The 51,660-nt window shown below is 37.0% G+C and overlaps 2 protein-coding genes and 1 pseudogene across 2 annotated transcripts; all 3 read right to left on the bottom strand.

The window, feature by feature from the left end:
• Positions 1–32,328: 32,328 nt before the first annotated feature.
• On the bottom strand, positions 32,329–36,051 carry LOC140862839 (heat shock cognate 70 kDa protein-like; annotated as a pseudogene).
• Positions 36,052–39,303: 3,252 nt separating this feature from the next.
• On the bottom strand, positions 39,304–40,482 carry LOC140862838 (uncharacterized). The gene has a single exon (XM_073265879.1). It carries the CDS (start codon positions 40,480–40,482, stop codon positions 39,304–39,306), a length of 1,179 nt encoding a protein of 392 aa, XP_073121980.1.
• An 8,120-nt stretch (positions 40,483–48,602) lies between these two features.
• Positions 48,603–49,973, bottom strand: LOC140862837 (heat shock 70 kDa protein 4-like). Its single transcript, XM_073265878.1, has one exon. It carries the CDS (start codon positions 49,395–49,397, stop codon positions 48,603–48,605), a length of 795 nt encoding a protein of 264 aa, XP_073121979.1. The 5' UTR covers positions 49,398–49,973.
• Positions 49,974–51,660: the final 1,687 nt, after the last annotated feature.

Genomic DNA, 51,660 nt, shown 5'->3' with positions numbered 1-51,660 from the left:
GTTATCAACACGAATGTTTTATATTTTTAAGTTGGTCTCCTAAAGGGCACAACATATTTTTAAAAATATAATATTTTTTTATATAGACATTGATCCTCCAGAAGTAGCACAATTTATAATTTTGTATTGATGTTCTTGAAGCAACACAACTTTTTATTTATGTTATTTCTCTTGAAATTGCACAAATTTTTAGTTTCATGTTGATGCTTGTAGCATACCATAATTTTGTATTAATTATCTAAGTCAGACTATGATTTAAGATCTGAAATCTATGAATCCTTAATTTTCTTGAAGAATATTGATCTAGGATGATAAATTTTCCTCAAGAATATAATATCAAATATGATATATATATATATATATAATTTATATTTGAAAATATAAGATTATATTTTCAATATTCCTGAAGAACATTCAGATAATCAAATATCTTTCAAAAACATTCAGATAAGATATAAGATTATAAATATTTTTGAAATATTGATATTAGATCTAATATCTGAAAATATTCTAGATAATATTCATTTGATTGTAGATATATACATTTATTGATTATTGCTCTCGAAGAAGTATTATATATTATATACCGATATTTATGAAAAATATTGCTCTTAACATGTACATAAAATCTGTCAATATCCAGAATATTATTGATATGTGATCTATAGTGTTAATGTAAACCACCGATTTCCAAACTCCTTGATCCACAGAAACACACGCATAAGAGCTCACACTAATACACAGAAATAAGAACAAATCAAGAACACTCAAGCAATTACGTGGTTTGACTCTTTTGTTGAGTCTACATCCACGGGAGGAATCATAACCACTTTATTGATCAAGATAAGTGTTTAATTACAAAGCTTTGATCCAAGATCAATCACATAAAGAACACTAAGAACAACTCTTAGCCAACTATGACTATTACTCTTGAATCGCCTTTGGAATTGAACTTCTGAATGCTTTCTACTGCCCCTCGTTGAATCCCTTTAGAGTATATATATTGGTCTTTTCCCAGTTAACACTCCAAGTTTCCAGTCATGCAAATCAATATCAGAATAACCAACTTAACTGTCCATAACTTCCAGTAGCAACCAATTATATTTACTTTGACTGCTTTCAGCTGAGACTTCTTGATTCATGCTTATCCAACTTTGAGAGACACATCTAACAATTCTCCACCTTGTCTTCAAAGGTTGGTTACCTTCCTCCACTTAGAGAACTAGGTTATCTTACCTATGCTAACCAAGTCTTGGTAGTGCCTAAACTTGGTTTGTAGCAATGACTTGGTTAGCATATCAGTCGGGTTCTCACTTGTAGGTATATTTTCTACAATAATCTGTCTCTTATTCAGAACATCTCTCACGAAGTGTAGCTTGATGTCAATGTGCTTACTCCTCTCATGATAAGCTTGATGTTTGATGAGATGAATTGCACTTTGATTGTAACAGTGTATCTTTAGTTGTTTCTGATCAATCCCAAGCTCTGCCATAATTCCCTTAAGCCAGGCAGCCTCCTTTATGGATTTTGTTAAGGCAATATACTCAGCTTTGGTAGTGGATAAAGCTACAACCTATTGAAGTGTTGTCTTCCAGCTAATTGCTGAGCCAAATAGAGTAAAGATATACCCTATGAGGGATTTTCTTGTGTCTAAGTTCCCTTGCGAAATCAAAGTCCACATAACCTTCCAATGGCTGCTCCAAGTTGTCTTGTCTTCTGAATATCATCCAGTATCATCTGTTCCTTTTAAATACCTCAAAGTTCATTTTAATGCAACCCAATGCATTCTTCCACGATTTGCCACAAATCTCGATATGACACTTATGGAACATGCTAAGTCCGGCCGGCTACACATCATTCATACATAATGCTTCCAACAACATTTGCATAAGGAACACCTTTCATGTCTAGTATCTATGTCTCATCTTTTGGTGACTTTTTTCTGCAGACAATCTAAAATGTTGTCCTAATGGTGTACCCATTGTTTTGGACTCATGCATTCGGAATTTGATCGACACCTTTCTGAAATAGGAAGTTTGGTTCAAGAATAGCAGCTTCCTGTTTTTACTTCTCTGGATGTCCATCCCTACTATTATCTTTGCTTTACCCACCTCTTTCATTTCGAACTCAGAGTTCAGTTTTCTTTTTAACCCTTCAAGTTCTTGCTTATCTGAGTTAGCAATGAGCATATCGTCTACATACAATAGAAGAATAGTTTTAATCTGATCTCTAACTCTTTTCACATACACACAACTGTCAAAGCTACTCCTTTCAAACTGAATAATCGTTATGAATTCATCAAACCTTCGATACCATTGCATTGGAATTTGTTTAAGGCCATAAAGTGACTTCTTCAAAAAGCATACTTTATTTTTATTTGCTGAGATTTGATATATGATGTCTTAACATCTAGTTGTTCCACTTCCAGATTCAATTGTGTGTCTAGGGCTAATACATTCCTAATTGATCAGTGCTTCACAACTGGTGAATATATTTCATGAAAGTCTATTCCTTCTACTTGAGTGAACCCCTTTGCAACTAGTCTTGCTTTGTATTTTACCTTAGTATCTGCACAATTAATATCCTTTAACTTGAACACCCATTTGCATCCTATTACCTTTTGATCCGTTGGTTTAGGTACCAATACCCATGTCTTGTTCTTGACGAGTGAGTCATATTCTTCTTTCATGTATCTAATCCAATTTTCCTTCTATTTAATGGAAATGGATTATTGGTAAGAAATATGTTCTGTTCTGTCCACACCAGTAGATACATTGAGAGCAAAAAAGACTAAATCATCTTGTATGTAACGTTTAGGAATTCTGATTTCCCTCCTTTGTCTATCTCTTGCTAGCATATATGATCTTGTATAATCAACATGCTCTTCTTGCTCTGAATTTGACCCTTCTGTCTCTTGATCACCTTTTCTGTCACCTTTCCTGTCTTCAGTATCCTGCTCCATCTCAACTTGTAATTTGCTGCTTATTTCTTCATTTGATACAATATGGTTTTCCTTTAATTTGTAACCCATCTTGTTTTCATCAAATGTTATGTCTCTTGTCACAAAAAATCTTGGTCCTGAGGTTTCTAAGTTTCAAACTTTATAGCCATTTTTTCCATCAGGGTAGCCTATAAAAATACACCTTAATGCCCTTGGATCCAGTTTTCCTTGTTTGACATGAGCATAAGTCAAGCAACCAAATACTTTTAGTTGTTTGTAATCTGCAGGAGTTCCTCTCCACTATTCTCTGGGAGTTTTAAAATTCAAAGCACTTGAAGGGCAGTGATTAATCAGATAACAAGCACTAGAGAGTTCTTCATCCCAAAAAGACTTAGTGAAAGAGTGGGTGCCCGGATAGCCAACTTGTGGCTAAGGGCTTTTATAACTCTTTGTGTAAACAATCTTTGTTTAATATAATTTACATTTTATTAATGGCAATGACTTTATCTTTCTTCATATTTTTATATTGTGATATACTATTGTTGTTTTGATAAAGACCTTGAATATACTATAGTGTATGTAAGATGTGGTAGTACATGGGGATGACTATCATGAAACACATCTTATAGTCACTGTATATTCTAAACAGTTTCTAGTCGATTGAGCCGTCCGAAAATAAGGATAAGGATCGCTCGAGTTTGAGACTAGCATTTGCGATGCAGAGTACCATGTTTCATTGGTAGGGAACATAGAGATGTTCGAAGCATGCAAATGGATATTCATATGATGAATGATCGAACTACCCTATTCGGACTTTCCAAGTGGTTATCACTTATCGAGTGGATAAAGTCCGCGTTTTTGGTTGAACACCATTAGTCCTTATTACTTGAAACATCATTGAGACTCTATATGCCAGTACTGTGCTTTGACTCGTTTACCGACTCTATGGGGGTCATCAGGTGTCGGGATTGGGTACAGTTACGACGCATATAGGAGTCGATGCTTTGTTGTCAAGGATTCACCACATACTTGCGAGTATGGATATCCTATGCGATCTGAGGAGATATTAGTGTGACGAATCTCTGGCCAGAGTACATGATGTGTTTTAGGTTAATGGTTATCCTAGTAACACATGCGATGTCACTAATAGATCTCCAAGATGTTGTGCATAGTTATCGAATCTCGAACGACTCTCGATGCACCAATGGTTGTTGATTCGATCGGGATATTTGATTGAAGGGACCGTACTGTATGCTAACCAAAATCTACTAGTTCTTGCAGGCACTATCAGTAATAACTAGGGAATCATGGGGCGATGTTGCTAGACGCTCTTACCATGATTCGTTGGGTAAGTCGAAAATTGTTGTTCCGAGTCACAAGGAGTTGTGAGCCCACGGCTAGCTGTATTCCTGAACCATTGAGGGTTACACAAGTAATGGATTACTAAAACCCCGTAGAGATAGTTAAATTTAAAGAGTTAAATTTAATGAAAGAGAAATTGGATTTCTCAACTAAAGGGAGTGGAATTTCCTAAAATGACATAGCGATGGGCATTTTTGGAAATCACTGAATTCGGATTCAGAAAAATTAGCTTGACTCTAAAAGATGCAGAAATGGTTTCTGTGCACATTGGTGAAATCAGTTTATCAATCGGAGTCACGATGAATTTTATATTAATTTCTATAACAACGGGCTTGGCTTGTTGGGCTTAAGTTATGGATTGTGGGCTTTAAGGAGTTAGAGTCCTGATACAATTATAACTAGAAATTATCTATAAATAGAGGTGTTGGGTTCGAAAATCAAACACTTTGTGTCTTATAATTTTCGAAATTACACTCTAAATATTCTAAGGGTTTTTCGAAATCCTTGTCCCTCCCGGAGAAAATTCAGACTTGTGATTTTTGTGAAAAATTACAATTCTGAATTAACAGATCATATCTGTTTATTCTCTACGCAAAACTTCTGATTGATTTCTAGTGCAGTCAATCAGAGGGTTTCTGTTTTCTGTTCGTGGACCTTATTCCGGTGATTGATCGTGACGCCATCGGTTTCCGGGATATACAAGAAGAGCAGATTAAATTCTGTTGGTGTCCATAATCTCGCTTCGAGATTGGAGGTAAAATATTTAATTAATTATTATTTATTTTACTTGTGTGATTTAATCATTAAACGTTTTGATACCCATGATATGAAATTGTTTCATATCAAAGAAAAATAAATTTTTTAAACTTCCGCTGCACCGGGTATCGATTCAATTGATCTGAACACGGTTTTCCAACAGTGGTATCAGAGCCAGGTTGCTCAGATCAAACGATTAAATTAATCGATTGTACAAAATTTTTTGGCCTCGGGTTTTTTGAATCAAAACATATTTTTAAAAAAATCAAAAATTTTATTTTTCTGACGGGCAAGAAAAAAGGGCAGCGATCGTCGCTGCCCAGCGCAGCGCACAGTGCTGCCCAGGGCAGCGCACGGCGCTGCCCAATGGGCAGCGGCGGGCTGCCCAGCCCGCGCCCGGTCAGGGCACGGGCTGCCCGGGACAGGAAAAATTAAAAATTGATTTTTGAAAATTTTGAATTTTTGAAATTCTAGTGTTTGATCCGATCGAAAAATGTTTTTGATAAGATCACGAGGCATCGGATCGAATTGTTCGAGTCCGAAATTTTTAAAATTGATTTTTGGATAAATTTGAATTTTTGGAAAATTTAAATATTTTATCCGTTAAATTGAATTTTGAAAATTGATTATTTTGGTACAATTGATGATAAGATGTGATCTTATGGATGGATAAGATAAAATATGATTTTATCTTTTAAATTATGATGTCACAGCATGTTTATCCAATTATTTAAATTTATAATTTAAAATTGGATAATGGGAGGATCAATTGCCATAACCAATTTTGTAGGTGTATGTTAGGAATTTACATTTGTCTTATTGTTGTTGGTGTTTATTAATGGGCTTGGTTTATAGCCCAATATGATTGTCATATGTAATAAAAGTGGGCCTGGTTTATGGCCCGTTCCCACCCCTACAAATGTATCCCATATTTGTCATCGAAATTTATTGTAAATTTATTAGACTTAGTGGGAGAAAAAGATTTGAAAAAATGGTGGGCCCAGCAGACAATGAAGACTGAAGAAATGTAAATTGGAAGTTCAATGTAATAGGATTGCATTGCATACCTGCATATTACCTAGGATTGAACTTAGACTCGTGATTGGAAACCACGGGTCGAATAGATAATGGGATCGATCATCCTTAAATAATATATGATATTATTGATTTATGCATGTTTAGAACAAATTGTATGAATCCCGCAAGCATACATATATTTGCATGATGAGACAAATTTTCAAAAATAAAATCCCTCATTTTAAATATGATTTAAAATTGATATCAAGATAAACAAAAGGGAATTTTAAATATTGTTTAAATATTCCTACCTTCCATCAACGATCAATGTATGTGATGCTACCCGCGGATACGGTCCGGCTCATATTATTGGGGGGCCCGTTCGTCGGAAAGCTGTACATTGGATCGACACATGTTGTAAGTTGGGTGGAACTCCCATGGGATTGGCTCATATTATTGGGGATCCACATGGCGACCGTCCATCACAACTTAATATTGATGGGTCATCTTGACATGTCACAATAAACGGCGTCATATTATTGGGCCCTTATTGGACATGAGGTAAAAACATGGAGGTTGCTTTGGAAGCAATTGGGCTCTACCTTTTGAAAATTATAGTTGGCTGATATTATTCGGGACTATAGTTTGTCAATTGGACTCCATGTTCCCACTAAAGAAAATGTTTCTCGTTTTCACTAGAGGGTAGTGAAATCGTCAAAATAATGGGAGTGTAATTCATAAAATGAAATCTCGCCATACTTTATGTCTTAGTAAATTAAATAAACAATCATCGATAATTGTCTGTTTCATCTCAGTATATCATTATGATGAATCTTCGTAATCCACATGTTTCAATTCTCGAACAAAACAACTGGCGCAAACAATACGGAATGATTCCATAAGTTAAGATTGTCCTAAGTTCGGAAAAGATTTTCTAAGTGTTAGAAAAGGCTTCTCCGAAAACAGCCCCAGCTGATGTAACTGCCGAAAGGTTGGCCGAACTAGAGAAATGGTTGGACCATGATCTCAAGGCCAAATGTTACATGCAAAATTGGACAAGTCTAAACAAGTTTGCCATCACTGCAAGAAACCCGGTCATTGGAAACGTAACTGCAAGGAATACCTCGAGCAGTTGCGAACTGCAAAGGGTATGTTTTACATTGAAATAAATGTTTTTCTTAATACTACTTCTTGGATATTGGATACCAGATGTAGATCTCACATTTGCAATGAGTTGCAAATGATGACAAAAAGTAATAGGCTAAGGATGGGTGAGACCCAGTCAAGGCTCGGGAATGGTTCCAGAGTTAAATCCATAGCTATGGGAAATATTTGTTTAATTTTGCAAACCAATTTTAAGTTGTATTATGAGAAAGATATTTTTATTTGTGCCAAAGATTTCATTAAAATATTATTTCTATTTCTATGCTTGATAGAGATGGGTTTTCTTGTAATTTTGTGAATGGGATTTGCAATATTTACAAGAATGAATGTTTGATTTGAAGTGGACAATTTAAAAACGATCTATATAACTTAAAATTAAAAGACGTTCCAATTAATTATGTTGATAAACCGGTAACAACAAATAAAAGGAAAAAACGATAGTCAAAACCCGGCAAACCTTTGGCATGCTAGGTTAGGTCATATTTCCTCAAGGAGGATGAACAAGCTAGTGGGAGAGGGCATGTTTGATATGTCTGAAATTAACTCTCTACCTACTTGTGAGTCCTGCCTAAAGGGAAAAATGACTAAATCTCCTTTCAAAGGGAAACCTGAGCGAAGTCAAAATCTGTTGGATTTGATCCATACAAATGTTTGCGGTCCATTTAGGATTGGTACTAAATGTGGCAACACCTACTTCATTACCTTTACTGATGATATTCAAGGTATGAGTATTTATATTTAATGAAATATAAGTCTGAAGCATTTGAAAGGTTCAAAGAATTCAAGGCTGAAGTAGAAAACATGCAAGGGAAAAGTATTAAAGCACTTCGATCGGATCGAGGTGGAGAATACTTAAGTACCGAGGTTTTGGACTATCTAAAAGAGAATGTGATTCTCTCTCAGTGGACTCCTCCTATGACACCTCAGTTGAATGGTGTTTCGGAGCGTCGCAATCGAACTTTGTTGTACATGGTTAGATCCATGATGAGCTTCACTGAGCTTCCACCTTCGTTTTGGGGCTACGCGCTTGAAACGGCGGTATTGTTGTTAAACAACGTCCACACTAAAGAAGTAGATAAAACACCATACGAGTTATGGAATGGCAAAGCTCCTAAGTATTTGTAATTGAGGATTTGGGGATGTCCTGCTTACGTGAAGCAGACAGTGGGAGATAAGTTGGATAGTCGATCCTCCTTATGTTATTTTGTGGGGTATCCGAAGAATTCAATCGGATATTATTTCTATCATCCTAATGAAACAAAAATGTTTGTTTCAAGGAATGCCACCTTCTTGGAGAAGGAGTTCTTATTGGATAAGAAAGGCAAGATGATGGAACTCGAAGAAATTCGAGAAGAACCCGAGATACAAAATAACGATCCTACATCTCAAGAATCATCACAACACACGCCTATTGCTAGAAGATCCGAAAGGACTTCTAGACCTCATATTAGATATGGTCTTCTTCTTGAAGGGGATCAAAGTGAACCCGATATTGGATGTGATCCAAGAAACTTCAAGGAAGCAATTTCTGATGCGGATTCAAATTTATGGCTTGAAGCAATGCAGTCGGAAATAGACTCGATGCATTCAAACCAAGTTTGGTCTTTAGTAGATTCTCCTGATGGAATTGTTCCAATAGGATGTAAATGGATTTACAAAAGAAAACTTGGGCCTGATGGCAAGGTGTTGACCTATAAGGCACGATTGGTTGCAAAAGGTTATACTCAAAGACAAGGAGTTGACTATGATGAAACCTTTTCACCAGTCGCAATGTTCAAGTCCATAAGAATCCTAATTGCCATAGCAGCATGGTATGACTATGAGATATGGCAAATGGATGTGAAGACTACATTTCTTAATGGAAGCATTAAGGAAGAAATCTATATGATGCAGCCTGAAGGATTCACCTCCATGGGAAGCGAGCATAAGGTATGCAAGCTTCAGAGATCAATTTATGGTCTAAAACAAGCATCAAGAAGTTGGAACCAGAAATTTGATGAAACAATAAAGGATTTTGGTTTCATCAAGAACCCGGAGGAACCATGCGTGTACAAGAAAGTAGTTAAGGATGCGGTAACATTCTTAGTACTTTATGTTGATGAAATCCTACTCATTGGGAATGACGTAGGGATGTTGCAGTCAACAAAGATATGGTTATCAGGTAGATTCTCGATGAAGGATTTGGGTGAGGCATCCTATATTCTAGGGATACAAATCTATAGAGATAGATCTAAGAGAATGATAGGACTCACTCAAGCAACCTACATCGACACTATATTGAAAAGGTTTTCAATGGATGAGTCCAAGAGAGGACATCTACCTATGTGTCATGGAGTTTCTCTATCCAAGTCTATGTGTCCCAAGACTGACGAAGAGATAGAGAAAATGACACATATACCATATGCGTCAGCCATAGGTAGTATCATGTATGGGATGATTTCTACTAGACCAGATGTGGCCTATGCTCTGAGCGTCACGAGCAGATATCAAGCCAATCCAGGTCAAATTCATTGGAAATCCGTGAAGGATATTCTTAAGTACTTGAGAAGAACTAAGAATATATTCATTGTTTATGGTGGAAGAGAATTGAAGTTGGAAGGCTACACCGACTCTAGCTTCCAAAGTGACGTCGATGACTCGAAATCAACCTCTGGATTTGTATTCGTGCTCAATGGTGGTGCTGTCTCTTGGAAGAGTTCCAAGAAAGACACCACAGCGGATTCCACCACTGAGGCAGAATACATTGCAGCATCAGCTGCTGCTAAAGAGGCGGTTTGGATGAGGAAATTCATCCAAGAGTTGGGTGTGATTCCAGAATCTGTTGGTCCAGTCCCGGTGTACTGCGACAACACTGGTGCCGTTGCTCAGGCAAAGAAACCAAGGTCTCATCAAAGATCCAAACACATACTGAGGAAATACCACATCATCCGGGAGATCGTGGAAAGAGGAGACATTACAGTCGAGAGAGTGGCCTCTGCAGACAATATCGCTGATCCGCTTACGAAGCCCTTGCCAGGACCATTGTTTGACAAACATCGCGAAGCAATGAGATTACGTAATATGACTAGTTGGCTTTAGGGCATGTGGGAGATTGAAAGAGTGGGTGCCCGGATAGCCAACTTATGGCTAAGGGCTTTTATGACTCTTTGTGTAAACAATCTTTGTTTAATATAATTTACATTTTATTAATGGCAATGACTTTATCTTTCTTCATATTGTTATATTATGATATACTATTGTTGTTTTGATAAAGACCTTGAATATACTATAGTGTATGTAAGATGTGGTAGTACATGGGGATGACTATCATGAAACACATCTTATAGTCACTGTATATTCTAAACAGTTCCTAGTCGATTGAGCCGTCCGAAAATAAGGATAAGGATCGCTCGAGTTTGAGACTAGCATTTGCGATGCAGAGTACCACGTTTCATTGGTAGGGAACATAGAGATGTTCGAAGCATGCAAATGGATATTCATATGATGAATGATCGAACTACCCTATTCGGACTTTCCAAGTGGTTATCACTTATCGAGTGGATAAAGTCCGCGTTTTTGGTTGTACACCATTAGTCCTTAATATTTGAAACATCATTGAGACTCTATATGTTAGTACTGTGCTTTGACTCGTTTACCGACTCTATGGGGGTCATCAGGTGTCGGGATTGGGTACAGTTACGACGCATATAGGAGTCGATGCTTTGTTGTCAAGGATTCACCACATACTTGCGAGTGTGGATATCCTATGCGATCTGAGGAGATATTAGTGTGACGAATCTTTGGCCAGAGTACATGATGTGTTTTAGGTTAATGGTTATCCTAGTAACACATGCGATGTCACTAATAGATCTCCAAGATGTTGTGCATAGTTATCGAATCTCGAACGACTCTCGATGCACCAATGGTTGTTGATTCGATCGGGATATTTGGTTGAAGGGACCGTACTGTACGCTAACCAAAATCTACTGCTTCTTGCAGGCACTATCAGTAATACCTAGGGAATCATGGGGCGATGTTGCTAGACGCTCTTACCATGATTCGTTGGGTAAGTCGAAAATTGTTGTTCCGAGTCACAAGGAGTTGTGAGCCCACGGCTAGCTGTATTCCTGAACCATTGAGGGTTACACAAGTAATGGATTACTAAAACCCCGTAGAGATAGTTAAATTTAAAGAGTTAAATTTAATGAAAGAGAAATTGGATTTCTCAACTAAAGGGAGTGGAATTTCCTAAAATGACATAGTGATGGGCATTTTTGGAAATCACTGAATTCGGATTCAGAAAAATTATCTTGACTCTAAAAGATGCAGAAATGGTTTTTGTGCACATTGGTGAAATCAGTTTATCAATCGGAGTAACGATGAATTTTATATTAATTTCTATAACAACGGGCTTGGCTTGTTGGGCTTAAGTTATGGATTGTGGGCTTTAAGGAGTTAGAGTCCTGATACAATTATAACTAGAAATTATCTATAAATAGAGGTGTTGGGTTCGAAAATCAAACACTTTGTGTCTTATAATTTTCGAAATTACACTCTAAATATTCTAAGGGTTTTTCGAAATCCTTGTCCCTCCCGGAGAAAATTCAGACTTGTGATTTTTGTGAAAAATTACAATTCTGAATTAACAGATCATATCTGTTTATTCTCTACGCAAAACTTCTGATTGATTTCTAGTGCAGTCAATCAGAGGGTTTCTGTTTTCTGTTCGTGGACCTTATTCCGGTGATTGATCGTGACGCCATCGGTTCCTGGGATATACAAGAAGAGCAGATTAAATTCTGTTGGTGTCCATAATCTCGCTTCGAGATTGGAGGTAAAATATTTAATTAATTATTATTTATTTTACTTGTGTGATTTAATCGTTAAATGTTTTGATACCCATGATATGAAATTGTTTCATATCAAAGAAAAATAAATTTTTTAAACTTCCGCTGCACCGGGTATCGATTCAATTGATCTGAAAACGGTTTTCCAACACTTAGGATGTGGGGACCTTGGGTGCTAATCTCATCTTGAGGGGCAATTAATGAATAAGCATCATTAACAAAAATAATCGAAGACAATTATCGATGCAAAAACATACATTTGGCGATGCAAAAACACGTCGCAGAAAGAACCAAATTTTTTTTTAATAGGGTCATCCGCGGACGCGCCTCATGGGCGGCACGGGAGCGCATGCCCCACGGCCAAAGAGCACCAGGGCTGCGCAGTCGCGCCGCTCAGGCGTGCGGGCGCGCATGCCCTGCGGGTCTGCTGTCCAAAACCTCAATTCTTGTTGTTCTGAACATATCTGATCAGTTTACAACATTCTAAACATCTTAAATCAAGTTTAAAAAGATCTAAGTACAAGATTTAAGGTAAAACATATGAAGTTTAGAATATAAGAATCTCATACATGTTTCTAAGGTGCAATACCATAAACTCAATTCTAAGTTTTCAAAGCTCAAACTAAACCAACACCTTCTAACATGCATTTGACCGTAATTTATTCATAGCCCAAAGTCAACACATGCTAATCTTTCTCAATCTCGAGCTATCCAAGACAAATCTGACTCGCTCATGCCCCAAATCTGATGCAATGCACACATACAAACAAAGCAATAGCCGGATAACTCCGGTGAGAATACATCTCAGTATGAACGACATGCATATATCAAATCAATATCAAATCAATCATAATCATTTGTCGAACATAACTATTCATTTACAGCAATATCAAATCAATCATATAAATACATTCATATCTTGAATGACATATAATAATATGCTAGCATTTATAAACGCATATTATAAACCATAGAAATCTCTAGGTTAATGCATAAATGCAATTCATGTTTCAAAGAATAGGCTATCAAATCTGATACCAATAAAGCTTAGTTCTTGGGATCCCGGGAAAATAAAATCTTTAATCGACCACCAACTTACCCAATCGAGGTGGCATTAAATATCTCAATTCTCTTGACTTTGGTGCAACTATAGTGAGTCTTCTAGCTCTGGAAGTAAATTTACATTACGTGCCACTCAACTACAGCCCTCCAAACGTCGTATGCACTCTAGGCCAATCAGCCCTCTGTGCTTTTCAAGATAGAGTTCAAGATGAATGCAACATAATCTTGATGCATTAAATCATATAAATACTGATAAACATCTTGAACACATAATTCAATAATCATTCATAGCAACAATAGCAAGTAAATCACATAAGAGCACTTGAACAGATAAGTATGTGATTTTAGAAAAACTCGAAAACCACCACGTTCTCGAGTTGTTATACCTGGCGAGACTAATGTCGAATCATACCTTTCGATCATATCTTTGACATATTCAAACTTGCTAGCATCAAATCAGATGGCATATCAAAACGTCTATTCATTCCACGCTTGCTCATCGACGTTGATAGTTGATCAAAGTCTTGATTCAAATTTAATTGTTTTAACGGCTCGAACTCGTCGATTCGACCTCGATAACTTCAATTCCCAACTGAAATGAAGTGTACAATATGCTTAATATTATTCTCAAATCTGATATTTAGTTCTAAGTTCAATCTATAGCTGATATCAGATTAAATTGCAAACCGACAGCATAACAGTTCGAAGTCGGTAATTCAGAAAGCGCAAACATCAATATTTCCATCTCACAATATACTATCATCACCAATTCCAACAACAAATTCACGTGAATATCAACCTCAATTTTCAGATTTTTACAAATTCTTCAAAAATTATAAAACATGTACAAACGAAGATCTTTTCTCGATCCAACTTAGATATGCTATCGTCTTATATGCTAGAACACGTTTATACAATCAAATCTTAATTTGAACAACATCATAAAATTCAAACATGGTATAACTTCATAAAACTTACGTCAAAACGTGTCACTCGGAACCTTGATCGCAAATATACGATCAATCGGAAATTCTACCAGACGGATTAATTTTTATCGGAACTTGAAGCATCAAAAATGGCTTGAAATAAGTTTTCCTCCCTTCTCGGTTTCTTGACTGAATATTGTGATGAATTCCCACATCCTTACACGTTTTTATTTCCACTTGCAAGGAAATTTCATTTTGGCTCCTAAACTTTGACTTAATTGCAAATCAGTCCCCAAACAAGCGATTATTTCAATTTTAATCTTAAATAATTTAAGAATAGTAGAATTTAATTATAAAATCTAAATATTCTCCAATTAAATATTCTCGGATTAAAATTAAATCATTTCGGACCTTATCGCATTTTAGTCCTTGAACTTCTCAATATTTCCAAATTGGCCCCTGCTCGGATTTCAACCTCAAATTAAATCCTTGATGTTGGGATCGGTTCAGAGGGTAGAGGGGGGGTGAATACACTCTGAAACTTTTTTTCTTTCTTTTCAAAATGATCAAGTGAAGTTTAGTTCACTTAATCTGTTTTCTCAACTTCTAAAACGGTTTGAACAACTTAAATAGTGCGGAAATAGTTCAGAGGTTTTAGTGATGCAAAGTTTATAACACAATGTATGAGCAATATATAAGATAAATAGCAGTAAAGACTAAGGCACGATTTATGGAAGTTCGAAGGCTTAATCCTTCTACGTCTCCCCTTCTTCCACTTAGGAAGGAATTCACTAGAAGACTTTGGTTATTACAACGTCTTGCAATACACCCACTTCAGACTTAGGACTTATCCAATGCCTAATCCGAAACTCCTAGATTTACACAGATAAGATTCTCAGTTCTTATCAGACTGGTGGAAGCTTTTAGAGTATCTTCAAGTCTCTTCAATAATGAGTACAGTCCGATTGAGCTTCTCAAACTGTAGAGCGGTCGAGAGGCTTGGAAACCCTAGGATGATCCTTGAAGATGAGATATGTAAACTGTAGGCGAGGGTTTATTTGAGCAGCAAGTGAATGATCTTGTAAGTGTGCTCAAGTATTGCTTCAGTATATCAGATGAGGACTTCTGATAGTATTCAAGTGATTGAGTTGATTGAGATTTTTCGTGTTGCTTGTCTTCTCGTCACTTCTTGAGCAATCTTCCCTTTATATAGGTCAATCATCAACGTCTTTATTTTGAACGTTCTGATGCTGCATTGAATGCACATTTAATGCTTCATAAATGCATTGATGATTCTGCATGAAGATCGTACACTTCTTTAAATGCAGACAACTTCCAGGGTCCAAAACTGGTATAAACGGTCGAATGCTTTATCTGTAGCCATTCTGCGTTTTTGCCATTTTAGTGCAACCTGTTGTCTCGATGCAAGAGTCAACAGATCTTCTGATACGCCGGTTCTGCTTTTGATAAAAGATCTTGCAATGAACGTCTTGTCTCAAGTATTTGTCTTGAGATATCTTGATAAGCAGTTGACTTTCTACCGGTAGATAGATTTATCCTCTGCTGGTTTGAATAACCAATCGATAGGCTTGTGACTGCAACCGGTCGAGAGACAAAGGCGGTTGACAAGCTTCCGGTAGATAACTTGAAGGGTTTAGACAGTTGCGGTAGGAGTTGTAGTAGATTCCTAAAATACAAAAGATTGGCAGCACATTCCTATACAATGAGTTGTTGTTTGTTATCACCAAAATGTCGGATTCAACAATTTCCCCCTTTTTGGTGATGACAAAACTTAAGTGCTCCGAAAACAATATGAAAGCATTAAAATGAACTTCATTGAGAGAATGAATTTCATTAATTATAATAGGCATTCTAATTACACCTACTGAAGAAAAACAAAATGAGATACAGCTGCGATAAGTAAAGAAGAGACAAGTTGTTCATCTTTTGAACCAACTGGCTCCTCCTGACCTATCGCCTTCTCTTCTTCTTCTGTCGGCTTCTTCCTCACGTCTTCTTGCCTCTGCTGCTCTTCGTTGCTCTTCTTCCCACTTTTTGGTATCACCTTGGTTGAGTCGAAGGATGATCTCAGTGAGTTGAGTGCCAAGGCAGGCTTGCATAGTATCAATTTTTGCATCTAGTTGAGCAAGTAGAGTAGCTTGCATAGTGTCCATCCGATCATTCACCTGCCTATGAAGGCGGTTTTCGGATCTGACAACTTGTTCGGAGACGGTAGAGAGCGTTTTGATTTGAGTGCGATGATGGGCAGTGATCTCTTTGGACAGATGAGCAAGGTCTCGAGACACGGTCTCGAAATGCCGAATCATTGTCTGGCGTGAATTGTCAACCGATAAGGATGAGTTTGTGATGTCTTGTGAAAAAGATCGAACTGTTTGCATGAGCTCATGAAGCCTATTTATCAAAGTGTGATCCAGAGCTGCGGCCATGGCTTCAATTAATGAGTCATCAGTCTGAAGCATTTGACTCTGTGTGTCATTCCTTGATGAAACCGGGCCAGACTCAAGATGATGTGGTGCTGGTGATCTGGCTGGTGAGCTAGCTGATGGACCTTCCAATAGTGGTACAGTTGGAGATGTAGGGGTCTCGACTGCAGTCAAGATGGTTGGTGGAGTAGCAGGATCAGCACTCGGTTCATCCATTAGGAGATCTTCCACAAACTTTTCAGTAGATGGAGACGGTTGAAGTGCTGGGTCAGCATCAGTCACTGGCTGTTCTGGAGGTGCAAGTGATACAATAGTGCTTGGTATCTCTGTTGGGGGCACTACTGCTTCACTGCTGCAAGGAGCCTCTGTCACAGAGGTGACAGGAATTTCTTGTTCAATTACTTCGAAAGAATCTTGTGGACGACTGGGAGAGGTGTGAGCGGTCGCCGCTGGAGATAAGTGAGCAGTCACAGCTGCTTCCGGTTGAATTACTGCTTGGACTGCGGTTGAGGCGGGGTCGACCGATGAAGATGCTCCCACAATCGATCCTAGAGCGGATGACTGAAACAGGTCAGCAGCGATGAGACCGGTCAGAATCCCATCTGAAAGAGTAATAGCAGAGACGTCTTCTTCACCCTGATCTTGGGAAAGAAAAGTCTTCATCATCACCTGTGCTTCCAGTCCATAAGCCCGTAAACAAGCTGCTGAAGCTGTCGTCTTTACGTTGTTAAGAGCTTGGAAGTGCTGAAGTAGTTGAGTGATTTGACGTAGACTATTCTGTAGTCCAGTCAAAATCACAAAGTCATCGGCGGCGGTAGGACTCTTGGATTTGAAGTACTTGACACGCTCATTAATCAGCAGAGATAACAGGCTTCCTCGAAGCTTCAAGTCGATGAGCTGTCTTCTTCCCAGAGCCTCCACGATGTCTTCAGTGTCAGCAAAAAGAAGCATCTTTTGCTCAATAACATTCAGAGCTTTCCACTTAGGAAATATTTGAGCAAGCGTCAGGTGAGTACGGGAATGATGCCATCTGTCAAAGCGTTGTAGGTGACACTTGACAGTGCGGAGAACGTGAGAGATGATCAAGTTGAGCTCTACAGTAGCTGCTGGTTGAGCCTTAGGTGAGTAGATCATCACACATTTTCCTTTGTCCTTGGGATCAGCAAGAGTGACCTTTGGAGTTGATGAGGCACCTTCCCTGATTATCACACCCTTGGTAGGACGTGGAGCAGTAGTAGCAGTAGTGGTAGTAGTCTCGACCGTTGGCAGAATTGGTGTTGGAACGGTAGGAGCAAGTCCAGAAAGGGACTTTAACTTCTTGTGCTGCCTCTTCTTCTCGCCTGCAGGCGTGGATGGCACAGCTGCTTTGGAGACAGAAGGAGATGACTTGCTGAAGGCTTGAATCAATGGAACGTTCTCACGTGATTCGTCTTCAGAGTCAGACTCTATGATAAGTTGACGCTTGGCAGATTTCTTGGTATGGGCTGGTTTGGCCGCTACCGGAACTATTGAAAGCGGTTGAGTGACAGCAACAATACTTGCGGTTGAAGGCAGAGTGTCGACCGCAACCTCTTTCTTGTTCAGAAACTTGAAGATTGTAGACTTGTTGAGCCATTTGGTGGGATGCAGAGGCTCAGTCTTGGAGAAGTCTACTCCAAGGACGCTCAAGATGTGGCAAATTTGCAGAGCAAATCCCTCGGATTGCCCCTTTCCCCTGATCATTTCACATAAAGTAGTGAACAATATGTCTGACCAGTTGATGTTGATTTTGGAGGCGATACAAGCCATGTATTGGAATTTCTCCATCGTCACCTTGTCGTATGATCCAGCCTTGGCAAGAAGATTCTTGGCCACGATGTTGGTCAATAGCCTGAATGGAGCTTTAAGAGATGTCTTCTGAACCGGCAGTTTGATCGGAGCATCAGTGGTTGAGAATTCCTTCAACCAGTATGAGCAGTTACCATCGGGAAGATCCGCGCAATTTGTCAAACCCCTGGAGGGCAGATCAAATGTGCTGGCGAAGAACTTTTGATTGAAGGAGTAGGACTCTGTCCGGATCACGCATTTGACAGTCCCATGCTCGATTTGAGCGGTTGCAAAGAACTCCTTCAAGACAGGCAGATCGCAGATGGCGCTGCTTCCCAAAAACTTCTTCAGTCCAGAGGCTTCAAGCATGGTGAAGACCTCAGTGATTCCTGCATTGTTTGCCTCAATAACGGAATCAAAGTTGATTGCAAGGCAAGTCTTCTGGATCGACATGATAGCTGTAGATAAGAACTCGAGCAGAGAGTAAGCAAAAGCTTGATAGTAATACGATAGAACTTTTAATGCAATATGAAAGCTTTAGCAACGGTGAAAGGTTGGTATACAAGTGTAAAGAAGTATATATAGGAACCTATGGGCCATAGGATGACGTCATGAAAAGTATTTTTGAAATTCAAAAAGTTTTGAAGAGTATAATCACCGCGCCCAATTAATGTCATTTGGTTCAAAGCACAAAGCTGCTAGTACGGAGCCTGTCAGAGACTAGCTAAAGACGGATGATATGCCAATATTTCTGGTAATGTAACAGCTAAGCTATTAACGTCATACTAGCAATCATTCCCCCTAAAAACATGCATACTAACTTAGATCTACTAAGCCAAGAATATTTCGAAAATATGAAAACTTAGCGTCCGGTAAAGGCTTGGTGAATATGTCTGCTGCTTGCTGATCGGTAGAGATGTATTCCAGCCTGATTTCCTTCTTTAAGACATGATCTCGGATAAAGTGATGTCTGATATCAATGTGCTTTGTCCTAGAGTGCATCACTGGATTGTGAGTGATGGCTATGGCACTTGTATTGTCACAGTAGATTGGAGTTTCACTCGACCGGATTCCATAATCATTAAGCTGCTGTTGAATCCAGAGTATTTGAGCACAACAGCTGCCAGCAGCAAGGTATTCTGCTTCGGAGGTCGAGGTAGCAATTGATGTCTGCTTCTTACTTGACCACGAAATTAGTCTATCTCCAAGGAATTGACATGTGCCACTTGTACTTTTGCGATCAATTCTACAACCTGCATAATCTGCATCTGAATAGCCAATAAGATTAAGATTTGAATCTTTGGGATACCAAAGACCCACATTAGTAGTTCCTTTAATATATTTAATTATTCGTTTGGCGGCAATGAAATGAGATTGCTTAGGTGCTGCTTGAAATCTAGCACATAAACAAACTGAATACATGATATCCGGTCGACTGGCAGTCAAATAAAGCAATGAGCCAATAAGGCCTCGATACATTGTTACCTCGACCGGGATTCCCCCTTCATCTTTATCAAGCTTGATTGATGTACTCATGGGGGTAGATACAGTTGAGCACTGTTCCATTCCAAACTTCTTTACCAATTCCTTGGCATACTTGGATTGATTGATAAATATTCCAGTTTCAAGTTGCTTCACTTGCAATCCAAGAAAGAAATTTAGCTCGCCCATCATGCTCATTTCAAATTTCTCCTGCATCATCTTAGAGAACTTTGAGCACAACTTGGGGTTAGTTGACCCAAATATAATGTCATCAACATAAATTTGTACTAGTAACACATGATCACCTTTTACAAATTTAAACAAGGTCTTATCGACCGTTCCAATTTGGAAATCATGTTCCAGTAAAAATTTTAGTAATGTATCATACCATGCACGCGGTGCTTGTTTTAATCCATAGAGGGCTTTGTCAAGTTTATAGATATATTGAGGATGAGTAGGATTGACAAAACCTGGTGGTTGTTCAACGTACACCTCTTCTTGAAGTAGACCATTGAGGAATGCAGACTTGACATCCATTTGATAAACTTTAAAGTCCTTGAAAGCTGCATAGGCAAGAAAGATGCGGATTGCTTCTAGTCTTGCAACTGGCGCGAAGGATTCCTCAAAGTCTATGTCTTCTTCTTGTCTGAATCCTTGTGCAACAAGTCGAGCTTTGTTACGCACAACAGTGCCATGTTCATCGAGCTTGTTGCGAAACACCCATCTAGTTCCAATCACATTTTGATTTTCCGGTCGAGGAACTAGATGCCACACATTGTTGCGGGTGAATTGATTCAACTCTTCTTGCATAGCTTCAATCCAGCTGGCATCTGATAGAGCTTCATCTATCTTCTTGGGCTCTACTTGAGATATGAAAGCTGCATGCAAGAATTCATTAATCATTTGACCACGTGTTTTTCGAGGAGCAGAAGGGTCACCTATGACCAACCCAGGTGGATGATCTTTGTTCCACCTAAAATAATTCCCTAAAGGGTTGTCATCAATTGGTTGATGAACGTCCTCGTTTACTGGATCATAATTGGCAGGAGGATCGTTATCAACCGGTGGATCCTCTTCTGGCCTTGTTTGATCACACACGGTAAAGGGAACTGGATCATCCTTCTTTGGAGGATATGGATCACCGTCACTCTCTTCCTGTAGATTTGTGTTTTCCAGTCTATGACTCAGATCATTTATGCTCGCTTGAGTTTGTTCTGTACAAAGAGTAGATTCATCAAAAACAACATGAATGGTTTCCTCGACCATTAGTGATCTTTGATTGAACACTCGATAAGCTCTGCTAACGGCTGAGTAACCAATAAAAGTTCATTCGTCTGCTTTGGCATCGAAGGCTGTCAAATGATTTTTGCCATTGTTGTGGATAAAGCATTTGCACCCAAAAATTTTGAAGTATGAAATATCAGGTTTTGTGCCATTCCAGATCTCATATGGAGTTTTGTTAAATCGTTTATTAATCATAGATCTGTTTTGAGTATAGCAAGCTGTGTTAACTGCTTCTGCCCAAAGCCTTTGAGAAACATTTGAATCAGCAATCATAGTTCTGGCTGCTTCTTTTAAAGTACGGTTCCTTCTTTCAGCCACCCCATTTTGCTGTGGGGATCTAGCAGCTGACAGCTCATGCTTGATTCCCTGATCATCTAGATAAGCCATAAGAGTGGTGTTTAAAAACTCAGTCCCTCTATCACTCCTGATTCTATCTATCACAGTAGACTGTTCATTTTGCAAGCGTTTAAAAAGCTTAATCAGGTGAGGTGCAGTTTGATCTTTTGAAGAGAGAAAGATGACCCAAGTAAATCGAGAAAAGTCATCTATAACAACAAGAGCATATCTCATTCCCCCTATGCTTCTTACTGGTATAGGACCAAATAGGTCCATGTGAAGTAAATCTAAGCATTTGGAAGAAGACATACACCCTTTATTTTTAAAGGTTGCTCTCACCTGCTTTCCTAGTTGACAAGCAGGACAAACTTTGTCTTTTATAAAATCTCCTTCAGGCAGACCAGAAACCAAATCATGCTTCCTCAAGTTAGAGATGGACTTAAAATTTAGATGATTTAACCGCGTATGCCACAACCAATGTTTATCATGATGAGCAGTAAGACAAGCAGGTGAAGAAATATGTGAGCAAGACCAGTTTACCTTGTAGGTGTTTAGGTCTCTTACACCGGTCATAAGAGTCTCACCTTTGTCATTTTTGATGATGCAAGTGTGTTTGTGAAACTCGACCGAATGATCATTGTCACATAGTTGACTAATACTTATCAAATTATAGCACAGTTTGTCAACAAGCAACACATCTTTAATAATGATGTTACCATGGATAATCTTACCCTTACCCACGGTTTTACCTTTAGAGTTGTCTCCAAAGCTGATCTTTGGTCCTTTGCACAGCACAACTTCTGTTAGAAGTTCTGGATTCCCTGTCATGTGCCGTGAGCAACCACTATCTAAGTACCAGGTAGTGTCCTTGATAGAAGTGGTCTTCTCGCCCGTTTGGACTTTTAGTACCTGCAAAAAGTGAAGAACTTTTGGTACCCATATCTAGTAGGGTCCAGGTCGGATTAGCCCTTTCGGGACCCACACCTGGAATACCCTTACAGGTTTGCCCGTGTGTGTGTCCAGAAATCTGTGCGGTCGATAAGCAGTAAATGTGTGTGCTTGTGAGGTTGCTGTGTGCTGCTTGCCTTTTTGATCTTTATCAGTTAGCCTGTACCTCTTTTGAACTGGCCTGCAATTAAAGTACTGGTAAGGCTTCTCCTTTGACCATCTTCTCTTAGAGTAGTTAGACTCATTCCATGGCCTTTTGAAATTAGATTGGTTTCCCTTTCTTCTTTCATTAGGTTTTGGTTTGACCCAAGTTCCTCTTTGATTAGAGATCTGGGGATCCACATATCTCAGCCCTCTATGCTTAGAGCTTCGTTCGTTAGATACTTTCTGATTTTTGTCAAAGCTGCACTCATCATGTTCATATATCGTGCTGGACCTGACAAATCTTATTTTGTTAAGATTGCCTTTGTCCAGGCTTGACTGAATACAAGATTCCATAGACTGTTCATTTGTTCCAAACCCTAGACCGGTTTTGTCATGTGCCGGTCTTTGGATTTCTTGAATCTTGTCAATGGTTTCAGAAGATTTATTCCAAGCCTTAATTGTTTCAAGTAGTTTTTTGTTCTCAGTCAAGGTTGCTTGGAACACTCTTTTCAAGGTGTCATTCTCAGTAGCCAGCAGACTTAGCTTGACCTTAAGACCATCAAGCTCTTTTCGCTGCATGCAGCTTGATTCGCTTGACTTATCTTTTAGGTCAGCTCTTTCTGCCTTTACCTCCTCGAATTCCTTGGATAATGCTTTGTATTCATTAGCCATTTCGTGTAAAGCAGTAACTAGATCACTGTGAGTAAATTCAGGTGAACCAAAGTCAAATACCTCCTCAGATTCTTCTTCGATGTCAGCCATAAGGCATTCCACCTTTTCATCATCGCTGTCATCTGAAGAGCTTCCGGTATTGGGGTTGTCAGAGTCAAACTCAGCCCACTTGCTTTTGCTTTCGTCTGCTACTAGAACCCTTTGGTCTCTTCCTTTTCTAAACATCCTCTTGTCCTCCTTGCCCCTTCTTCTTTCGAAGACTTGCTTCTGATCATTGCTCTTAGGCTTGGTGCAATCTGCAATGAAGTGGCCTGGCTTGCCACAGTTAAAACAAGTAGGACCATCGTCTGTATGGTCCGATTTATGATAATTTTTAAATTTAGAATTGTTTTTACGCATAAATCTACCAAATTTCTTGACAAAGAGTGTCATGGCTTCGTTGCTGATTTGCTCAGCTGATATCTTTGGAGCTTCCTCGACCGGTGGACGTATCACCGTTGAGGTTAAGGCCTTGGTTGGTTGAGAGGTAGATGGTTCATCTTCTGTCCTCTTGTTGAGCTCGAACTCGTAGGCTTTGAGATCTGCAAAGAGATCATGCAGTTCAACCTTGCTTAAGTCTTTTGACTCCCTCATGGCCACTGTCTTGATCTCCCATTCTTTGGGCAAAGCTCTCATAACCTTCACAGCAATTTCACGGTTAGTATAAGTTTTTCCTAAAGCAATAAGATCACAAATGATACTACTGAACCGTTCATCAAATTCAGCCATGGTTTCCCCTGGCTTCATTTTGGCATTGTCATATTTTTGAATGACCATGGTGAGCTTGTTTTCCTTGGTCTGGTCATTTCCTTCACACAGCTGAGTGAGCTTCTCCCAAATCTCCTTTGCTGTGGAGCATGACTTGATTTTGCTGAACATGTTCTTGTCCAGTGTTTTGTATAGGATGTCCCGGGCCATATTGTCAAGATTGGCCTTCTTTTTGTCCTCAGTAGTCCACTCAGCTCTTGGTTTCTCAATCATTTGTCCTACACCATCGGTTAGAGCTAGGTTGACCTTCATGATTTTGATAGGACCGTCTGTTATGACATATAGCATGTCATCGTCCTGTGCTGCAAGATGTGCCTGCATGCGAATTTTTCAGTCATCATAATCTTCATTAGAAAACATAGGAATTTTGTTGAAAGAAGTCATGATTTTAAAACTTTAGATCAATAGTTGAGAAAGGAACCCGCTCTGATACCACTTGTTGGGATCGGTTCAGAGGGTAGAGGGGGGGTGAATACACTCTGATACTTTTCTTCTTTCTTTTCAAAATGATCAAGTGAAGTTTAGTTCACTTAATCTGTTTTCTCAACTTCTAAAACGGTTTGAACAACTTAAATAGTGCGGAAATAGTTCAGAGGTTTTAGTGATGCAAAGTTTATAACACAATGTATGAGCAATATGTAAGATAAATAGCAGTAAAGACTAAGGCACGATTTATGGAAGTTCGAAGGCTTAATCCTTCTACGTCTCCCCTTCTTCCACTTAGGAAGGAATTCACTAGAAGACTTTGGTTATTACAACGTCTTGCAATACACCCACTTCAAACTTAGGACTTATCCAATGCCTAATCCGAAACTCCTAGATTTACACAGATAAGATTCTCAGTTCTTATCAGACTGGTGGAAGCTTTTAGAGTAGCTTCAAGTCTCTTCAATAATGAGTATAGTCCGGTTGAGCTTCTCAAACTGCAGAGCGGTCGAGAGGCTTGGAAACCCTAGGATGATCCTTGAAGATGAGATATGTAAACTGTAGGCGAGGATTTATTTGAGCAGCAAGTGAATGATCTTGTAAGTGTGCTCAAGTATTGCTTCAGTATATCAGATGAGGACTTCTGATAGTATTCAAGTGATTGAGTTGATTGAGATTTTTCGTGTTGCTTGTCTTCTCGTCACTTCTTGAGCAATCTTCCCTTTATATAGGTCAATCATCAACGTCTTTATTTTGAACGTTCTGATGCTGCATTGAATGCACATTTAATGCTTCATAAATGCATTGATGATTCTGCATGAAGATCGTACACTTCTTTAAATGCAGACAACTTCCAGGGTCCAAAACTGGTATAAACGGTCGAATGCTTTATCTGTAGCCATTCTGCGTTTTTGCCATTTTAGTGCAACCTGTTGTCTTGATGCAAGAGTCAACAGATCTTCTGATACGCCGGTTCTGCTTTTGATAAAAGATCTTGCAATGAACGTCTTGTCTCAAGTATTTGTCTTGAGATATCTTGATAAGCAGTTGACTTTCTACCTGTAGATAGATTTATCCTCTGCTGGTTTGAATAACCAGTCGATAGTCTTGTGACTGCAACCGGTCGAGAGACAAAGGCGGTTGACAAGCTTCCGGTAGATAACTTGAAGAGTTTATACGGTTGCGGTAGGAGTTGTAGTAGATTCCTGAAATACAAAAGATTGCCAGCACATTCCTATACAATGAGTTGTTGTTTGTTATCACCAAAATGTCGGATTCAACACTTGATATTTTTAATCTTGGAATTCACATCTTAAATTTCATAAATATCAATTCAAATATTTTTATCTTTTAATTTAAGAATTCCGGATATTAAAATCTTAAAATCCAAAAATCTTCAAATTAAATATTTTCGACCCGAAATTTAAATCTCTAATTCTGACATTTCTCAAATTCATATTTTCTCATATTCGGAATTTAAATCTTAAATCCCGTAATTAATAACTTAATATTTTCGGGCCTTACATAGGAAGTCCAACGCTAAGAATCAAACACCTTACTCTTTCTAATAAGGTTCGATTCATGTGCTCAACTATTCCATTTTGCTGAGGATTACCAGGAAGAGTCCTATGTCTTGTTATTCCTTTATCTTTACAAAGTATGTTAAATTTCGCAGAGACAAACTCCAAACCATTATTTGTTATGAGGTGTTTGAGCTTCATGTTCATCTTGTTTTCCACTGAGACTAACCAGTCTTTGAACATAAGAAGAGATTCATCCTTTTTTTAAGAATATAAACCCATGTTCTTCTGGAATAATCATCAATTATTGACATGAAGTATCTTCCACCTCCATGAGTAGGTGTTTAAGAAGGTCCCCAAAGATCAGAGTGAACATAGTCTAAAGGTCCTTTTGTTGTGTGCTTAGCTGTGTGAAACTGGACTTTCTTAGCTTGGCCTAAGATACAATACTCACATGATTCTAACTCTTGAATCCTATCACCAAACAACAAATTTTGTTTAGCTAATTCAGCTAATCCCTTTTCACTTATGTGACCCAATCTTTTATGCCATAGTTGAGTCATATCAATCCCACCTTGAGCTGCTACATACCCTCCAAGTATTGTGTTTCCCATAAGGATGTACAATGAATTTATCCTCTTGGATTTCATAATCACAAGTGACCCTTTTAGTATCCTTAAATTTCCATTGTCTGACTTAAATGAGTAGCCCTTCGATTCCAGAGTACCAAGTGAGATTAAGTTCCTTTTAAGTTCAGGAACATACCTTACCTCCTGGAGCATCCTGTCGTTACCATCATGCATCCTTAATCTCACAAATCCTATTCCTTTAAATTTTCATGATTTATTATTTCCCAGAATGACCAAGCCTTGATCTGATTTGATTAAATTCTCAATCCAAGACATACTAGGAGTCATATGAAACGAGCATCCTGAATCAAGAATCCATTCATTTGATGAACTATGTTCAGTTACTGCCAAGGTTTCTGCAGATTCATATCCACCAGATACCATAAAATCTTCTCCATCATCTTCATTTCTGTCATGAGACTTCTTCTTCCTCTCTTGACAATTTCGTTTATAATGCCCCTCCTTGTGATAGTGAAAACATTTAAACTTAGATTAAATCTTGGACCTTGATCTCGGTTTATAATTCTTTTGAGTCCTCTTCTCAGTTCTTCCATGTGTGACCAGACTAGGGGTGCAAACGAACCGAATCGAGCCGAATAATGGTAAAATTTTAAGGCTCGAATTCGGCTCGATAAGAGTATATTCGATTTCGAGCTCGATTCGAAGTTCGATAATTTCAAATATTTTGGCTCGAGCTCGGCTCGAAATAAAGTTCGAGTTCGTGTTCGGCTCGAAATATTCGAACCTATTCGTGAACTATTCCGATATTATGGTTCAAAAAGCTCGAAATATTTGAAAAAAGTTCGAAATGTATATATATTTATTATATAATTATATTATATTAATTAAATATTAAGGTTCGCGAACTATTCGTGAACTATCGAACAGTATAATTTCGGCTCGAGCTCGGCTCGAAAAAAAGTTCAAACATGTTCGAATTCGGCTCGAGTTTGATAAGCTCGAATACGAATCAAATATTTATCGAGCATGCTCGTAAAGCTCACGAATAGGTTCAGTTCATTTGCACCCCTAGACCAGACTTTCACCTTGTGGTTGAGAATCAAGATGAAGTTTTGTTTGAAGTTTCTTTGCTCATATGGTTGATTGTACTTCATCAAGATATATGGTCTGCTCTCTACCATACAACTTGGAATCTCTCAGATTTTCAAAGGATTTTGGAAGAGCATTTAACAAGATTAGAGCCTTATCCTCATCTTTCAATTTCACTTCGATGTTCTCCAAGTCATCAAAATTTTTTTATGAAAACTTCAATCTGATCTGATATTGACTTGTCTTCACCAATCTTGATGGAATACAATCTCTGTTCATATATAAACGATTGGAAAAGGATTTGGTCATGTAGAGGATAAGGCTCAGATTGTGTTTAGGCTCAGATTAAAAGGAACTTAAATCTCACTTGGTACTCTTGTGAGCTCTTGTGCGTGTGTTTAGGCTCAGATTAAGTTCCTTTTCACCAATCACAAGTGACCCTTTTAGTATCCTTAAATTTCCATTGTCGGATACCTCTCTCAGTGTCCTGCCTCCTAAACACAATATGATTGCTCTTAATGCCTTCTGCAGAATCTGAGCCTTCTCTTTTGAATCTTCAATCATCGATTCTTCTCCCAAAAGTGCATCAACAGTCCCTTGTTTAATCAAGATAGCTGTCATCTTGACTCTTCAAAGCCCAAAGTCGTTTACCCTGGTGAACTTCTCGATGTCGAATTTCATAGCTACCATTTTTTATTAAGAAATCAAGGAATTGTTCGATTCCCACAGACGGCGCCAGTTGTTAATGTAAACCACCGATTTCCAAACTCCTTGATCCATAGAAACACACGCGCAAGAGCTCACACTAATACACATAAATAAGAACAAATCACGAACACTCAAGCAATTACGTGCTTTGACTCTTTTGTTGAGTCTACATCCACGGGATGAATCGTAACAACTTTATTGATCAAGACAAGTGTTTAATTACAAAACTTTGATCCAAGATCAATCACAAAAGAACACTAAGGACAACTCTCAACCAACTATGACTATTACTCTTGAATCTCCTTTGGAATTGAACTTCTGAATGCTTTCTACTGCCCCTCGATGAATCCCTTTAGAGTATATATATTGGTCTTTTCTTAGTTAACACTCCAAGTTTCCAGTCATGCAAATCAATATCAAAACCAGCTGACTTTAAACTTCAAACCAGAATAAACAACTTAACTGTCCATAACTTCCAGTAGCAACCGGTTGTCTTTACTTTGAATGCTTCCAGCTGAGACTTCTTGATTCATGCTTATCCAACTTTGAGAGACACATCTAACATATAGTATTCGTGAAAAATATTTATCAACAATCGAAGATCTATCAATATTTCTGAAAAATATTGATTTTATATCTATCAACATTCATGAAGAATAATAGAGCTAGAATTTAAAGATTTAAGATCGATCTATCAATATTTCATATATATATATATATATATATATATTATCATCTAAAAATGCTTAATATCTTGAAGATTATTGATTTTATATATTCCTGAAAGATATTGATGCACAATAAAATATTTATCGATATTCTTAAAATTATTGATATATTGTATAAGATTTGTTAATGTTTTTGAATAATATTAAAATAACATACAAATTCGTTAATGTTCTCAAAGAATATTGATTTATTATGAATTATAAATATATATTTATGTTGTTTTCTCGAAGAAGACATATTATAATATAATTATATTTATATATTTAATTATGCTACAGAAGCAACATAAATCATAAGATTTATATAAGATCTATCCATATTCATGAAGAATATTAACATAAGATAAAAAATGTATCAATATTTTGAAACTTATTGGTTTTAGGTTTATCAACAATCCGGACAATGTTGATAAAGATCTATCTATATTCATGTAGAATATTGATATAAAATCTAAAGATTTGTCAATATTAGCTACGAAACACACGCGTTGCACGTGTATAATATAATATTTGAATATAATAATATGATATCTTATATAATCAATCAATTAGTAAAATATAAGATTTATTAGCATACATTTACATAAATTGTAAGAAAAAGAAAACGTGGGGATGAAATGGGTTAACATGGAAGGTTAACGTGGGGATGAAATGAGTTAACATGAGAGGTTGAGTTTGGTTAAATCTTTGTTTTACCCCTATGATTTTAGATCAAGAAAAAAAATAGTGGCAATATTGTCCGTTCACATTTTTAACCAAATTCCTTTAAAAAGGGCACTTTTAACATCCATTTGAAAAAATTTCATCCTCATGTGACACGAAATGGCTAGCAAGAGTCAGACAGACTCAATACGGGCTACAGGAGCGAAGGTTTCATCAAAGTCAACCTCCTCTACATGTGTATACCCTTGAGCTACCAACCTTGCTTTATTTCTCGCAATATTTCCTGATTCATCAATTTTATTTTTTAAAAATCCATTTTGTGTCAATTATATTGCCATGATCAGGTAAAGGTATTAAACACCAAAAATAATTTCTCACAAAATGTTCAAGCTCTTCATGCATTGTTTTGACCCAAAATTCATCTTTTAAAGCTTCAATCACATTTTTTGGTTCAATGCTAGATATGAAACATGAGTGTCTTACTTGATAGTATGCGGAACTCACACATGCTAACCCAATCATGTTTCTATAGTCAACTTTTTCCTTTCTTCGGGTTTGCATGCGTCCTTGTGCATCTCCAATGATTTGAAATAGTGGATGATTCTTTTGAATTCTACTCGAGATATCATTTCCATCATCATTCACTCCTTCATCAGAATCCTCTTTTAAAATTAATATTGAATATTTTATTAGAGAATATGGACTTCAAGTTTTAATATTTTAAGATGATATATGGTAGAATTGCATACATTATGTATTTTGGAAGAAATTATATATTAATGTATTGATTTTTTATGATTCGTGTGTATTATACTTTACTATTAATTAATGTAATCTCTATATTTTTTCAAAGTTTAAATAATTTTTGAAGTTATTTTAAAATTCCGCATCGCATCGCATCGCACCGTTTCGTGATATGATATTACAATTGAAATGGTAGTCACTATGACCATTGCAACGAACCATGCATGAGCTCAATGAACCAATTTTTAAGACAAAAGGAGTTCAGCACATGCAACTCAAATGGATGATCAACTTATAAAAAAAAGACTTACAAAGAGTATAAAAATTCTCAAATTTTAGACAAATAATATGAGTGAATATTGTAGCCTGGGTAGAGTTGAAATCCTAGCTCCGCCGTTGCTGCAACCCGCAGTGGGGAGGGGCGGGTTGGGGTTTTTATGGCCCGTTTGGAGGCGAGCCTCAACGGGCCAACCCAAAAAGGCCGCGCGGCGGGTGGACCATCTAACATCTCTATTTTTAGTGCTGGTTTTCTTAATGGATTTATTTGACAGTTTGGCCAAATCATGTTAAAAAGTGCATGCGTTCTTATTTTGTTTTCAGTTTTACTTTGATTTTATTGGACTAATTATAAAAGAGTATGTTTCTTGTAAGACGGTCTCACAGAAAATTTTTTGGCATAAAAAATAATATTTTTTCTTGGTATCTTAAATAAAAAAATCCATCTCCAAAATTGATCCGTGAAACTGTATTACATAAATTTTTGTGAATTTATAAATGGTGTAAAATATAAGAATCGGACGAACATTTCGACCCTTCTCCGGTATGATTTGCTTCGTATGCTATGTCTGAAAATGTAATAATTGTATATTGCTTGAGTCGTCAATGTGGGTTAGGCCCGTCAGGTCGGCCCGCCTCGCCATAGAATTTAAGTGGGTTGAGTTGAAATTTTTTCAACCCAACTAAAGATAGGCCTAGGTGGGCTGACACGCCTAAGCCCGCGACCCGTGCGGATTAACCTGCCGCAGGCCTAGGTTGGCCCGTGGGCGTGGAGAATTATTATTATTTTTTACTTTTATTGTGATATATATATTTTTAATGAAAATTGTGAATTTTTTTTGTATTAAATATTTTATATAAAATTTTCAAGTATGAAATCAATAATTAAATATTTTATTAATATGTTTTTATTAATATTTATTTATGAAATGAAATTTATAATTAACTATAATGATTTTTATTTATTTTTATCTGTAGTGAGCCAACCCACGGGTCGGCCTGCCTAACCCGCAACCCACCTTGAGTTGGGTTGGGATGAAAAATTCTAGCCTGCCAAAATGATAGGCCTGGCCCGACCCATCATGGTTTGACTAGTCTGAAAAATCTATATATCGCAGAAATAAGGAAAGAGGAGTCGACATTTGCACCATTGGAGTTCGGGTAAACAAAACCAAGGCCAAAAAAAAAAGCAAAAAACAAAACACACACGATATAACGATTTTGCTGGCTAATTTTCAAATTTTCAACTAATATAAAACACAATTTAAACGATTTTTTCATTAATATTCTAAAAACAATATATAATTCCCATTTTCCACACATATATTCTTTTTTTTAGTACAAATTACATCGAATCTCAAAATTATATCATATTACAACACTAAAGAGTGAAATTTGCCCGCACAATCGACGAGACTTGAGCATAGACTCGAGACGTGCTTGTCTCGAGCAAAGAAAGTACCTAAATCTACCAAAATAAATTAGAAAATCTACCCGCAGCCAGTGGGAATCGAACCTGAGACCTCGTGGTCTCAGGGCCTCAGTCTTAACTACTAGACCAAGACCTCATTGGCCCCACACATATATTCAAAGGTTGGGTAAACAAATTAATCTGAAAAAAGCACAAAAACATGAAAGGAAAAAGTTCAAATTATGCATAAAAATTCAAATTTTGAAAATAAACCCAATGAATGAATCTCTATCGATCATAAGCTATAATAATTTTGTAAGGATAGCCTCCCAAATACCTTCCAACTCCTTTCTTTTATTCTCAATAACATCTCTTTCTGCATTTTTGTGATAATCCAGCCACGCCATAGCAGATTTGATCTCGCATTCGATTTTTTTGGCATTGGCAATTCCTAACTTTGAAGTGAATTTTCTTGTCGCAGCCCTAGCATTGTAAACATAATCTTCCAAGGAGTTATTTGCCAGAAATCTCTTTTTATGCTTCCCATCCTCTAACTTCAACTTCTTGGCATGTTCTAACATTCTCAAAATTTCATTTTGTGATAACATGCCTCTAACATTACTGATAGTGATTCCATTTGCATTATCAGTTGCTTCATATCGGGCGGTCATAGTTAAGATTCTATCAACATCGATATCAAAGCACACCATTATGTGAGGGACTCCCCTTGGAGTGGGAGAAACGCCAGACAAAACAAATGTACCCAACTAAATGTTGTCGCTTCCTCTTGGCCTTTTTCCCTGGTACACTAGAAATGTCACACTAGTTTGGTCATCAGAAACAGTGCTCAACATTTTTTTCCTTTCTCGTAGGAACGGCGTTATTCCTAGGGACTACTACACTCATCTCACCACTGTCAAGATTCACACCAAGATAGAGAGGGGTGACATCACACAATACCAGATCACAAATCTCATCAGTACTCTGACCACTCAAAATCGCCGCTTGAATGGCTGCACCAGAGGCTATGGCCTCATCGGGGTGAATGCTTTTGCACAACTCCTTACCATCAAAGAAATTTTGAAGCAGTTGTTGTACCTTTGGAAATATAGTGGATCCACCAACAAGCACCGCATCATGGATAATTCCCTTGTCCATCTCGGCATCCTTCAAACACTTCTCAACGTGGACAATGCATTCTTCAAACAATTCCATGTTTAGATCCTCAAACTTGGCATGTGTTATTTGGGAGTTAAAATCGATTCCATTGTACAAACAATCGATCACAATAGTTGTATGCACCATAGAAGATAGATTAATCTTGGCCTTCTCACACTCTGTCTTCAGCCTTCTCATTGCTCGGGGGTTGTTGCTTATGTCTTCTTTGTGCTTCCTCTTGAACTCTTGAACAAAATGTTTCAACATTATTTTGTCAAAATCTTCTCCTCCAAGGTGTGTGTTTCCAGCCGTTGACTTAACCTTTAAGGTGCTCTTCACCATCGTGAGAAGAGAAACGTCGAAAGTGCCACCACCAAGGTCATAAATAAGCACATTCTTCTCACCAGATATGCTACTAGACATTTTGTCAAGACCATAGGCAATGGCGGCAGTAGTTGGTTCAACAAGGATACGCAAGACGTTGAGCCCAGAAATGGTTCCAGCATCTCTAGTCGCCCGCCGCTAGGAATCATTGAAGTAAGCAGGTATGGTTATGACCGCATTCTTCACCGTAGATCCGATATAAGCTTCTGCAGTCTCCTTCATCTTGGTTAGTACCATCGAAGAAATTTCTTCAGCAGCAAATTTCTTCTCTTCACCTTTGTGGGTAACAACAATCAGTGGCTTATCATTTTCACCACAAATAACCTTGAATGGCCAAAGCCGCACATCTTCCTGGACCATTGGGTCGCTGAATCTCCTACCGATAAATCTTTTAGCATCTATAAAGTTAGTCAGAGAAGCATTATATTATATATACTTTCATAATACAACAGTACTTTATGTTTTAGACTACAAAAACATAGGCAGATTGCAGATTGAGCCTTTTAGAAACAAACAAGGTGAGTGAACAAAGAATCGGTACGTAATCACATATAGATAGTGTTTAAAAGAGCTTTTAGGAAGCATTTCTCAGCTTCTTTTCTTAACAAAATTTTGAAAATTTGTGAAATTTTGTAATTAAGGAGAAGCCGAGATGTGCTTCTAGAAAGCTCTCCCAAACACTAGCATTGTGTCTTACCAAAAACAATATTGGTGGGGTTAATGGCGACCACGTTCTTTGTAGCATCGCCCAAGAGACGTTGGGTTTCATTGAAAGCTACATAATACGGTGTGATGCGGTTGCCTGATCATTCTGTATGACCTGAAAACGATCCCGTTTCCACATGACCACATGATAAGTGCAATTTATGCACTTAATTTATATATGATTTGGCTTGACTTTTGTGATTTATCGAGTGATATTATGTGTATTAGTTGTTGTTTTTGTGAGTTTCAAGGATTGGTGCAAAAGTAGCAAGAAGAAGCGGAAGGATGCATTATGGAGTATCAACTTCAGAAAATTATTGGGAATTATTGATGCATCAAAATCCGATCTTCACTGTTAATAATACATTTTAGGATATTTTGAAGCTACTGTCAAAATTGCAGCTCAATCCGACGGTTAGATTGTGAGATATGATTTTTTGAAAATTGTCGCGCAATGCAGATTTTCACACCCGAGAGGCATGCGCGGGCATGCCTGATGAGAAATTTTGAGCATCCAGGAGACAGAATCACATGCGCGGGTGCCCCTCTCTTTAGGCGCGGGCGCGCCATCGCGAAAGTCAGTTTTTTGGATTTTTCGGGAAGGAAACCTTCGGACTTTCGTGGGCTTTTATTTATTGGAGTTAAAGCACATATAAAAGGGATTCTTTTGCACACAATTGAAGGAGGCCGCCGCACATCAAAGGAGAATCACACGCACGATCGAGAGAGAAATTTGAGGAAAAAATCTGCGCAAACTTGAAGAGAAAATCTGGAACAAGGAAGAAGATTGCGTTATTCGGACACGGCATCGCATCTTTGGATTTGTTTTCTTTATCTTTTGTCATTAAACTTTGATTTGATGTCTAATTTCATGAACATGAATTGGTTTTGCAATATTTTGATTATGAACTAAAATTTTAGAGTATAGAGGGACAATGGAACCTGGTGTAGACTCTTCTACGAGTTTTTGATATTTTTGGATTGAATTCTAGTAGATTAATTGTTTTTCTAGAATTGATTGTCTTTTCAATTACTTGATCAATAATTGATTTGTTATATTTATCTAAAATCTGGCACTCGGGAGAGGGGATTTTGAATATGACCAATAGAAATTACACTGTTAATTGTTTATATAACTCGAAAGAGTATATATCATTAATGGAGCCTTAGGAAGAACATCGTTGTTCACATATCACTAAGACTAAATTTTTAATAGGGATATTGGAATTGAATCTTAGTTGATACACATTATTTGTTGCTCGCGAGAGGGAAATAATATAATTAAGCGTTCTTGGTTATTAATTAAAAGGAATTCATGAAGATAAATTAATTAGGAGTAGTTGTTGTCGAAATCAGGTGAAATCTGAACATCTAGACCATTTATTCTCTCATTGATATTTCTTTGAAAATTGTGTGCCTTCTACTAAAAATTCATTGCTTATTTTTATTTTATTGCAAACCTTCTAATCATTAATTTTCCTAATAAAATTAGGACAATTTTAATTAAAAGTACTAGATAATTTCATATTACTCCTCGTGGAAACGATACTTGATTCATCACTTTATTAAAACTTGACACTCGTACGCTTGCGAGTATTTTTCACAACACCACACATGAATAATTGGTTCCCAAGTCGATTCTGATTGCCGGTCCTTCACTTTTTCCAGCCATTGCTTACTATGAGGATCGAATTAATGTTTTCTTGCAATATTATTTCATATTCTAACAAATGAACATCTCTCTAAATCATGAGCTATATAATTATGTATAATCAAAATCTCAACTCCTAATTTGATACCCTATTTTTAGAATTTAAACGAAAATAATACACAATTTAAACGATTTTTTCATACATATTCTAACAAACCATATATAGTTCCCACCGTATCTGCTAAGTCGAAGGTTTGGGTAAACAAAATCAAGGCTAAAAAAAAAGGAAGCACAAAACCATACCAGGACAAGTTCAGGTTATTATGCATACTAATTCAAAGTTAGAAAATACACCAAATGAACATCTCTCTCTCGATCATGAGCAATATGATCTTGTAAGAATAGGCTCCCATATACTCTCCAACTCCTTTCTTTTATTCTCATTCAGATCTCGTTCTGCATCTTTGTGCTCATCCAGCCACTCTATAGCAGATTCAATCTCAGTTTTGAGTTTTTTGGCATCGGAAATTGGTAACTTTTGAAATAAACGGTGAACGTGGTTTGTTATGTAAAAGAGACAGTGTTGTACTTCGTGTTGTAACACCAAAGACAACACAGTGCAGCGGAAATTTAAAGAGAAAATAAAACTCAAATAACTAATTTTTCACGAGTATAAAATTCGTGCGGGTGCCTTAGGGCTAAATATTACTAGAAAAAGTAAGATCAGTCTTACAAAGCCATACTAGTGATTTTACGAAAAATCATTAAATCCTAAATTTCTCAACAAGTTGAGAAATCAAACTTGCATCCTGAACAAATCAGAGTAAATACAATAGATGCAACTCTCGTAGCCTAAATTGAAGAAACACAAAATATCTTCAACAACACAATTCCCATAGTATTGTCTCTCATGTATTCAACACGGACAGCAACATGGGGACACACAATAACAATGATTGCAAAACCTTGCTTCAGAATTCTTCAAATTCACTGATGGAATTCTTCAATGGTTACGCAGCGGATTGTACGTCTGAAGTCCCTTTTTTCTTGTGCGTGAAAACCTTCCTTTATAGATTAACATCCAAGTCTTGAAGGTTTCCTTAGATAGAGTCCTACATGAATAAGAAAACAAGTTTAAGTAGGAATAAAACTCTATCAAATCTAGCAAATTATATCTTGATAATATCGAATACTTAACATATCGATTATCTACCTTATCAAGATATATATGATCATGGAAAATATATTTCATAAGATATTCGAAATATTCAAACACTATTTTCCAAATATTATAACTTGTCTAGAAAGATATCAAATATATTAAGGGCCGAAATATTCAAGGAATAATATTCCTTTCAATCTCTCCCTTTTTGCTTTCTGGACAAAACATTGCACAAGTAAAAATAATCATAAACTCCCCCTGAGTTTAAAAAATTCTTCTCCCTCTGAATTTTAAGTCTTCCCCTGAATTGTTGTCCCTCATGTGGGCAAAACCAAGGATAACACGACCCATGAGTTAGGGATTCTATAAATCATATTCAAAGCATAAAGGGGGTAGAAGATGTTAGTCTAGTTAAAGCATGTAAGAGAAATTGAGGCACATCATAAAGGGGGTAGAAGATGTTACTACTTGAAACATCATTGAGACTCTATATGCTAGTACTATACTTTGACTCGTTTACCGACTCTATTGGGGTCATCAGGTGTCAGGATTGGGTACAGTTACGACACATATAGGAGTCGATGCTTTGTTGTCAAGGATTCACCACATACTTGCGAGTGTGGATATCCTATGCGATCTGAGGAGATATTAGTGTGACGAATCTCTGGCCAGAGTACATGATGTGTTTTAGGTTACTCGGTTTTCCTAGTAACACATGCGATGTCACTATTTGATCTCCAAGATGTAATGCATAGTTATCGAATCTCGAACGACTCTCGATGCACCAATGTTTGTTGATTCGATCGGGATATATGGATGAAGGGACCGTACTGTACGCTAACCAAAATCTACTGGTTCTTGCAGGCACTATCAGTGATACCTAGGGAATCATGGGGCGATGTTGCTAGACGCTCTTACCATGATTCGTTGGGCAAGTCGGAAATTGTTGTTCCGAGTCACAAGGAGTTGTGAGCCCACGGCTAGCTGTATCTCTGAACCATTGAGGGTCACACAAGTAATGGATTACTAAACCCTGTTGAGATAGTTAAATTTAAAGAGTTAAATTTAATGAAAGAGAAGTTGGACTTCTTAACTAAAAGGGAGTGGAATTTCCTAAAATGACATAGGGATGGGCATTTTTGGAAATCACTGAATTCGGATTCAGAAAAATTATCTTGACTTTAAAAGGTGCAGAAATGGTTTCTGTGCACATTGGTTAAATCGGTTTATCAATCGGAGTCATGATGAATTTTATATTAATTTCTATAATAACGGGCTTGGCTTGTTGGGCTTAAGTTATGGATTGTGGGCTCTAAGGAGTTAGAGTCCTAATATAATCATAACTTAATCTAGTCTAGAAATTATCTATAAATATATGAGTAGTGTTCAAAAATCATAAGCATTCCATCTTGCAATTTTTGAAAATCACTCATAATATTCAAGGGAAATTTTCGAATTCCTCTGTCCCTTTTGAGAAAATTCGGTCTGTGATTTTTGTGAAAAATTACATTCCGAATTGACAGATCAAATCTATTTATTCTCATCGATAAACATCTGATTGATTTCTAGTGCAATCAATCAGAGGGTTTTTGTTTTCTGTTCGTGGACCTTATTCCGGAGATTGATCGTGAAGCCATCGGTTCCCGGGATATACAAGAAGAGCAGATTAAATTCTGTTGATGTCCATAATCAAGTCGTTGCTTGAAGAGGTAAAAATTTAATTGTGATTTTATTTTTACTTGCATAATTTAATCGTAAAGTTTTGATACCCATGATATGGAATCGTTCCATATCAAAAAATAAAAATTTTTAAACTTCCGCTGCACCGGGTATCAATTCTTAATTGATCTGAACACGATTTTCAACAATAACTAGATCAAACAAAACAGTTATATTAAAATTAAAACTTAGCAAGTAAGCAAAGATGAGAGAAGAAGCAAAATTTAAAATTGATCACTATTGGATTCCTCTTGAGCAGTAGCTTCATCCTCATCATCTTTAGTTCCAGATGGACCAGCTTCAGCTTGTGCACTATCTCCCCCTGTTTGGCCAGAAATATCAAGTTGTCTCTGACAATCAGCCAAGACCGTGCTATAGAAGGCAATATCTTCCTATGCTTGAGCAATCTTCTCCTCAACACGTGTCATCAGGAGCAGAATGGTAGCAGTAGTGAATTCCAGAGGATTAGTGATAGACACTATTTCTTTAGTGTTGTCACCCGTGTCGGCAACACCGGGTGCAACATCAGCAACTTCAGCAGCAGGAGTAGGAGTGGCATTCCAGGGTAAATCAAGAACTCGATTTCCCTTTAGGAATCCACCTGCTAACTTCAAAATCTCAGGTTGATCCAAGAGATATTCTGTGATATTGCGGATAAATCCTCGAGATTCCAAAATGCCATAGATCAAAGATGGGAACGGTAGCTTGGTAGATTTTAGACCTCCATCAGCAAACTGGAGCACGGTCTTGAATACCAGCTTTCCAAAATTGAAAGGACTTCCAGCCCCAATGGCATAAAGAATGAACGCCTGTGGTCTTGTGATTACTGTAGAGTTTGATGAAGACGTCCAATTCCTCACAGCTATCTTGTGAAGGACATAATAAAATGTAGTTAACTTGGCTGCAGAAAAATGGTCAAAAAACTTTTTGACCAAGCCATCAGTAAGGACAGAAATAACTTCATTGACATCTGGATGGTGTCCTTCATCTACATCTGGGGTTGAATATATAGAGTTGATAACAGTTGGAGTAAAATCAAACAGCCTACCCCAAAGATACACCAAACCATACTTTACAGACTCTAGATCTTCAATGCTTGAGGTCAGGTTAGCGTAAAATTCCAAAATGACCCTCTTACAATAGGGTATCACAACAACAACAGTAGAATAAAGCTTCCTAAGCTTCAAAAAATCAACTAGATTGTACTTATCATAGGAGCGTACATCAATGTTCCTCTCATCCAGCAGTCCTCTATGAATGAAAAGAGGCCAAAAATTAGCAGCTTCTCCAGAATAAAACATGAGGGAGTGGGCAGAATCTGTGTCATATTTCTCATCAACAGTGTTGTCTGTGGTGTTGACAACACCAACAGCAACACTGGCTTCAGCAGTTGAAATATCCTCTTTCTCTAGAGGTTCATCATCACCATCCATGCTGGAAACCTCATCAGAGTCTTCTTCATCTTCTATATCAGCACTTTTATCTAAAGAGTCAGCACCAGAATCGACAGAAGAAGAAGATGAGGAATTACCAGAATCTTGATGAGCTTTGCCCTTGGCAAACTCCCCCATCATCTTAATATCAGGCTCATCATCGGAGAGATGAGCATAGGGAGGAACAGAAAAAGCAGCCTTTCCTTGCTTAAGGCTTTCCAAATTTGTGCCAACATGGAATCTTCATCAGACAAATTTTCTTGAGTCTCTGTAGGATTAGATGATTCACCAACTACTTTCTTGGTTTGAGTGGGAGGAGGTGCCTCATCAGAAGAGCTTGAATCATCATTCTCAGAAGCATATTCAACAGTCGGAGCGGAGGCAGAGGCGGTTACAGAGGGTGAGGATTTTTTCCTCGCTACAAATTCATAATCGGCATCCTCTGAATCATCACTAGAGCTGCGATCTTCTTCAGCCATGGATATGCGGGGACCCTTGTAAAATCTCTTAGACTGGGTAAAATCAAGGTTATACCCTGCTTGCCTCTTCGATCGGCGAGCCATCAATGGAGGGGGATTAACTTGGTTCGACACAGAAAAATCCGGGAGATTTTCCAAATCAATCGCGTTCCTAGGTTCGCCGGGCATGAGAACAACAAGTGGAATAGGTTCCACGGGAACAGGAACAAACGGCAGAGAAGACGCTGTGGATGGGATTTCCGGTGTTGCAACACCGACAACAACATTGGGATTCACATGACCCATCTCACTTCGAATATCCTGTGGATCAAAGCCTGCCATTACAAATAAAGTTTTGAGAGCGTAAAGGGTATAGGGTTTGCAGAGAACACACTCGGGTTAATTGAAAAATCAAAAAGATGATAATTCCCAATAAATAGTGAAACAAATATATACGAATCCTATCTCAAACGATAACATTTTTCTTAACAAACTCATAATTATCTTAAATCATCATCTCTCCAAGTTACTAACGGTAACTTTCCTAACGGCCAAAATTAAAAACCGAGATTAAGTGATAAAATCCAATAAATAAGGCAATAAACCGAGATAAATATTTCAGCCCAAATATTCCAGAATAAACTCCACTGAAACAAAAAATCAATCACCAAAAATTCAATTTTTAGTAAATAGGGTAATTCATCGAAATTTGTCTATTTAGAACCTTACCCAAAAACAGAACCCTATTAGCAAAAATGCATATGCATGTCCTAGTTTATGCCTAAATAGAGTGTAAAATAAAATAAAAATACAATCACAAGCAAATGATATGTTCACATGTATAGTGTTGCATCTCGTGTTGACAACATCATCAACACCACCAAAGTTTTTAAAAATATATTTGGAACTTACACACTTGATTACCCTTGTGTTTCAGAAAAATTCCAGAAGTGGTGGCATGCACACTAAAAGAACAGTCTTTATTGGACTCAATTAGGTAGCTTTTTCCATTTTCTTCCGATTTTAGATAAAGTTTGTATTTAAGACATTGGTCAACAAACTTGATAAAAAGGTGAACCCTGAATTTGCAAAATCACCTTTCACATGGAACAAGAACATGGTATACACGTACATTCCTCAACTACTTGGTTGTTTAGTCAGAGTTCAAAAGCAAGAGGGTCAGTGTACTTTAAAAATTTTGCAGAAAAACTTGGCATCAATTGAATCACTGTAACAAAGATTTAAACACTACACATAAGGGCATCTGTAGTGGGAGGTTTATAAAAATATAAACCTCCCACTATAAATCCCACCCCATTGCAGGGGTGGGGTTTAAAGTTTTTTCCATAAACCGGTCCCAGGATTTTGGGACCGGTTTATGTTTGTTTTTTTATTATTTGTTGTAGGGAATGCATGTTGGGACGCGTGCTGCTCTTTTTTTTCTTTTTTTTCAATTTGTTATTTTAAAATTTTTTATCACTTTTTTTATTATTAATTTCCCAATTGTATTGTTTCTTTTTTTGTAACGATTTTTTTTAAAAAAAATTTATTTTTAGTAAATTTTTCAAATAGATAAATGTATAAAATTTAAATATTATATGATTAAAACCACTAATTAATAATTTATGATTAATAAGATTATAAATAAAAACAAGTAAATTATAAATAAAATAAGTGAATTGACAGTGGGACCCATAAAAAATTGTTGAAAAAGTTTATGATAACAGAGAGAGGTTTTAAAAATAAGTGAGGTTTTTAACTTTTGATGTGGCAATGACGTGGCACAACATAAACCCCCGAGTGGGGTTTACTGCTACGGATGTCCTAACAGAGTGAATGCAGAATGCCTAAAATCCTAAACATGCATGAAAAGAGAAACAACAGTGTTGTCGGTGGTGTTGTAACATCGAAGACAACACATGCAAATGATTATAATGCACACATGCTGAGAGATCTCCGAAGGGTTGAGAATATCTCTAAATCTAATGCTTTAGTAAAAATATCTGCCAATTGGTTATTGGTTCCAACAAACTCTATTCGAATCATACTTTTTTCTACCAAATCTCGAATAAAGTGATGACAAATGTCAATGTGTTTTGTGCGTGAGTGTTGAACTGGATTCTTTGATATATCAATAGCACTCGAATTATCACAATAAACAATGGGGGGTTCACTCTTAAAACCATAATCTTCAATCATTTGGTTCATTCAAAGAAGTTGTGAACAACAACTTCCGGCTGCTATATATTCAGATTCAGCAGTCGAAAGTGACACACAATTTTTCTTACGACTATACCATGAAACTAAATTATTACCAAGATAAAAACACCCACTCGTAGTGCTCTTTCTATCATTAACATCACCAGCCCAATCAACATCACTAAAACCTACAAGGTTAGCGTTGGTTTCCCGCGTATACCACAATCCCAAATCCAATGTACCTGAAACATATTTCAAAATTCTCATAACAGCTTTTAAATGGGTTACCTTTGGATCAGATTGGTACCTAGCACACAAACACACACTGAACATGATATCAGGACGACTAGCAGTCAAATACAAAAGACTCCCTATCATGTTGCGATACATGGTGTTGTCAACAATAGCCGCAACACTGTCTTTTTTCAATTTTTCACTCGAGCCCATTGGAGTTTTCATGTTCTTAACATTCTCTTTGCAAAAAGTTTTCACCAAATTATTTGCATACTTATTTTGACACAGAAAAATACCATCACTTGAGTGCTTTAACTTGCAATCAAAGAAATTAAGTTAACTCTACTACCATACTCATTTCAAAAGTAGAAGACATGCATTCAACAAAACTATCAACATGCTTTTGAGAAGAAGCACCAAAGATAATTTCATCAACATAAACTTGACAAATAAGAATTTCACCTTTGTCCTTTTGAATAAAAATGGTTTTGTCAACCTCACCTCGTTTGAAGCCAATTTCGAGCAAATACTCGGTCAACCTACCAACCAAGCTCGTGGAGCTTGCTTCAAGCCATAAAGTGTCTTCTTCAACTTGTAAACATGATCCAAGTGGTGTGGATCCTCAAAGCCTTTCGGTTGCTTTCCATACACTTCCTCATTTAAAATGTCATTCAAAAACGCACTCTTTACATCCATTTGGTAAAGTTTTATACCCATATGACATGCAATAGCGAGCAATATTCAGACTGACTTAATGCGGGCAACAGGAGAGAAGGTTTCATCAAAAGCAACCCCCTCAACCTGTGTATACCCTTGAGCAACCAACCTTGTTTTTTTCCTAATGATGTTTTCTGATTCATCGGTTTTATTTATGAAAATCCATTTTGTACCAATGACATTACCATGATCAGGAGGTGGAACTAAAAACCACACATCATTTTGGACAAATTGCTCAAGTTCTTCATTCATGACATTTACCCAAAATTCATCATTCAAAGCACCATTGACATTCTTAGATACAATATTGGATACAAAACAAGAATGCATTACCTGTGAGTACATGCAACTCATGCATACTAACCCAACCATCTTGCGGTAGTCAACTTTGTCCTTAGCTTGGGTTTGTCTTGTTCCATGAACATCTCCAATAATTTATGATGATGGATGATTCTTCTATATATTTCTTAGAATGTCTTTTTCAGTAATGACCTCAGTTTCCTTATTATTTTGGGAATTTTCTTCATGAACAGTTCTGGAGGAACCAGTGTTGTGTTTGATGTGGTAACATCCGGGACAACACTGTGTTCTTCGAGAGGAATTTCCAGCAAGCCTTCAATATCATCTTCAACAGATTTTCCTTTGACATCTGCACCATCATAAAAAACAACATTAATAGATTCCATAATTGCTCTGGTCCTAAGGTTATACATCCTATATGCACGACTATTAATAGAATAACCAAGGAACAAACACTTATCACTTTTGGAATAAAATTTTGCTAGGTGATTTTTATCATTTAAAACATAGCATACACAGCCAAAAATATGAAAATAATTGAGATTTGGCCTCTTTCCAATGAGGATTTCATAGGAAGTCATCGAAGAACCACTTCTCAAATAAACACGATTAGAAAGATATGGCATGCTGTGTTTAATGCTTCTGCCCAAAATCTCTTGGAGATATTTTTTGAGCTCATCATCACCCTAGCCATCTCCTGCAACGTCCTATTCTTCCTTTCGGCAATTCCGTTCTGTTAAGGAGTTTTTGGAGCGGAGAACTCTTGTGAAATTCCCTTCTTATCACACAAATAAGAAAAAGACGAGTTCTCAAATTCCTTTCCATGATCAATTCTGATCCTTGCTACTGTCAAAGTATGTAGGTTAGTAATCTTGGTAAACAACTTATTAAAAACATCAAAAGTGTCTGATTTTTCTCTAAGAAATATCACCCATGTAAAACGAGAGAAATCATCAACACATACCAAAGAATACTTTTTACCTCCATAACTTTCAACTTCCATTGGACCCATCAAATCCATGTGTAAAAGTTCAAGACACTGTGTTGTACCACAGTGTTGTAACACGAGATGCGAAACACGGGTTTGCTTACCTTTTTGGCATGCACCACAAATGTATGGAACACCAGACTTTAAATTTGGAAGACCTCTGACAGCTTCAAACTTACTCAAATTCTTTAAAGTCTTGAAATTCACATGTCCATGCTTTTGGTGCCATAGACTAAACTCATCAACCTTTGAGTGTCTACATGCCAATTCCTCACAAATTTGGTAGCAATTATCAACTGATCTTGTACCTGTCATAACACAATGATTAGCATTATAAAAAACTTCACAAGTATTCTTATCAAATTTCACATGTAACTCATCATCACACAGTTGACTAATTGAAATTAAATTCGCATTAAGTCCTTCAACGTGCAAGAAATTATGAAGATTTGGAAATCCTTCCACATTGAGTGTTCCTTTGCCAACAATTCTTCCTTTTGCACCACCTCCATAGGTCACTCTACCACCATTTTGTTCAATGTAGTCCGTGAGGTGATCTTTCAAACCTATCATGTGCCGAGAACTTCCACTATCAAAGTAACAATTTTCTGCAGTGTTAGCTTTCAAGGAAGTATAAATAACAAAACTTTTAACATCAGAGTTTTGTACCCAAACTTTCTTCATAGTGGGTCCTTTTCTGCCAGTGTTGCGCTTGGTGTTGTGCAACACGGGAGGCAACACCTTCTTAGATTACCACAACAAATAGTAATTCGTAAGCTTACGACAAAATGGTCTGATGTGACCAGGTTTGAGACAGTAATGAAACACAAAAGGACGCTTCCATTGATTTGGCTTTGGAACAGGAACAATTTTCTACGGTATAGGTTTCTTACCTTGGGAAGCCACTGAAGGTTGTTTCAAGGAATCATTACCTTCCTTCACAAACACTGGTGATTTGGAAGATTCACCAGTTTCAAAAACACTTTCTTTAAAACCAAGTCCAAACTTATCATTTTTACCCATAGTCAAAAGAGTATCAATTTTGTTTGAACTTGAATTAAAACCAGCAAGAGTTGTTTTTGCTTTTTCAAGTTCTAAATTTAACAACCCTAATTCCAGATCTTTCTTGCTCATGAGAACCTACAGCCTAGCCACAGCAACTTTCAATTATGTATTCTCTTTAGAGAGAGTTGTGTTCAACTGATTCCTCTTGATCCAATCACAGTACAATTCCTCATAGAGTTTCTGTATACCTTCCATAGTATATGCTTCAGCTACTGTTCTTTATGATCACTGGAATTATCAAGGTTAGAAGAAACAAAACATACAGATTTTTGAATTGTGTTGCGTCCAGGTGTTGCAACACCGGAACCAACACCGAGTGGATTAATCTTAAAATTTTTCTTACTTTTCAGCAAAGCAGTAAAAGATATTAGATCTCTCTGTTCAGCATTTTCTTGTTCTCCTTCAAAATCATCATCACTCAGAGAAACATTCATACCTTTACGAAGCCGATTGGCACACTCATATGCATAGTGTCCATATCACTTACATTCCCTGCATTGAACATTATCAAAAATTTTACTTAAGGACTGAATTTTTTTTTCATACCTTTGACGAGGTCCTCGAGTAGTAGATAGTTTTTTAGGCTTCTTTGAAGTAGGTAGTCTAGGAAATTTCGAAGGTTGTGCACCTTTCACATCCTTCTTTTCTTTCATTACTTTGAGATAATCAGTGAATTTCTTCGAAATCAAGGCAATAGAATTTTCTTCAAGATCATATTCCTTTACTTCCTGTTGAACTTCAGAAAAATCATTGTAAACATCATTAGATACTTGAAAGGCAATGGACTTACCTTTAGTGTCATCTTAGGCTTCCAAATCCATCTCATATGTGCGAAGAGAACTTATCAACTCATCCAAACCCATTATATATGTATCTTTTGATTCATCTATAGCACAAACTTTGGTGTGAAATCTTTTGGGGACAGAACGAAGTACTTTGAATACAAGTATCTCGTTCGAAATAGGATCACCAAGAACAGATGCTTCATTTGCAAGGCTATTCAATCTTCCATTATATTCCATGATGGTCTTTGATTCCTCCATTCTCAATTTCTTAAATTTTGAAGTTAGGAGACGCATCCTTGTCTTCTTGACACTTGCCGAGCCTTCACAATGGGTTTGAAGTTTCTCCTAAGCATTCCTTTCACAAGTACAAGTACCAATTAGATTAAACATATTAATATCAATAGAAGTGAAAATAACATTAAGAGCTTTTGCATTATAAATAGACGCAGTATTTTTATCGGCTGTCCATTGTGCTCTTGGCTTTGGTCCGGGTATATCATCATCTCTCATAGGAGGTGACCAACCATCAAGAACATGTTTCCAGGCCCTGGACTCGATGGATTGAATGTATATGCTCATCTTCAATTTCCAAGGGCCGTAATTTGTCCCATCCAAAATAGGTGGACAAATTGCACTTGTGTACGGAGTATCCATAACAGACCTGCAACACAAACCAGGAACTCACTTAGTAAAGTCAAGTGGTGGCTCTGATGCCACGTGAAAAAAACGATGTACGTGGTTTGTTATGTAAAAGAGGCAGTGTTGTACTTCGTGTTGTAACACCAAAGACAACACAGTGCAGCGGAAAATTTAAAGAGAAAATAAAACTCAAATAAATAATTTTGCACGAGTATAAAAATTATGCGGGTGCCTTAGGGCTAAATATCACTAGAAAAAGTAAGATCAGTCTTACAAAGCAATATTAGTGATTTTACGAAAAATCATTAAATCCTAAATTTTTCAACAAGTTGAGAAATCAGACTTGCATCCTAAACAAATCAGAGTAAATACAATAGATGCAACTCACGTAGCCTAAATTTAAGAAACACGAAATATCTTCAACAACACAATTCCCAAAGTGTTGTCTCTGATGTCTTTAATACGGACATCAACACGGGGGCACGCGATAACAATGATTGCAAAACCTTGCTTCATAATTCTTCAAATTCACTGATGGAATTCTTCAATGGTTACGCAGCGGATTGTACGTTTGAAGTCCTTTTTTTCTTGTACGTGAAAACCTCCTTTTATAGATTAGCATCCAAGTCTTGAAGGTTTTCTTAGATAGAGTCCTACATGAATAAGAAAACAAGTTTAAGTAGAAATAAAACTCTATCAAATCTAGCAAATCATATCTTGATAATATCGAATATTTAACATATCGATTATCTACCTTATCAAGATATATTTGATCATGGCAAATATATTTCATAAGATATTCGAAATATTCAAACACTATTTGCCAAATATTATAACTTTTCTAGAAAGCAAAATCTAATAATATTAAATATATTAAGGACCGAAATATTCAAGAAATAATATTCCTTTCAACTTTGATGTGAGTATCCTTGTCACAGCTCTAGCGTCGTAAACATAATCTTCCAAAGAGTTCTTTGACTGAAATATCATATTATGCTCCTCATCCTCTAACTTCAACTTCTCGGCTTGTTCTAACATTCTCAAAATCTCAGTTTGAGACAACATGCCTTTAACATTGCTGATAGTGATTCCATTTGCATTACCAGTTGCTTTATCTTCAGCGGTCACAGTTAAGATTCTGTTAACATCGATATCAAAGCAGCCCTTTATTTGAGGGACGCACCTTGGAGCGTGAGAAATGCCAAACAAAGTAAATTCACCCAACAAAATGTTGTCCTGTGATTTAGGCCTTTCACCCTCGTACGCTCGGAACGGCATACAAGTTTGATTATCAGAATGAGTGGTGAACACTTGTTTCTTCCTCGTAGAAACTGTGGTATTCCTAGGTACTACTACACTAGTATAATTATCTAAAACCTCCACACCAAGAGAGAGAGGGGTGACATCCCACAGCACCAGATCTCGAATATCGTCAGCACTCAGACCACTAAAAATTGCCGCTTGAATTGCTGCACCATAGGCTAAAGATTCGGGGTGAATGTTTTTGCACAGCTCCTTACCATCGAAGAAACCTTGAAGCAGTTGTTGAACCTTTGGAATTCTAGAGGATCCACCAACAAGCACCACGTCGTGGATGTTTTTCCTGTCCATCTCTGCATCCTTCAAACACTTCTCAACGTGGCTAATGCATTCTTCAAACAAGTCCATGTTTAGCTCCTCAAATTTGGCACGTGTTATTTTAGAGTTAAAATCGATTCCATCTTACAAACAATCAATCCCAATTGTCGTATGCACCATAGCAGACAAATTCCTCTTTGCAGCATCAAAAGAAACATAGGGTGATTGCAGATTGAACTTTTTAGAAACAAACAAGGTGAGCGAACGAAGAAATCGGTACGTAATCTCACCAAAAACAGTGTTAGTGTTCTTTGCAGCATCGCCCAAGAGACGTTCGGTTTCATTGAAAGCTACAGACGATGGTGTGATGCGGTTGCCTTGATCATTCTGTATGACCTGACACGATCCCGTTGCCACACGGCCACACATGAATAAGTGGTTCCCAAGTCGATTCCGATCGCCGGTCCTTCACTTTTTCCAGCCATTGCCTACTACGAGGCTCGAATTAATTAATGTTTTCTGGCAATATTATTTCATATAATAATTTATATGAAATGTTCGAGGAAATCATATATTTATTAGTTTTAATGTTATGAATCAAAATATATATGACAAATCTCCGACGACTTGTCTTTTCCTCCCCCAATGACTTTGTACAGAGGGAAATTGTTGGCTTGCACAAAGACTCCCAAGTCTTCTACAAAAATAGACCCGCTTGTTGATAATATATAGGCAAATACTCAAATCCTCCAAGAAAAAAAAAACTAAAAAAATCCTCATTACTTTTTTTCATTAATAATAATATATTTTCTTGTATAATCACTTAATTAATGCTTATAATAATACTTATCTATTGTATTCATCAACTATTACGCCGTGTAATATATATAATTTTGCACAACTCATTAATATATATATATATATATATATATATATATATATATATGATTTTGCACAATTCCGCTCGATCGATAACCGAACGGACCTAATCAAACTAATCAGAAAATTCTGTCATCAAAAGAATTCTTTAAAAACTAAATTATAATACCTAGCAACCCATAGCCTTAAACAATCCAAATATATTAGAATGACAAACTGGTGAATGAAGGGAAGACCAACCAAGGTAAAGTCTTCTTATTCTTTCTTTAGTTAGAAATTAGAATTTACAATTTCAAAAAGATATTTAAATTTTGTTTTAAGTTTAAATAAATTCATATAAAATTGATGACAGAATTGACTCTTGACTTAATTACAACCTCATATGCATGAAGTCGTCTACAAAAATATGGACCCAAAGGTGTAACTAGCTGCATTTAAAATTGTAATATGTCAATTTTAAATAATTTAGAATAAAAAAATTATCATGTCCGGACTTAGGCCTGCCCAAATGAGACTACATAATAAGTCTCTATAACTATTATTTCATATTCATTATCGCTTAACCAAAACGATTAACTCTATAAGAGTTCAATATAGTTCATCATAAACCATTTCAAACATTTTTTTTAATAATCCGTGTGAAAATTTCACTCAACTAATATTCAGTCTTCCCCTTAATTTTCATACCAAATAAATACATGAGATGTGAGTAGATAAGGGTCAAATCAACTAATTTTTGCCTTCCAATATTAATATATGGTCTCCCTAATAGCACATATATGACTAATATTCGAGAATACCTTTTTTTTTTATAGGAACCTGTAAATTTATTAAGAATACTCGTTTAATACAAATTCTACTAACCAGGAGGGAAATTCACTATTCACCCATACAAAAAGTGAAGGGGAAGAAAAAAAAATTGAGCAACCTTATGTGCCATCGTATTTTCCACTCGACTCTCATGAATCAAATTGGATATCTGATAGGCATGTCGTCGAGCCACCAAACTTAAATTTCTACTCCCGAATAAAATGAGTGTAATTAATGGTGAGCAGGGTCGAATCCAAAGGCACAGAGATTTATCTCTTTCAAATGAAAACAGTTAAAAATGGAGTTTTTGGTTTGCAGTAAAAATTAAAAAAAAATAGCGAGAATTAAATAAATGAGATGAACAATTAAATAAACATGAAATTCAATAATTTACCAAATTCTGATTCAAGGGGTTTCTGTATTTCAATTATATCACTGGTCATTGGCTAACAAATAATTTATTCATGCAATTTCTAGCAATTAACCTTAAAATCATAGGGATAGCCACTAAGATTTTTGTGTTTTTCTAATTTAATTGACCAAACCCAGCATGCAGTCAAAACTTATCAATAACAAACTGGGCACGATAGCGTTTCATATTGATTAAAAATAGCTTTTCGATTTGTGAAAACAGCTAATCCTAAAATCTAACAATCGAAATAGC

Source organism: Henckelia pumila, chromosome 4, assembly GCF_033568475.1.
Source record: "Henckelia pumila isolate YLH828 chromosome 4, ASM3356847v2, whole genome shotgun sequence".
NCBI classification, from domain to species: domain Eukaryota; kingdom Viridiplantae; phylum Streptophyta; class Magnoliopsida; order Lamiales; family Gesneriaceae; genus Henckelia; species Henckelia pumila.
This window is presented reverse-complemented; position numbering and strand designations above follow the sequence as displayed.

Excerpts from the sequence above, each read along its gene's own strand:
- LOC140862837 (XM_073265878.1), bottom strand. The coding sequence starts at position 49,397 with ATGGACTTGTTTGAAGAATGCATTAGCCACGTTGAGAAGTGTTTGAAG.
- LOC140862838 (XM_073265879.1), bottom strand. The coding sequence starts at position 40,482 with ATGGGGGAGTTTGCCAAGGGCAAAGCTCATCAAGATTCTGGTAATTCC.